This window comes from Lepidothrix coronata, unplaced genomic scaffold, assembly GCF_001604755.1.
Source record: "Lepidothrix coronata isolate B3197 unplaced genomic scaffold, Lepidothrix_coronata-1.0 Scaffold48, whole genome shotgun sequence".
Taxonomy (NCBI): Eukaryota; Metazoa; Chordata; class Aves; order Passeriformes; family Pipridae; genus Lepidothrix; species Lepidothrix coronata.
The window spans coordinates 3,464,474-3,525,734 of NW_016690228.1; the positions used below are offsets into that span (position 1 = coordinate 3,464,474).

Consider the following 61,261-nt stretch of genomic DNA (forward strand, 5'->3'; position numbering starts at 1 on the left):
CCAGCACAGGACTGACCCTTCTCTGAGGCCTCCCTTCTGTGCAGAGCTGCTCTGTGCAGTGATAAGAAGCTTCCCTACTCCTTACTGTTTCATAAACAAAGGATAACGTTTGGTTTTATGAGTATGACTTTGCCTGATTTTTGAGATACTGACATAATGCATATTTGCAAAGACTGTTCCTTCCTCTGGCCATCTGAGTACAATGTTCAGAGAATATTTATGTTTGGATATGTGAGATCAAAGACTTAGGCAAACAAAGGCTTCAACAGAAAAATAACAAATAGGAGAGACTTGTAAGAGCTGAACACAGTTGAAAGTGCAGTGAATATAAGGGTAAATACAAGTTCCTGTGCAGCTGTATGCTCAAAGGAAGAGATCAGCCATAGATGCAACAGTCAAACACAAAGGCAGCATGCTACAAAGTGTTTACAAAATCATATTTGTCAAGGAGTGTCTGAAATAGGATATGAACTGGGTACTGTGAAAACCTATACATAGATTATCTCAGTCAGCATTCAGAAAAGGTAATGAAAGTTTCTTCTGAGGTCTGGAAGGACCTAAAACAAGCCCCAAAGACCAGACATTATGTTTTTCGAACCTGTCAGTGCACACAGCAGCTGTGTTTTGCCAGTCTGTTGACCCAGCACAGCCTTTCCCCTCTGGTTCCAGGGGACTGTTACTTTTCAACCTGTCTTTGGCTGAGAGGCAAGACATTTCAAAGGACCACTTTTCTGCAAGACAAGAGGGCACATGGAGTTACCAAGAGATGATGTATGACTGGGTTTGCAGCTAATATTTGCATGCTGTCTCTTCCCCATGGTAGCTCACCTCTGTCTCAGCAGTCTAGTTGCAATGCAAAGCTGCAATGTAATTAAATCACTTACAGCAAAAATCCCTCCCAAATCCCTATACCGATTACACTGTCCCTCATCTACCTCTCAGTTTAGATTACTTCATTCTTTCTGAAAAACAAATAGCCTCACATTTTGTTTCCTGCCAAACCTTCCAATTCATTTGCCCAGAAAACTCCTTTTCTTTAGCTCCAAATAAATATTTTGGATGTACATGCATCCTAAACCTGTTTTCCAAAATCTTTACTGACATACCTGATAAATTCTAGGAACAGCATAATTTGGCATTAAATTAGAAAGACATGTAGATAAACGCACATTTAAGCTTGTAAAGAACAGGGATGAGCAATGCTACCAGAATTCATACCACAGAGCAAAAGAGATTAAATAAAGGAATAAGGCACACACATATGCTGAGAAACGATTGCCTAAACTAATGCAGAGCACAGCAAATTAGGCATCTTGAAGCAGGATACACAGAAAAATTAGTATGAGTAGAAAACAGAGGAAGTGACATATTGCAGGAATTTTATATTTTTCCAGTGCAGGATGCCGTGCAGGTCACATACCTAAGGGTTATGTGCTTTACAGGAATCTGTCAGTTTAGTGCCTTGATGCTGATGGTTCTTATCTACACACTGTCCAAATGCCTGGTGGTTCTGGTTTGCAGGTCATAAAAGCAGTAATGCTGACAGCAACATTTTATTTGTGACACATTGCGTCCCCATTTTCCCACTGAAAAATCCTAAAAATACATTATGTCTTTTTTTGAGGGGGAAACTGTAATAACTCATCCTTTTTATGCACATTCACTATCTTTTCTTATTGTTTCTCTCAAGTATCTCCTGTTAAATGAAAAATAACAACATAATACAATTGAACAGATATTATTAAATACTCAGATAAAAGAACTACAATAATTATACAGTGAAGTGTTAGTTAGACAGCATAGAAACCCTGAAAAACATGTGAAAGAAGCTTAAATTTTGATGGTTTTGGTGAGTAAGGCTGGCTTACTGCATAGAGGGAGAGTCCAGGTTCATATAGGCTGGCTTCCTCATTATTTTATTTGAAACATTAGAGATATGGGATATGTATCTCCACAATAAAGAGGGGTAATGAACATATTGTTCTTCAAAACAGTGTTCAAAACTTTTCTTCCAGAAACCTCCTACTTTGCCACTCAGGGTAGGATCTGGATCCTATAGGTGTCTATACACAGGTGAGCATGTTGTGTAAGCTCCTGTTGCAATCAGCTGAAATCTATATACTACTGTCAGCGGAGTTCACTCAGGTACCTAAATAAAGGCGTCTAGTTGAGATTCCCTAGTTCCATAAAGAGGCATCTGTACAGGCTGCCAGAGAGTTACGACAGGACTTAACAGTAAACAAGAACCCTGCCGCAGCAGCACCGGGATGCTACAGGGATATCCATTACTGTCTGACTCTTGAGTGAGTTTCAGCAACTCAGTGAAGCCCAGTGACTTCTGTTTTGGCTTTACTGTGATCTTAATAATTACACTTTTTAACATATAGTGCCTTTATTGAGTCACCTGGGCCTGATCCTGACATGCATGATAATTCTAAAGAAGCTGTACATGACACTTTTAAAGGGTAATGATACACTATAACGCACAGCAATGAAAAAAAATCACAGTATTCTTTCAGACTAATGGCTGCTCTAGCACTGTTGACAGTCCTGCTTCAAGAGGGAGGTTAGACTGGATGACTGGGCAATCTCTAGACATCTCTTCCAACTGATTTCCTATGATGCTATGGGCCTGGCTTATTCAGTCCTACATAACAGAACATCTTCATAATCTCTTCATGAGATCTGCTCCATTTTTGAGTGGAACCAGAAGCCAGTATTTACATTTTTCATGGCTTTTCTTTGTGAGTCTGAGTTGGTTTAACAATTCACCACATCGTGGACTGTGTCTCTATTTACATTTTAAAGGATCAGAACACTGCCTGTGCCATGCAAAAAACAGTGTCTCATGAGACTGCAACTGTTCTTCAACTGTGTCTAATTATATGGATGCCTTATATCAAGAGATATCTCACTGACCTAAGGAAAAACTAAGTGTGAATTTGAAGATTTACGTGGTTTTGAGAACACAGGTAATAAAGAAAATAGCAAGTATTGATTTAAACCAGACCAAGGCTGTTGTACCAAAGCAGCAAAGCCTTCCCATTGTGACAACTTGTTCCATTTATATAATCTTATGACAAGCTTGCAGTGTTAGGAAGTATGAAGGTGGGCTGCTACTAAAGGAGGGAGACAAGGCTGAGATTGAGCACAAGGTCTCACCTCACTTTTTCGCTGTTAGCTCCTTTCCTGGCTTAGCTCTAAATAGCTCTCCCCAAAGCAAACCTAAGAGAGAAGAGCCATAAACAGGGTAAATTAGGGCACTGATGGTTTGTAACCCTTTTTTATTTTGTAGTAGAAACATCCTAAGAGGTCAACACCAGTGAGACAAGCCTAGAGCAGGCTGGGCTAAGAGATTTCACAGATACTGTACCCAGAAACTGCAGGCAGCAGTGGAAAAGGAGAAGGAAAGTGTGGATAATATCAGTGTTAGGTGTGCTAAGAAGAAAGCACTCCAGGGTTGTCCAGCTTTGGCAGGCTCTATTGCACAGTGTCGTGGTGAATACTTGTACAACTAGTACAGCTGCATCAGCAGTAATGCAACAAAAAGGCCGAGAACAGGACAGTTTTATGTCATTTATCCTTTTCACCTGAGAAATTAATTTCAGAACAGAACTAAATAACTGGATGTAAGTGAACAGACATCCAGTTTAATATTTGTGTTTGTAATATTTGATAACTATATTTTTTTTTGTGAACACAGTGTTGGATTCTCAGTTGACTCATTCATTGTGCAAATATCCACTAGATTTCCAAACACTCAGATTTATTTCTTTTCATTAAAAGTCCACACTATTATTTATATGGTCAAGAACATAAGTAATGTTGGAAAAAATAAGCATTAAAGTATAACAAAAAGTATTCAAGTCAATAATAACAGAAGAAAAGAAAAACATGTAATACATATTAAAAATGAAAACAATTGTTATAAATATAATGGCCTTAAATGTTTGCTTTTACGTGACAGATGTTTTTAACAAAATGTCTGTGTTGGCAGTTTGAACACACTTATGATTTTAATTTGTGTAATATTCCCTTTTAGTATTGATGTCTATTTACAACATCTGTGAAGGGTCTGTAACCTGAATGTGACAGGGAAAAAGTAACAGACTGCTATTGGAATCTTTCCACTGGGTCCATGTAACAGACTATTAACAAAAATCTTAAATAGCTATTCCAATCATCAACAGCAATCTTACGCAAATTATATCAGACCCAAAGGACCCGATTAACTTTAAAATGCCTTACAGACCTGAAACATAAATTTTGCTCCTCCTGCCTTCCTCTGTAGAGTCAAAATCAGATCATATCACAGGCACTGTTTTTAGCTAGGCACACACAAAATCAGTATGCAAGGCAGGCTGCAGATATGCAGGCGGGGGTTACATTTTCATGACAAGAAAAGCACATTTCTGAGTATTAAAATTAAATGTAATCCTCTTTTCTTTTTTTCTTTTTGCTCTTCTATAAATCTCCAAGTGGAATTCCCATTCTGCAACAACTCTTTCAACAAGCTGGAATTTGGACAACATCCTGGTATGGGGAGGCATTAATATGTTGTTGAAGTGATACCACTGATAGAGGTAGATACAGGATTTCTGCTTGAGGAAAGCCAAGTCTTACTTCCCAAGATGGTTTCACAGCATAGGAAAGTGTACATGAGAGAACATGAGTTGGTTTTTTTGCGATTAATTGCTTAATATTCGCACCAAAAATCGAAATGCTAACTGTTATTGTTATGTCCCAGAGGTCTTTTCCACAGAGTTCTTACTTGTTCATGCCTTCTAAGTCAGGAGCCAAGACTCCCCCACTTTTTGACACTTAGGCCTTCTCTTTCCCTCCCCTCCCACACATACCCTTTGTTTGACCCCACCTATACTACAATAACTATTTAATTAACAACAGTTGTTAAATTTGTTTATGGCCTGACCTTATAATACAGTTTGGCTGGCCAGTTAAGATGGAGCCAAACTGTTTTATATCTAGGTTACAAAAAAATCTAGGTAAAGACCTAAGCTAAAGAGCTTTTTTTTTTATAAAAACTGAAAAGCAAAATGCAACAACAACAACAAAAAAAGGTCATTCCATTTCTCTCCCCCTTTGGCTGTCCAAGATGCATTATAACCAAGTCCCTGAACACAGAGACCAGCAGCCACTGTTAAAGTTTTCTGTTTTTCATGCAGTAGAGAAGGGGGAAAGTCCTGTGAAAGTTTTTATTTAAGGCAAAGCTTTTTATTTAAGGTAAAACGCTTTCTTCATCTCTACCCCTGTTTTGATTGGCATTTGGAAGTTGGGTCTGGTTTCTGGCAAGACAGCCCCAGGGTCTCTGTAGGGTACAGGAGCTTCCTTCTGACCCCTAATAGGGTCCCATGGGTAGGAAATCCTTGGTGTTCCCTGCAATTACTCCTTCTCTCTCTATCACTAGACAAATTTCACTTTCCTATTTCTTTCTGTATCTTTTCATCCTCTTTGCCAAAATCCTCCTTATTTCTTGTGGTTTTATTTCCAATTGCTTTTTCCTTTTTCTGCTTTTTGTCCCTCAGAATTTCCACATTAAATCCCTTAAGAGTAGAGCATAGAAGGCTTAGTTTAACAAAAAAAAGGTGCTAGCTTTTGTTTACTGCTCAACTTCTAAGGGCACTGAATGTGGAAATCCTGCAAGGCAGAACAAAGATACCCTCCCTAAGGACTGATACTGTCTTAGATGTGTTCTATATGATTCACAAATTATATATTGCACAAATAAAACCGTGGGGGTTTTCCATATTAGTTAAGTTTTATTCTTTTACAGAAACATTCAGATAATAGTTTTAGTACTTTAGTGGTTTTGGTACCTCCGTGGAAATACCTCTTTCTGAGTCCAGGATGGTTCCCCAAGCATTCTGCTGCTTAAGCAAAACTGACTTGTAAAATTTTATTTCACCTCTGTGAAGAAAAATATGACTGCAGATGGGTCTAGAGCCAGACCATAGAAGACTCGGAGTGTATTTGCACATTGGGGAAGAGAAGCAGCAGGGCCTCACTGCATGTGAATTGAAGAAGGCAAAAGAACTCTCTCACTTGTCCTTTGAAGGCAGGTTGGTTGCCAGTAGCAAGGAGAACTGCTTTTCCTTATGCAAATGTCACTGCTTACAGAAGAAGATAGAGCGTTCCTTTGAGTACTGTCTCTGAGACAAAGGCAACCTGGGTGATTAGAGGTTCATTAGCACTTTTCATGAATGCATATCCTGGCCAAACTGGCCCTTAGTTAAAAAAAAAAAAAAAAAAAGTGAGCATGGGTGGACAAACAGACAGACATTCCATACTGTGAATTTCAGGGTCTTATAGTAAAGTCTTCAGATATTCACTGAAAAAACTAGGTATTCTTATTCCCAAACAGTTCACTTCTTCAGTTGTGCAACTGAGCTCGGAACAGGCTTCCTGTGAGACTTCATCCACTTTACAGTCACATGTGTGGTTGAGCTAACACAGCAGAAGTGCTATCAGAGTATCTCCTCATTCCAGCTTCACCCCAAGAGGGCGAGAAGGCACAAAACTTAATTTCAGAGTGTCTTCTTTTTTTATCCTAATGTGACAAAGATTTCAGCTTGAAATCAGGCAGGTTTTTCAATAAAGGCTCAGCTGGTTTCTTCTTTTATTCAAACTTAGTTCTGTTACTATCTTTTCGAACTAGTGGTTCTCTTGCTTTCTTGTTGCAATGACCTGTACATGTTCCAAAACAGTTGAGGGGGATTAAATCATAAAAGAGTGGATCTCTACTCAACCTGAGGGCTAAGGAATAGCTAAAAACATATTTTGGAGAAAGGTTAAGGAATCTGGGTTTCAGAAGACACATGTATATCAGTAAACCTGAGTTCATCTGGTAATACATGGCTTTTTTACAGAAGTTTGTGTTTAAAAAGTTTTAGTCTTCTGTTAAACTCACTAGTGATGCACATAGAGGAATCAGTTCCCTTATCTGAACTGAAATCTTAGATTGAACTCTTCTACATTTCTTGAATTAAATTGTTCCAGGTAGACACAAGATTTGGACTGGTATTCAACTATTAAAAAAAAGGTTTTAATGAAACTAAATGAAAATTTATTGTACTCTTTGCAGTATTTTTCTAGATTATCTAGAGCAATATTAAAGCAGATAAATCACTATATTAAATACATGTTTCCTAATTACTACTTTTTTTTCACATAATTCCCACAATGGGACAATCTATCTGTCCTTCTTTCCTGACCTCCATGGCCAGTTTCAATCAAATTAGAAAGAAAAAGGCTCAAGTTGGATTCTTATCTTAGGATCTTAATCTGAGCATTTCAGGAAACTGTTGAATAAGCCCTCCTAGAGCAAAGTTTCCCTCTACAGTCAGTGGAGACAGGTGAATAATTTTGGATCTCTCTGAAGGCAGATCTCGTCTGCGAAAATTAGATATCTAATCTCAGCAAGGCAGCGATGATCTATTGTTGCTTTTGGTAGGGCAGAAACCCTGGAATAAGGCTGGCTTCCTGGTCTTCTCGAATTGAAGCTCAAGTTATGTCCCTCAGTTAGGTAGGCTTGATTCCATCTTAGGCATCTATAAAACAATGAAGGTCTTCTGGAGGACAAAAGTCCTCAGACAACTTGCCCTGCCTGAGATAGAGACCCAACGATCTCAGCTATTGCAGGGCCTGGCTGGCTGGGGCCAGGGGGCCAACAGCACACCCCAGCTCTGGGTAAGCTGCAGCATATGATGAGTCTCAGCTGGCTCAAATGGTGCCAAGGACCTGGGCAGGGAAGCTGGAGTTATGATGACGGAGACTGAAGAGCAAATCCATAAGGAACAATTTGTTCCTTTTAGAATTTGTTTGCATTCATTTGTTTTGCTGCTCAGGAAACAACTTATTCAAATATGTCAATTGCTTTTGTTTACTCTTGTAAATGCCAAACGCATTCCAAATTCAACTGCTGGAGTAATCGGTAAGCCTGTCCTTACCATACCAATTGCTTTTCCAGAACATAAAATGCAAATCCTATGTTGTAGGAATGTAACTTTTGTGGGAGGATTTGCTGATATTGCAGTCCAAATGCCTAACTCTTACAGAAACAACCATTGCACTGACTCTTGCTTTCATTTTTAATCTTTCTTTGGCCCTTGGCCATATTCTAAATAAATGAAACATGCCTATATTGTTCCATCCAGCAGACAGATGATAAAAAGTGTGTTTCAGACTATGGGCAAGTCAGTCTTCAACCAGTCACTTCCAAAGATATGGAACAAGTACAGCAGTCTTTAAGTTTAATGCAACCCTTTCACATTTTAAATCAATTTACAATCTTTCTTTGTAATCAGTTTGGTTACTTCCCAAATCCAGTACAGGGGATATTTTATTGCCAATTCTTCATTTCTGGTATGATGCTCTTGATAAGGGTTATGTCAAAGACAACAATTCTTGATCTGTACAGAATCTTTGAAACAGTATCTCACACAGGTCCTTTGTTTCAATAAAGCTATGGATGGTACATAAACCTTAACAAGGCATTTTTTTAATTATCTGCTATGAAGGTCACAAAATACTGTTAATGATATTCCAAGTAACAAGGACTCTTTGCCTTCTAGAACTCCCCTTGAGAACATACTTGGCTGAAATAAAATTTTATGTATATTAACAATATAATCTTTTTGCAGTGCTCACAAAATAAGACGTACTTGCATTAGTGAAGACACTACACTTCATAAGCCAATACATAATTCAACTGAGAATATTGATTTTCAGTCTGAATTAAAAGTAACCTTATAGTATAGCTAGTTTCATGATTAACATGTACAGCAAGCTAAGAATTCACCAAATACCTGATTACCAGTAAGATTCATTTTGCACATGAATTCAGGAGACTTTTAAAAGACAAACAAAAAACTATGTGAAATGAAAAGCTTTATATAGCATAGGAGCTGAAACCATTAACGCAGAAGCAATTGAAAATCTTAAATTCTTAGGTATAACAAAAAAAAAAATCTTAGTATATCTTCATATTTCCACAGAAAAGACCCCTTTTTCCACCTTAAAATTTCTACTGTCAGAAAAAAAGAAAAACATGGTCAAGGATTCCTTCATGCCTGGCTGTCCATTTGGAGCCATGGCAATTGCTTTGCCCAGGTTGTCAGTTCTGGACAAATGGACACTATACAAATGGATCAGTACCTGCACTTACCTGCAGTCGTTACACAGTCTATTTCCACACATTATAGATGCAGATGTACAGTAAGTTTTCTGCAGATTCAATAAGTCTTATACTTCCAGAAATGTCAAGATCACAGTGTGTGAACTGGCCATCTCTATGCAATCTTCACCCATAACTCCTAGATGAGCCTTGTAAGATTTATTTGAATATTGACTTGTTGTGTCTGCTTGCAGTAGACCTATTAAGCAAAAATTCTCACTGGACATGTTGTGAGCCATCTCGAAGCATGGCTGTGTCTATACTAGTAAATAAATCAAGTCAGGGTGCCTTCCATGGACCCAAGAGAAGAAGCATGATGCTAATGCTGTACTTTTCCCCAAAACAGAGTGGCTCTGTGTGGTGGGTTGTCCCAGTATGGGTGCCAGGTTCCCACCAAAGCTGCTCTGTCACTTCCCTTCTCAGCTGAGCAGGGCAGAGAAAACATAAGGAAAAGCTCATGGGTTGAGATAAGGGCAGAGGGAGATTACTCACCAATTACCATCATGAGAAAAACAGACTCAATTTGGGGAAATTAATTTACTGTCAATCAAATCAGAACAGAGTAATGAGAAATAAACTCAAATTTTAAATCACCTTCCCCTCACCCCTTCGTTGTTCCAGGGAGTCATAGGTTTACTTGCTCTAAAAATGGAAGCAGAAATTTTCCTTTCCCCTGACCCACTGTAAGAGAAGGAGGTTGAACGAGGAGGGGGAAGGGATAATTAACTATACAAAAGAACTAGCTGGCAGACCTGCATTCCCGGCTAATAGCCCATCTAAAAGAGTGCAGGGAGGAAGGAGGAGTTTTGTGCCTTAACAGGGGCAAGGTGTGTTGGAAAAGCTCGGAGGCCGTTTTGCTCTCGACCTGGTCATCTGTCTGTTCTCCAGCCTTGGTTCGTCTATGGTCTGCTCTGTCACCAGCCGAATCTGCTCAGATTTCATTGTAGACTTTGTGCTCACCAATGAACAAAGGGGAGTCCTGTCTACAGCCAGCTGCAGACAGCGTGAGTTTAGTGCGAAAGAAACTGCCTTTCTTTCCCCTTTCTTCCCCTTCTCCTCCTTGGTGGGGGGGAGATCTCCATTTTGGCTTCTCCCGTGATCTGGGGCCCCCCACGCAGCGACCGCCAGAGCCCAACAGCGCCCCCTGCCGACCAACGCCGAGCACTGCAGGCTCTGCACCTCCAGTGATCCAACAGCGCTCCTGCCAACCCTGATCAGAACCGCGCTAGAGGACAGAGAAGTATCAGACCGCTTCCTTTTTGAAGGGGACTTTTTGGGAACAGGATTATTGCTTAGTTGTTTCTGTGTTCTGTTACTGGTTTTGCCAATAGACATATACCCTTCAATAAAGGGTTGTTATTTCTTCCTTTTTCCATACTTCCTCGATTGGAGCCTCTTAATTTCGGACTTACGATTGGTGAGAGAGAAGAGTTTGGTCTACCTCATAACTCATCCTCCTTAGCAAAACACTCCAGTCTCTTTAAACTGAGACACAGGGCTCAACTTCAGTCCCGGTTTTTCTACTTCTTCCCTGCCAGTGGTGCGGGGGGATGGTGAATGGAGATTGCGGTCAGTTCATCACATGTTGTCATCACACATCCTCAGTGGGAAGAGTCACACTTCCCCTGCTACAGCATGGTGTCCCTCCCACGGGAGACAGTCCTCCACAAACTTCTCCAATGTTAAGTCCTTTCCACAGGCTACAGTTCTTCATACACTGCTCCCATGTGGATCACTTCCATGGGGCGCAGTCCTTCAGGAACAGACTACTCAAGTGTGGATCTCCATGGGGCCACAGGTCCTGCCAGGAGCCTGCTCCAGTGCGGACTTCCCACAGGGTCATAGCCTCTTTTGGGCACATCCACTTGCTCTGGATGGGGTCCTTTGCTGGTTGCTAGGGAATATGTGCTCCAGAATGGGTCCCCGTGGGCTGCAGGGGCACAGCTGCCTCAGCATGGTCTGCACCATAGGCTGCGGGGAATCTCTGCTCCAGTGCCTGAAGCACACCCTGCCCCTCCTTCTCCACTGACCTTGGTGTCTGCAGAGCTGTTGCTTTCACATATTCTCACTCTCCTCTTTGGCTGCAATGGTGCAGATTTTTTCCCCCTTCTTTAATCTGTTATCCCAGGGGCACTGCCACTGTCACTGCTGGGATTGGCCTTGGCCAGAAGCAGGCCCATCCTGGGGCTGTCTGGCATTGTCTGTGGCTGATATGGGGTAAGCTTCTGGCAGCTTCTTTCTCACAGAAGCCACCGCTGTAGCCCCCTGCTACCAAAAGCTTGCCATGCAAACCCAATACACACTGTTTTTACTTTTATTGGGCATAGTCTTGTTGTCCCTAACATTGTGCTGGGGCAGTGTCTGGGAGTTTATTAGTTGGCACAGGACTATGCCTGGAGTTGCTACCAGTTAGACAATACAGATGGTTTCTGGACAGTGTTTGGGGGCATGCTCTAACCCTGTTCATTTTACTTCTTCTGATGTCACCCACAGTTACAGTAAAGGTGTCACAACCAGGCATTATGGAAGAGGCAGGTGAAGCCATCTGTGTCCTGGGGGACTTGGCCACTCTAACAACAGAAATACCAAATCCTGGCCTCAGAATTGCATGGAAGTAAATGAAGAACCAATACCTTTTTTTAAATATGGTTCTTCATCTATGATGGCAGTGTTTGTATTCTGCTTTAAATGAGGCTCCTTGCATATAAAACTCAGGTGTCTCAAACTGCTATAGACCTGATTATTCTTTCTAAACCCACTCATGCATGTGCCTTCTGCTTACAGTTCACCCTGCTTCCACTTGTAAGCAATGTTTGGTTCTCACACAACCACTACACAGCCCACACTTCTGACCCTGTGGAGGTATTTCGATGTATAACCACAGATGGGCATAGGCAGATAATCCCTTCAATATATTTGGTTTTTAGAATACCAACAACATAACAATACTTCCAAATTCACCAGCGAAGCTTGTTTTATAATGAACTTGAGTTCCGTAGGTGATTGAACTTTCCTTTGGATTGTAGCATAAGCTCAAGTTCTTGTTAGACTTCAGATAACCCATGCAGGTGGTAGCCATTTTACAAATGCTATCACTCAAAGCTGGGAAGCCTTCAGGAATATTCATACTTACATGTATCATGGTTAAAGTCCCGTTGGCAGCTAAGCACCATGCAGCCACCTACTCACTCCCACCCGCCTTGGTGAAGAGAAGAATCGGAAAAATTTCAACCTCATGGGTTGAAGTAAGAAGAGTTTAATAACTGAAACAAAATAAAATATATTAATGATAATAATAAGAGTATTTGTAATGAAAAAGGAGAGAGAGAGAAAAATAAAGCCAAAGAAAAATAAGCAATGCTCAGTACAATTGCTAACCACACAATGACTGATGCCCAGACGGTCCCCAAGCAGCGGTCTGCCTCTCCTGGCCAACTCCCCAGAGTTTATATACTGAGCATGACGTTCTATGGTATGGAATATCCTTTTGGCCAGTTTGGGTCAGCTGTCCTGACCATGTTTCCTCCTGGCTTCTTGTGTACCTGCTGGCTAGCAGAGCATGGGAAACTGAAAAGTCCTTGATTCAGAGTAAGCGCTACTAAGCAAAAACTAGAACATCAGTGTGTTATCAATATTATTCTCATACCAACTTCAAAACACAGCACTGTACCAGCTACTAAGAAGAAAATTAACTATATCCCAGCCGACAGCAACATGAAAGAATAATTAAAAGCGAAAAATCTTGGCTATGATGTTGATACCCCACTGTCTTGTGGAACCTAATCATTAAAATACTCATGGCTAAGGCATTTAGAATTTACGTTTCTTTATCTCGCAATCCTCTTCTCCCCTAGAAAGGTCATTAACATCATCTAATACACCTTAAGGTGTCTGATATATGCATATGGATATAGAGGATATGACAAAAGACCTATGGAAGACCACTGTCTCACTGGACCAAAAGTGGGTGGCCAGGTATTCCAACTCTGCAATCAAACTGAGCCTGCAGTCAATAAATGCCATGGATTTTAGAGACCTAATGAGCTGTCCAGAGATGGGAGAGCTGAATGTTTCTTTCCTCAACCCAGGTGCATGTTCTCATAAAATATGAGCCTGTATCAAATGTGTCTGAAGTCAGTGACCACTTACTGAGGGAGGACTGAGACATGCATACATATGCACAATATGCTCCCCTAAGCCCTACTTCCTTAGGGGACTGGGCTACAAACACCACTCAGAGTTTCCATAACTATTCTTCTGTTGCTGCTAGTTCCCAATCCCATTCTATCAATGGTAGAGGACAGAGACTTTCTACGTGATCTAGAGGACTGTCATGCCAGCCCCAGTGACAGAAATTCAGTGGGTCTGCTGGAAGACTAATGCTGGGTTTGAAGCACACAAATGACCATCTTTGGTGACAATTGCATTCAGCAGACTGGCACACAGTATTTGCTAGAAAAGAAACCGAGTTTGCATGGAGTGATCTCTCTGAAGATAGCACTATAAACAGTTCTGTTCTTTGAGATCCCACCTGGAGGGTTTTCTGCAAGAGGATAAGTCTGTTGTTTTAGACTAGTATATCTGAAAACAGAAGTCATCTATTTAAGTTTCATAATTAACCATAAGGGACTAACCATAATCTTAGTTATTGCTGGATAATAGAACTATGAATATGTTCTATTAGTAACAGAATTGCTAATAGTAAAAAACAGGGAGGAAAACATGGCAAAAATAAAACCATTAAACAGATGGTGGTTGTTCAGAGAGAATTCCTCAAAGAGGAGAAATGGGAACAGAAAATCAAAGGGAATTACAGCTATTTAAAGATGTTTGAGGAGAAGAATAACTGGCATTTCTGAACTATATGGATAGTATTCTAGGATAAATAGTACTTGAGGATACTCTAGGATAAATAGTACTCACACAAATGTCTGAGAAATTTAGACATCTGTTCCTCAATATCAAAGGAATGAAGCTTCAGTAGAACAATACACAGATAGACATATGCATATACATATTTCATATGGAAGATATATATATATATAAATATTTTAAATGGTTATGTCAGTATATACAGGTATATGTACAGTATATTTATCCATGTGTATAAACTGTGGTAGAAAGGTATTGTTCACAATTTTTTACCTTACAGATATTACATTTCTAACCAGATACTCTGGAAGGAAAAGTGCAGCATCAAGACTGTCGAAGTACTTTTGATTGATGATAATAATAATAACAACAACAATGACACCAACAAAAATACCAATAATAATAATAATAATAATAATAATACCATCACACAGCACTTATAAGGGTCACTGTAACATTCAGTCTCAAATGTTGCCTTCTTTCTTACCAACCTGGACAGTTTGTTTGATGGTTTTTTTTCCACATTCTGCTTTTCAAGTGAACATTTGTTTTTTGAACAGTGTACTGATGGGCCTGAGAAATTTGTTGAAATACACAGTAAAGGAAAGCAGAGCTAATATGGCTACTGTAACACTTCCGATGCAGCAACTTTAATCTAAAAATGTCAGAAAAATCTCCATATGTGTGGTGGTTTTTAATTTATTTTTTTTTTGCTAGTGTCTGAGTCATAATCGGAGGATGTTTTGCAGTAACTTACTGTAGTGGATGAACGTATCATGCACATTAAAAAAGTGTCGCTACTGTTCATTTCAAGCCAGCTCACAATCTGTATACTCATTCAACTTTTTTCTCTAAACAGTATGCATCATTCTGAGCAGCTTCTATAAACAGATCGAGGTCTGCTTGCTATAGCAACACACCTCCAATAAGTGATTTTCTGGTTGATTAAACAAGAAAAATAACATTTCTTAGATCCAGCATACTTGGGTCAATAAATATCTACTTGTGCTAACCTCACAATAAGGCCCTCATCCGTTCTTAGGATGTGATGGATACACAAAAAACAGGGGGAAAAGAGGTAATGATTACAACTGTATGTAAGCTGGGGCCTCTCTCAGTACAGAAAAAAATCCAAAATGTAATGGAGAAAGGTTCTTACCTTTCGTCAGAGATATCTGTGATTTGGATATCTACCTCCAGATAGATGGGATAATTCTGAGATAAACTTACAGAGTAGGCCAGATGAATCCTATTCTGTCCATTAACTGTAAAGAGATACTACATAATCAGGTTTAAACTAGGTATTTATAGTATAAAATTAGGCAATATGACTTCCATGGTTTCTGTAGTGTGTGCCTATATTTCCCCATCTAATTCTGCTTTCTCTACTTTTCTCTCTCTTACTGCTATTGGACCTGACATACCAGCAAACTTTGGAACTCAGTAGATTATTTCTATTAAGGCAAAAAACTATAATTTTTACCTATAGGTGTATAAGGTGACACAAGCTTGTTTAGTGCAAAGGAGAAAGCAATTTCTGCTCAGAGCTGGTTAGAATCTTATCCGTCATTGCTTGACCACTTTTAAATGAATACTATTTTCCTTAAAATGGACTATTTTCAATAAGAGAAGTACTTGCTTAGATGAATACTGTCACGAAGAACTATTTAAAATAATTATTTTTCAACTTGAGAGATTGACTTGAAATTTCAGTTAGACATTCAAATGTTGTTTTATAGGCTTCTAATTAATACCTGCATGTGTTTTTTCAGCTCAAGGACATCTTTATGTTAGGCTCCATATGGTCTTATAAGTCACAGCAGTACCTTCTAGGGTCACTAAAATTAAAATACAAGGGTTAACCAGCTCTCTAGTATTTTCGAATTTATAAAAAAGATTAGATTGGGAAAGTGTTTTGTGAGCAAGTAAACCTATTCTGGAGGACAAGACAACTGGATATGTTCCCTCCTTATGTGTCAGCATATGTGTGTTTCATGTGACCAAAACGGAAATTTTTCCTGCGACAGAACAAGGCTGTGCCCAGGCATGTGTGATGAGATGATCCCATTGTTTGAACTGAGGGAGATGGATCTAACATTTTAGTCAAATCAGGGAGTATTTTTGGTCTCACAGTGAGGAAGGACTATGATTTGCTTGGGTAGAAACTTCAGAAACTTCATCACTGGTTTATGTTCTGTTAAAGTTATGCTAAGATTATACCATTTGTCATTTAAATGAGCTTATTTTAATGTATAATAAAGCATGATTCATGTTCTTTATACAGTTTTGTTAGGTTTTTCAGTTTTCATATTTATCTGTTGTTTTAATTTTTTATATGTATCCATGATTAGTGTTGAGGATAAAGAGGTGTGGTTCTTGTGTAATAGGAAGAAAAATAAGGGAAAAAAGGACTGAATGAAATATTTTCCATTTGTTTCAATGACACACCTACTTTGTTTTGAATAAAACCAAACAATAACTTGACCTGTGATGAACTGAGAACAGTGTTTCAAACTAGATAATTTAAAATGAATCATAATTATCCTGGTACATCAGCTAAAGTTACATGTATCAATAGGCCTTTTACTGGAATGAAATTAAACCCTTGCATATATACATCTGACCCTTAAAGGTGCAGATCAATGAATTCAAAGTTATGCATGTAAATGCTTGAACCACTGAAGCATAAAATAGATAAACTTGGCCCATATTTGTTGAAACAGTGTAAAATGAAACATAATCATGTGGAAACATTTTTGTCTTTTAAAGGACAACCTTGACTTAACAATAAATCACACTTCTTTCTAAACATTGTTTTGTTTCTTGCTCTGAGCAAAATTTAAATGTTGCTTCACTTAACACTAGTGTAAGGGAGGAGGAAGGGGTAAATTCCATAGCTGAAGATGGACAAAGGTAGCATTTCTTTGGCAGCAAAGTAAGTTTCGTTTGGCAAAAAGGGATGCTTGCATTTGCACAGACATTTGGATTATAGGAAACAGCCCTAGCAGAAATGAATGAACGGACAGCATGCAGGTGAAGTCTGAATGCACATCAAATGGTTCTGAAATGTGGAAAACGATTGTCCTCAGATCGGATGCAATCCCATATTGGATGCATTTAGCTTTCCAGACTTAATGAGTCATACGGACCCAAATGAGAATATCCATGTGCGTAAAATTAAGATTTGAGTATTTAAAATGATATCACCACAGCAGTGCAGATCAGTCTAATGTTTTAAACTTCATCATTTTCTTTCTGGGTGACATCACTAAGGTTTAAAAGTGTTGGCAAGGCTGGAGGTAAAGTAGTTCTTAAGCAAATAAGACTCTAGTATCATCAACTCCTGACAGAAATCCCTAATTAGTTTATCTTTAGCTTATAATGATATAGTATATCCTCTGTTTATAAGGGTGAATTGTATATTTCAAGTGTGCATGAGTAACAGCAGTAAGTTTTAAATATTTAGTATGTATAAATTAATGTATTATTTTTATTCCAAAACTGATGTCATTCTAGAGCCTTATCCAGGCCTATTTGAGAATTTCCATTTGGGGTATTTCAAAGTATGTAAGAAAAACATTTCTATCTGATAATTCATGGAAAAGGACATTATAGATCTCAGGGCCAATATACATCTAGAGGTTTTAGGAGATGATCATAAATCAAAAGAAATTAACAGCTGGAATGTCCATTCAGCTCATTTTATGTTAGGAGTACTCAGCACCTCTGAAAATTAGCTTGCTTACCAGATGCCTAAATAAGGATGGATTGGGGCTTTGAAAAATGTGAACTTAATAAGTTAGTTTTGTAAATGTACAGCAATGTTTACTATAATATTCCATCACACCCTACAGTAAGGGAGGAAATAGGATATCTGGAACAAATGCAGTTTATGCCTCTAGACTTGACCCTGATACATGCTGCATCCGAAGGCTTGCAGGGCTGAATTCCCGGCTTTTCCAGAGCTTTGTTAAGCTCTGCGGTGTACGACCGAGCCTAGGACTCGTTGTCATTTTCAGGACTAGAAGCCAAATTATGGACAAACCTTTCTACATATGGAAGGCTTTCCTTCTAGGAAAGTTTCAAACACAGCAAACAGCTCTGTTCTGCTCTTCCAGTGGTCTTATACAGATTACAGTGGAACAGTCATGATCTTCTATCTCTCTTTGCTGACACAAGTACTGAGGAGAGTTTTACAAGACCCATTAGTGAATGCTGCAATCCAGGCATATGCCATGGCAAATTGCAATCACTCCGAGAACAAGCGATTCCACTGGGAACTTCTTCAAAACACATGGTGCAACGTGGTCTTTGGCACTTAAATGTTGCCTTACTTCAAACAGGGGAAAAAAAGTCAGAAAAATTAAAATAAAACACATTTAGATTACATTAATCTCGGTTATGAAGGTATATGCTCAAACTTCAGGAAATTATTTTTCTCAGACTTACATCAACTCAGCTGTTTTGCATATGTGGATATTGGTTAGTTCTGCTCTGTTTTGGGGCATAGATGTTAGTATGTTTTTAATATTTCTTTCATATCTTTGAGATTTGCTATTGATATGTATACTTTAATACTTTTGATAACAATTTTTGCCTCCTAAATATCTGGGAAGGTGGCCATCAACCCAGTTTTGTCTTAGTAAAGCCAAGTTTATGTATATATATATGTATGTATACAAAAATAAGCATTTTATGTTGTGACCATGGTGTGATCTGGAGGTATAGAACCTATTTAACAGGATCACATTATACACTGGGTAAGATGACTGTTATGAGAGGACTCTGGCCCTGTTCCTGTCCAGCCTTGTAGGGCTGAAGTTCTACAGAATGGCGAAGGCTGGCAGGCACCTCTGGAGAAGGTCAAGTCCAGCCCTCTGCTCAGGGCTGGGCCAGCTACAGGAATTTCTCAGGTCTGGTTTTTAGTGCCTCCACTGATAAAGATGTTGTGGTTGTTCAGGACAACCTGCTCCAGTGTTCAACCACTTGCACACTAAAGGCATATTTTCTTATGATTAAATGGAGTTTCTTGCATTTCAGTTTGTGCCCTTTGAGTCAAGCCCTGTCAGTTGGCATTGTTGAAAAGGGCCTGGCTCCACGCTCTTCACTCCACTCATGAGGTATTTAGGTATAGGGATTAAGATCCTCCCACCCCCCACCAAAGCTTTCTCTTCTCCAGGCTGAACAGGATCAGCTATTGGTCCTTGCTCATCTCATATGTTCAAATCTATTCATCACCCCTGTGGCTCTGCATTTCAGAGTCACAGAATCACACAATGGGTCCGGTTGGAAGGGACCACAGTGGGTCATCTGGTCCAACCTCCCTGCTTGAGCAGGGTCATCCTAGAACACATTGCACAGGATTGCATCCAGGCAGCTCTTGAATATCCCCAGTAAGGGAGACTCCACAACCTCCCTAGGAAATCTGCTCCAGTGCATGTTCATATGTATAGTAAAGCTCTTTCTCATGTTCTGGTGGAATTTCCTGTGCATGAGTTTCTGCCCGTTGCCTCATGTCCTAGTAGTTGGCACCACTGAGAAGAGCCTGGCTCCATTTTCTTGACATCCTCCCTTCAGATGCTTGTAGACATTGATGAGGTCCCCACTCAGTCATCTCTACTTGAGGCCAAACAGGCCCAGCTCCCTCAGCCTTTCCTCATAAGAGAGATGCTTCAGTCCCTTAATCATCTTTGTTGCCCTCCACTGGACCTCCTCCAGGAGATCCATGTCTCTCTTGTACTAATAGAAATTTCTGCCTTTAGGTCCAGACTCATCACACCGCATAAAGAGCTGGGCCCCATCAAGACAAAGCTTTCAGCAGAGGGGTTGGCAGCAACAGGGAGGTGGCAGCCGCTGCTCAGCGATGGCTGCCTGAATGTCTGACAAGGACTCCTGCAACACAGCCACCTCCCGCCCATCCCGCGAAAGGACAGGGCTGCAAGAAAGCCCTTCCTCCCAGCCCTCAGGGTGTGAGGGTAAAGGTCTGTACAAGGAAGCAGCCCTGCTGCCTGTCCATTCCTGGGCCAAGAGTGCGCAGGTGGGGACAGGGAGGCTGAGCTGGGTTCCATGGTGCTGCCTTCCTGCTCTAGAATCCCAGGAGATAAGGGGCTAGTGTATGTCTCAAACACCAAGAGCTGGATAGCTGTGGAGGCAACAGGTACTAACACATGTTGGTACTAACACGCTGTGAGAAAACCAAGATGCAGCTGGAGAAGGGGGTCATATGGAGGTAGGGCAGCACTTTTCTGGGACAAACACCCTTGTTCTAGTTCCTGGAGATAAGCACAACACAGTAGGTGCAAATGCAGGAATGAGGCCAAGAAGTGGGCATGGACTGTACAGGAGGATCAAGACCACCCAAGACCCCCAAAGCCCTCCAAACCCTTTCCAGAAAGGCCTGAAAGAACAGAGTGCACATGATAACTAATTTACATAGAAAGCGAGAAACCTATCTTCAGGGTGGGGAAACCTATTCATAAAAATGTACCCCCCCCATCAAGCCCGGGTGGCACCCCTCAGGACCCTGGACATCCCATCAGCGCCGTAATCAGGACTGACATCTCATCAGATGGATCGACGCTGGTAAAAGGACTGGTGATTTCTTTTTCCCTCCCTTTCTTTCTCTCTCCCCTTCTTCAATTAATCTCTTCCTTTCTCCCTCTCTCCCTTACATCCTACTCCTTTATCCAAAACCCATTGCCGTGTGCTTATATACCAGGTCAGCGACTAACACAACAATTTTCATGCCAAGTGTTTAATTTACTAATAAAACTTTCTGATCGTTTGCGGACACTCCGACCTCTACCGTTCCTTTCGACCACAACCACTTACGAAACGCGGCTCCTCCCCTTCCCTTCAGGGTGGGATGTCACACCCGCCTGTCTCCCACGCCCCCGCCCGTCAGCCCCGCTGGCGGGGCGGGGCAAAGGACCCGCTTTGCCGCCCGCGGTCCCGCCCGCACTGGTTTATACCAATTCCCTCCGTCTGGCGGGGGAAGAGGAAGCGGCGAAGCGGCAGAGCAGCCCCGGCCATCCCAGTGCGGTGCTGCCGCCCGCCCCTTTCCCGCGCCCGCCCCGCCCCGCCCGCCATGTTCCGGCGGGAGCGCGGGGCGCATGGAGCATGCAGGGCGCAGAGCACTCCGGGCAGTGGGTGCTCATTGCACCAGGTAACCCAGCGGCTTCACTCCGAGGTGGGACAGGCTCTGCCGCAGCGCCGGTCTCTCGACCCCCGCCCGCCGGCTGGGGCGGTGCCGTCGCTCGGGCAGGAGGCGGGTGCCCGTGGCCGAGCCCTGGGGCACCTCTCCGGGCTGCTGCGTGTGGCCAGCCCCGGTCCGGGTGCGGCTTCACACAGCTTTGACACCAGGCCCCGCAGAGCATCCGCCTTCTCCTCCCCGGGGACCCTGTTTAATTTGTGTGTGTCATTAGGGTTTTCAGAAGGCCCGGTCGCTCCCGGATGCCAAACAGCGTTGTGTGTGAGCCCTGGGAGCAGAGTTTTAGGAGAGACCTCTTTGTCAACGAGGTCCCTGGTGGGGCCTCGCTGTCTCCTCCCTAGAGCTGACAGCCACCTTGCCTCCATCCCCTTAGTCCATTCCTGCATTTTTTTGAAGGAAACCTAAGCCACAGCTGTAAAAGAAACTTAAATGCTAAGCTAGAGTGAGATCTCAGCTCTTGCTCTCTAGGCTGAAGAAGCAGAGCTCTACATGGCAGCTCTGCAGGTGCAATAGATACAAGGCCTTAAACACTGCAGGTTTTGTCTCTCCCACGCAGTGCTGAATTAATGGGAGGATACCTTTGCTCCTTTACATGTATTTCTGCCTAGTATCAGGTTTTAAACTCACAGATCAGAAATTGTTTTGCTCTTAAAGAAGATGAGTGAAACAGGGTATGCTCAAACTATAAGACACTTGGAGGAAGGAGATAATAATTACCTTTCTTAGTTTGGTTTTCTAAGGAAATGCAACTTCCACAATTATCTGTGGCCCAGCTCTGTACTGTGGCTATTCCTTAGGCCACTCAAAATTTACAAGTGGTTAATAACCAAACATGATAAAAGGGAGGAGCACTTTGGAATAATTCTATGAGCTTTGCCTGTGATGGTGTGAGAAATGCTGTCAATGACACCACTGAAGGAAGTGTATAGCAAAAGCTTAGTTCAGCAAAAGCTGAAAATAAGGCAGGAGCTCAATCTTGAGACATGCATCCATGAGAAACCAGTCTCTAGTTAAATGAGAAACAGAACCAATTGTCATGGTTTCACTGATTCCTCTCTTCCTCTGGTTTTAACTTTTCAGTTCCACCCTTTGGTATCTGACATGCTTGATGCCTAAGAAAAGAATTTATAAAGTGAGGAATTCCTTTTTTTAATATTGACTCTATGCAGACTAGGATTTAAAGCTGAATCTTTTATCAGATGACTGGCTGTGCCAACAGATGTCCATACTGTGCAAATATTTACAAATATGCTTAGCTTATGCATGAGTAGTCAGTTCTGTGCAGTGAGTTAAATTCTTCAGTAAGTGTTTGCAGGACTGGAGCCAGAGCTTGTAACTTTCATGAAACCAGACAGTTTGTATTACCAATTATGCCAGCACAGCTCTGACAAAATTTATATAGTACTCCAGACCTGTAAGAAAGTTTATTAAGCCTTAGTTGAACCTCAAAGCACATAGTGATTTTTAAAAAAAGTCTGTGGCTGATAAATTCAAAACTCCACAGTTGATGAGAATTGCCAGTCATATGAATAGGACTGCTGAAATGAAATATTTAATGATTTTAGTTTGGTTTTAACCAAAAGAGGTTTTTAAAGTTAATGTATCACTTTTCAAACTTTTGCATTTCTTAACTGCTTTGTTGAATCTATCTCAGAAATTTTTCATTGGTCATTTAGCAGAACATAGTAGGAAGACTTGATTACTTTCAGGAGTGAAGATGGATGCAGTTGGATTTATAATGAAAATGCCTTTTCTTTGACTGTAAAATTTATTTTGTATGACAATCTTCATAATACTCACATGGCATTATGCTGCCTAACATATATAATAAAACCTGGTTCAAATAAGTCCAGGATCTGTTTCTGGATATGAGTTTAATGGCATTTGTTACTAATCCACCAGTACCTTCTGCTTGTAAATAGCCTGTTCTTGTATCTGCGGCCATTATCCTATGCATAGTGGGAGGAAGAAGCGAGGTATGATTTCATTCTGTGTAAGAAGCTCCAAAACTTTTCTTGAAATAAAGATACTTTCTAAGATCAGGGTTTCAAGTGCTTAAGTTAGTTTGAACTAGTCACCTGTGTGGTCTGTGTCCTAGAACAACATGTAAGGTTGATAATATATACCATCCTACACAACTTAATAACATCTCCACTTGGATATATGCTGTTCATCTTGCTTTGATTGTGACATCTTAAAAGTTCCTGTATGGATGAAGATGGTGACTAGTTCTATAAAGAGACTAGATACCATAATCTAAAAAAGATTGAGGTCTGTAAGAAGTATGGAAGTGAAACAACTGGAAGTGAAACTTGCTTTCTTAAGTATCAGTATCATCTTATTTGTCAATCCTTCAGACTTCTAGAGGTTCAACGGCAACTTCCTATAACAAGCCAAAGATACAGCTGGAGTTCTGAATGACAGAGCATGTGTTGCTCTGATTCCTTAGTTAGCGTGTTGTTCTGAGAATCCATCTGACCGTGGTTTTACTGTTTGTGTGACATGTAGAAACACTTAGCTGTGAAAAACATATGTGAGACAAAGGAGAGACCTTCTTATTTAGACTTCAGCAACTGACAGCATGGGATAGGTATGTGGAACATGGCAGCTAAAAAGCAGGATGATTTAATTTCCTGATTGCCATAGGAAGTGAGCAGACTATGTTTGTTTGCTTTAGTATTGAAGGTTATAAATACACATCTGTACACATACTGCATAGACAATAAATTGCTGCTATGCTGTTCAGAGCATATATGATGACTGAGGAGATAAATTTCAGTTTTGTTTCTGATTTTGTAATTTTTATATTGATCTTGGTGTTCTGGAAACAGAAGCAAGGAATCTTCTCTGTCAGGTAAAACTGCCTATACCCCTTGTTAAAGTCATGATTCTGGCTAGAGGAATAAATGCAGTCAGAGTTATTGTTTTACCAATGATGTGTATTATCTCAGCTCTCTTGAACTGTTCTAGAGGGTCAGACTGACACTTTCTCTAGCAAGTGATTAACTCTGTCATATTTCCAGTACTGTCAAACTTTCATAATTAGTGTCCATCTCATGCCTATACATGGTGGGACAGAGCTACAAACCACATGCTCAGCAGTTGCTTTGCACGGATTGTAGAGTTGGGTGAAGGTGGGGAGGAGAAGCAGAGTTGACTGAGCTGAAAGACAGAGCTGATGTTCCATCAGCAGGCCAGTCTCCCTGTGCTCCATTTCAATCAGTCTTTGCCTACCTTCATTCTTTCCTATGGCAGTCTTTCCTCGTTTACTGTTCTTTTCAACAGGCTAATGACAGTCTTTGCCCTCACCAGGCTGTTTGGCATGAGAGAATCACACAAGAGAAGTCCGAGTAGGAAGTGAAAAGGAGAGCCTCAGATCATATCTGAGCTGACTGCTAAGCAACTTCTAGATGAGATAGCAAATTTTACCTTTAGAAGTAGTAGCCGGCCCTTGGCTTGGTGACACCTCTTGTCATGATGTTTCTGCTGATACTTTTTTTTTTTTTTCCATAGAGACAGGACAATCATATTTTTCTTTTGTTTTTATAAGCATAATGCTTCCTTTGTTAGGGATTGAACCACTAAAGGCAGGACAAAGAGGAAAGCCAGAAATCAGGGGAGAAGTGTTAGGAAGTGTTAGTCTGATGGAGAAGGTAGGATGAGAAGAAGGTGGTAACCATGTTAATCACTCCAGAAAGGCTGGAAGCCACTGTTATTCATTGTGCAGCCTTATTGTGGACATTTAAAGAAAGGCTGAGAAATGGATGTGAATATTCAAGATAGTAAACGATGAACAAACAGGAAGAGGATAGATACGGGGATTGGTCATATGGAGTGAGGTGATGAGGACAGAAACTTGGGCCTGTTTGTAGGGGTAGAGCTGTGCATGTTAGGCTTGAAATAGAGTAAACTCTTTGGGCAGTTTCTCCAGATTACTATGGAGTGGATTTACAGGCACCAGATTTAGTCTGGGACAGACTCAGCTCAGAACTAACAGTTTATTAATTCAAGTGCTGTGCCATGTTAACACATCCCTGCTATTTCCAGAATCAGCTTTTCGGTGCAGCTGCTTTCAGGCAGTGTCTGAACTAATAAGTCCTGATAGACCAAGCTGGCTCTGTGTAGACCCATTTGGGTGTTTCTGTGCTCCACATTCCAGGATATTTTATTAGCTTGGCTGGAAATCTAGATCTGAATTTGCTTTGTGCGGAGTAGTTGATGTCGATGGTTAAGAAGACCTCTTGAATCTGGAGTTCTGGAGGAATCATGGTACAGAGACAGAAAAGTGCTAACAAGTCCTGAAGGACCCACATGGACTTCTTTGGTGGATGGCCAAGTTTCCAGATTGTGCTTTTCTGGATTTCTGGTGGTAGCTGGATAATCAGGGCTCTTATATTACCCATATATCCAAACCCGCCTTTGCCCTTGAGAATGTAAAAATTCCTGTGCAGGCTTTCTGTTGTTGGTCTAGCTACTGAACAGGTACAAGGGAAGAGAAATAGCTCTTGGAGATTAAAACCTGGCTATCTCACATGTAGAAAGTTGCTCAGATGTGCTTTAGTAGAGCAGATTCTGTCTGTATTTACCGAGTATCCATGTACCTTCTAAAAAAGATCCTACTGCCCGAATCAATGAGGGTTATAGGGGTTTTTTATGTGCATATAGGAAATTTCTACTTGCCTTTTGAGCTAGGTCCATGGAACAACCCTTTTTAATGTTTTCTCTGAAAATCATAAGAACTAGAAATTATTTTCTAGACTGAGAAATAATGCTGAGACCCCATCTAATTGTAGGGCTATCTAAATCTAAGGACTGGGCTTTGGAAAACTCTCAAATACTGTGGTAAAGTCACCATATGTGACATAGATCTGATCTGGGCTCAGTATAACAGATATGCTTACATAATGGCCTTAGACCGATCTTACCAAAATCACACTAGCTGCTTAACAGATTGGTGTTAAGGACAGTCACTTTTTCAGTATGCTTCCTCATGGATAGGTGTTATGTCAGAACTGCAACTATTTATATCCTTCACTGGTTTTAGCAAAGAGGTGAGGAATTGAAGGCAGTGTTCTAAGTCTGGTGTTCCACTCTGCACCTGAAGTTAAGACTGCCTTATTTATTTTTTTCTGTGTTTGTATTAGGAAAATAAGTAGGGGTTAGCTGCATGCTGAAAATTATTTTCCACTTTTATTTTTCTGAACTAGACAGGTTTAGCTGACCACATTTTTTCGGTCTGCTGTGTTCTTAAACAGTAAATTGATTAGCTTTTTTATTGTTTTATGGGAACTACCATATGAATAGAACTGGAAGAGTTGCAAGGGAGGAGGGAAATTTAACAGTCCTGTTATTTTTAGGAATTACTTATTCAAAAATAAAAGGAGCAGTTTCACATTAGACTTGGCAAATTGTTTGAACAAATCTCATATATGCCAAAAGTCAAATGGAGGCAGAAATAAATGGGACTGTGATGCCAAACCATAGGGCATCAACACACATTAAATTAATCCTCTGTCCTTTCAATTGAGACTAAGGAACTTTTGTCTTTGTGCAATAACAGAGGAAGCATTTGACTTGAAAATTTTGGGTCATAGTGAGAGAAGATGTCATAGCAAAAGAAGCTGTGGAATACTTAATGTGTGAAAGTAGTTTGCTTTAAAATCAGAAGTAGACAGGTTTCACATTAACTTTTTTTCCATTCTTGCACCTTGCACTTTGATACATGCTTTTATTTAGTATTTAAAAAACAATTCAATATATCTGCTACAAAATAAATCACACTACGGGGCTGTTAGGTAGTTGAACATTAATACTTACAGAATAATTTAGGTAATGAACTCAGAAATAAAGTTTACAATATGCAAATATGTACCTTTTTTAAACAGCTGAGTAAAAACATCAGAAAGATTATATAAAATATGCACACATGTTTACATACCTTTTTAATAAGGCGAATGCAGATATGCTTATTTTAGAAGTTAGCACTCTCTGGCCATATTTTACTTAACGTCCCCTTAAATTGGTATTTCATCTCCCGAACAAAGCCTTTTGACTGCAGGTAATTTGCACTGTTTCTTACATGTCATCTCCTAAAAGGCATGCTGAGCTCAGCTGTGAATAAAGCAGATATAACTGGTGAGGTAGGGAGCCAGAAGGAAGCATAGCAAATAAATAACTGAAAAGAGATGTTTTAATGTGTAACACCATCTCCTACTTCTGCTTTCTTCCATCTGGCTTGGAAGAGAGCATCTTATGCCAACTTAGGCCTCTCTGCACATGAGAATAGGGCTGATTCAGCCAGTAATACAGCTGCACCAGTGTTGACCCTATAAATATTGAGAAGGGAAGTCTGTAGTTTTTATCCTTTCAAGTGATAACCAGTTCTTGAACTTCTCAAGATTGACCTCTCTTTTATTCAGCTGAAAATCTGCATGCTCTGCCAAGCATCTAAACTTCAGTAATGGATGAATTAATACTGTCCACTGCTGCCAGTGAGTCCTTGAACGTGGTTTTTTTTTGGCCTAAGTGAACTGTGCCAGCATAAGGGGAAGCCAAAAGATGCTCTCAGGCATAAGTCTTAAAATTTAGTTGTATTGCATGGCTGTGTCCTGGAGCAAAAGATATTCAAACTGTCTAGTAGCATTTCTGTGTGAAGTTGTGCTCAAGACAGAAAGCAGTGCCATTTTTAGATATCATTGTGTTTATTGTAGAATTTTCAGGTGAAGTGAGAGATAGAAAGACTTCAAGGGGTGAAAATTATGTCACATTAAACATTATTTCCTTAGGGCACCAAATAATAAATTACCAAGCTGATAACCATTCTGTCTTTTACAACAGGCATGGCAAAAGTCCCTTACTGAAGCTACTGCTATGTATGGTCAAGAAAGGAGTAAGGTGGTGAGATAACATCAAGTTTACATATCTGAGTAACAACTAAGAAGATCTTTTCAAAAATCAATTGTGTTCAAGTGCAAAGCCATACCCCCTATGTAAGCACGTGCAAAATAGGCTGTTTGCAGAGGTGAACAGAGGTGAACTCCGAGCTGTGTGCTGTTCGATACTCCTCTGGGAGTATTGTGAGCCAAGGAAGCAAAAGTGTGGTCTTGTGGCTCATCTGCTTTCTCACCGCTGTAAAGTCACATACAGTCTCGTTTTCTAATTAGCATACACTGGCCAAAGACACCAAGTGTCACAAATGGAGTAGGTTATATTCTATGCCATCTGCTCCTGCCATGGGTTCTGTCCCTTGGTCTGGTGATCATGTATGGTGAATGAAAATAGCTTACTGACCTGGTTGAAAATTATTACTTCTTCATTGTAACTGGTTATTTCAAAGCTGGATCAGTGAATCAAGCTGACTTGCTGTGGGGCCACAAGATTGCTAGTTTTGGTGGAAAGAAGCAGCAGAAAAAGAAGCAGCAGAGATGCACAAGAAGGGAGCAGAGTTGGGGACCCCAGGACAGTGCTTTTCAATGGCCTGTGATCTTTGGTTGTTTGAAGCCCTTCGTGTAACTGTGTCCTCAATCTATGCATACCTGAATTCATATGTTATGCTTATAGTTGTAACATATACCTTGTAACTTACAAAAATTGTCAAAAATTTGAGTGATACAAAGTACTGGATTTATTAATTAATTTTCGCTGGGCTTTTTTCAGAGCATGCTGCATGACAAAGCACACAGGCACTGAATTAAAGCCACTTACTTCAGGGTTGAGATTCTAAAAAGAGCACAAATAAAATGTTTATTAGCTTTAACCTATCTGTACCCTTAGGCTACATAGTTTAAAGTCTTCCATAAAATGTGTGTTTAATGGGCTCCATCATAACGTCTCCATCTGACACACCTTTCATGCATAGTTAGAAGTTAAGAAGGGAATGGAAAAGACTGGTGTAGGTGACGTATGGTTTAATATCTGTTTTTAAATGAAATCTTAACTTTATATTTCCAGACTTAAATAATCCTCTTTTTTTGCGGGGTGATGGTGGTTGGGAAATTTGTGCTCTCAGAGGGTTTTTTCCTCTTACGCAATTGACAGATATTTACAGCCTTTTTACTTGCTTGGCTGGCAGCTTTTTGCATGGGAATTCCATATAACTTGATATTAGTTTGTTATATATAGTATTCTGTAGGCATTTTTTTTAAAAGATGAATAGGCTTTGCATCATCCATAACAGTTTCACAAACGTTAGTGGGAGTTTTATGTTGCTTTTCAATTTATTCATGTTGCTGTACCAGCTAACACTTTTTTGGTTTTAATGGCCAGATTCATTAGTGCCTCATATCTCTCCATTGTGGAAGAGATTATTGCCAAAAATCCTTTGCCAGCTGGTTCATTTTCACTTTGTTCTGTTTATATATTTTATAGAATTTGCCTGGTTGTATGTCTGACCTCCATGAAATACAATAGGCTTTTCTCCTTTTTGCTAATGGAAAGCTTCATTTAAGCTTCTACGGTCTCTTCAGCTCAGCTTCAGGACTCTGAGGATCTGTCTGTAGACTCCAAACTGATATGTACATCACCCACATTTTTAGATGGACTTTGAATGATCTGGTTAATTGTGAATGAACAGTAGACTGTAACTTCAGCAAAGTAGACATACTTACTGGCCCAGTATTGGAATTTAATTGTCCTGCATTGTGCTTACCTCAGAACTCCCTTCTCTGGTATAGCTGTAGTGGAACTGGATTCATACTGCATTGCTGGAAGTGTCTATAAGCTCCATGTAGCACAGGCATACACTTGCAGGGGATGATATAGATAGAATTAGGCTTTAGTGGGGTTCAGCTGCCTCCTGGAAGTGTCTGTCATGTGTCTTCCCAGGCAATTTAAAGAGTGATTTGCTGATTGAGATGCTTCCTTGAGACAGGATTAATTGAACCCCTCTGTATCCTTCTGTCGTTTTTTTATATCGTTGTAGTGTATGTTGTCCTAGAAGAAAAGTGTGCTGTACTGGCACATATTAGTAAGCTGACCTGTACTGACTGTGTGTCACCTGCAGCTCTAAGTTTCAGGACTGTTGGTAAAGAGTTTACTATTCAGTCTGAAAGATCTTACCTTTCTCCCTAGTTATTCTTGTAGATGAACGTGTTTCTCAGGGCCGAGCTATGGGAACTGTTGTAATAAGCATAGTGGCAATCATCTAATGTTTTCCTTTAGGATTTAACAAAAAAGGTCTTCCTGTAATGTCCCTTTTGTCTGCTTATTTTCTGTATGATAATTTCTTATCTGGACATGAACCTTAAAACTGAAAAAGAAAAAAAAAAGAAAGACCTGTCTTAACTCTTAGTTTTGCTAGAAAATGGCTACAGTAGTGCTTTTTAAGAAGTCTGTGTTTATTAGATATAAGAGATCCTTGCTGAAATACAAGGTCTGATAAATGTAATGGCATTAAAGAAGTCCAGTTACCTTTCCTGGCTGAAGGCCAGAACACACACAAGTTAGATTTAGATATCTAATGTCAAAAATCCTTTGCTCAGCATTTTTCTAGTCATGAAGTGTTTAAATTCAGATAAATAGGGCCTTCTTTGCCCTTAAGGCCATGTTAATATTGCATTCAGTTTTCCAAGCAGGCCTTCTTCCAATTGCTTCTTTTTTTAATCTGCCAACTTGACATATAGTAAAGCCAATCTAGTACAAAAATATACTTTAGATGCCCCTGGAAATGGAGTGGGATATTGTCTACATTTTGAGGAAACTGAAGGTTAAAGAAACTCACAGAAACCGCTTTTGCCTTTGACCAGTCCTTCCCTTCTTCCTGTGTGCATGTCCCTTCAGGTGTACCATGCTCTGTGGCAGCTGTGTGGAGAATATACTCTGATCCTATCAGCATGAGATACTGAGACTGAAGCCTGCAACTCGGACTCTTTATTAGGGTTTGTTCCCTGCTGTCCTCTGGGCAGTGGTGAACCCCTTGGAGCTTGGGGACCACCAAAGAACCAAATGGGCAGAGCTGTGCTGCTCTTCACGTGGGGAAGAGCTTCTGATTGAGCCCAGGCAGCTGCAGGGCCAGGCAGAGCAGATGGTGCTGAGCCTGGGATAGCATGGGGCAGGCCTGGGTGATGGAGGGCTGTTGTCTGGGTTGGGAAGGCAGAGGATTGATGAGGAAGAGAAGGGACACAGTATCCCTTGGGTTTGTTACACTGAACGTTCCCTACCTACAGGTGTCTCCCAGGCTTAGCAGAGAGAGATAAATTCAGTGTGGTACTAGAAGGTTAGGAAGCAAACATCTCAACAGAATAAAGATGTGAGCTTCGTAAAAAACAGCAAATGAGGAAGGATTGTCGACTTAATTGTTCACATTATACAAGATGCAGCTTAGGGCTCAGCTGGACTCATTCCCAGTGTTCATAAATCTGCATGAAGAAAGCAGAGCAAGTGAGCGCTGAAAGTTCCTTTGGGGTTTTTTTGTTTTGCTTTTTGTTTTAAATTTTGAAACTCACGTTTAGTGTGTATATTTTAACATGCTCATGTGAAACACATCAAAGTAAACACATGCAGTGTGTTTCTTTCACTATCATTAATCACTTCAGTGTTTTCAAAAGTAACAAAAAATACACTAATGTTAAACTGCGGTCAAGAATTGAAATATACACAGTTCTAGAAATTTGAAGTTCGCCTTTGCCAGGGCAAATGTAGCTTGACAACCGTGTGTTTATGTATCAGCATATGAAGCAAGTCTGGTTAGCAAATACGGACTTTTTCCATTAAAATCCCTCAACTTATATTGAAACTTTTTGAAGCACTTTTTCAAGCCACCTGAAGACTTAGTTAAAAATTGAGGCAAACAAAATGACTCTAAATTCTCTGAACCACTCTGAGAACTATTATCCTCCAACACTTTAATCACTAAATGCAGCTGCTTTTTGTGTCCTGCTTATGTCTTTATCTGGGCAACTTCTGTTTGTGACACAACTGAATAACCAGGAGTGGATGTGAAGGATGAGAGTTATTTGGGGCTTTTTTTGCCACTGAGGCACCTGTGAGAAGTGCACTTGCCCTTTTCAGGTGTGTTGGGACTTTCAGCCAGAGTGGAGGATAGCTACTTTTGGTTGTACTGTTCCTGCTTCCCTGTTTGCCATAGAACGTAACTGTACTAGCTCCCTCTCCACAAACCTGCTGGATGTTGCTGAAACGGGAAGGACAACGTGGCAGTTCTCTTCCTTTGAACAGCCATTCAGCCTGCCTCTACTGCTCCTCCCCACTTTCCCCAGCAGCACCATAACACAAACCTCAGCCTGATCCCTGTCAGTCCATTCTCTGGGTTCTGGATACTGATTATGTATGTGAAGTGTTTTAGTAATTTTCCTTGCTCTGATGAATGCCTGTATGAAAGAAATTGGGACGAACTGGCAGGGTTCAAGCTAAGAAGGATGATGCTGTCATGGTGCTCTTCACTGAGATGTGGGAAGTTGCTTTTATAAATATAAGTTAGCTTTTCCCTACAAAGAGAACTTGGATAGAATATAATAAACTGGAGATCCTTATAGATGTTGTTTCATACTTGGACCAGAGTCCTTGTGGTAGCCGTTTCCTTTTTTTTCAGTTTCACAGAGAAATTATACTTTCGGGGTTCTGCTTTGTGTCTTCTTCTTGCTCAGACACAGAAAAGAGAACAACTGTCCAAGGCTAAAACCAGAGGTGTTGTATTCTCTCAGCTTTTTTTCACATGCAGGGAGTTAAATGCACTCTTTATTTTTCAAGTTTATATGTAACAGATAAACAAGTGCGCCTATTTTTTGCAGAAGTAACAACTAGTCAGACAATTCCTGCATAATCTGACTTCCTGAAAGTTTTAAAGGATCACCGTTTCTTCCCATAAGTATTTTACCTTTTGCACTTTTTTAATGTTCACATTGTGCTTGGCCTAACTTACCAAAGCATTCTCTTTGTGACTAATCAGGGCAGCATATCAGTTCATCTCACTTAACTGGGATGTCAGACTTAGGAGCTCTCTTGCCTGAAGGCTCTCTTGGGGGAAGTGGTTTTCAAAATCTAAATCATCCCCAGGTGCATATCTTTCCTGTGACAGATAGAGAGTGCCAGGAAGTCTGGAATCATAATTTAGGTGCGTTGATCAAGTAGGATGAATTTGGGCTCAGGCATGTAACTTTTAGGCAGATGTGAGTTTCCAAAAAGTGTCAATCCCATTCATTCTGAATGTCTTGGAGAAGCAGATGTGAAATACTTCACAATTTACAAGTTCACAACTTTTTCCTCTCCCCCTACAGAGGCTGCTATTGACCCCCCTAAGACATCTGACAGTGAACCCGTGTTTACAAAGCTGCGCAATCCAAGCACAGGCAAGTTCTGGAATTGTGACATGAGCGAGTTAATATTCTGGTTGATTTGCTCCACCACCGAAAGATTCATATTTTAAAAAGCTGAAATAACGATGATCATACAAGTCTTATGTGCCAAAGATACTGCTGGTGATGCCAGATAGTTAATGCTATGCAAACATTTAGGATTTCTTTTATAATTTTAATTGGTTGAACTGTTTATTCATTAGGAATATTGGCAGCACAAAAAAGGTGTGTATTTTAAGTTCTGTTTTTAAGTGCATTAGTTTTGGGGAGTTTACAGTGTTGGGTGTTGAATCTGGGCACTTTTTTCAATCCCAATTTAGGCTTGATAGCATTCATCTTATGCTATAAAATAAATAGAGTTGGAAGAAGTGATACAGTTATACTTACCAAGCTTTTTGAGTCTGTTCGTTTTTAAATCTAATTTTCTTTACCTGGTCCAAGTCGTGATGTCTGTTTTCTCCTTAATCAAGGATGAGGCACTTTGAATTCAAAATACATTTGGAAGACCAACACATGCAGGCAATGCAGTGACACCACCATTCCACAGTTACTTTCTTCTGGTCAGATTGTTCTTTTTGTCAAAGGTTTTTTATTACTATGTGAGTAATTAATATTTGGAATATGAGGTACTGCAACAGAAACTTGCAGTAAACCTTTGTTAGGGTTAACATATTTTGTTTGAAAAACATGTTTTCATGCTGGGTTTTTTTCTTTGCTTAAGCTCATTTGTTTTCTGTAGATTTAAGTTTTGGGGTTTTTTTGAAATCCAGTGCTTGTATTTGTATGTATTTACATGCGTATAGGTGTGTAACTAAAGTCTTCAGATACATTTTAATGTCAATGTAGTAATTAGTTCTTGAAAGGGGAAAATAATTAAAAATAATAATACAGAATGTGAAATCACTTATCATCTTACCTGTTTTTCAATTGCTCAGATTTACAGTGGAAATATAAAGCCACATTTATTTTCATCCTGTGTTATTATTTCCTGCTGTATCATATTGGCTTTATAATTTGTTAATGTTTTTAAAAGTGTAGATGTTAATTTGTTTTCCTCTGTGTAAGAAGAGATCTGTTTACCTTGCAGAATCAGAGATCTTGGAAAAGTTTTCTGGGGAAAACCTAAAGTGCAATGATTGCCTGGGTGTGTTCCTTTAGAATTTACAGGAGTTTATTTATAGACCTGCATAAACTTTCGGTTATGTAGCCTATTATAAATATAGGGTCTGAAAATGGAAGGACTGAGAACATACTATTAATGTATTTTCCTTATGTTTGGGTCTGACAGATGAATTGTTGATGCCAGATATTGCATAAATATGCACTGAAGGACTGAGCACATTATAGAATTCATGCTAACCACTTTATTAAATAAAAGTATGTTTGGTCCTATATATAGACAGGTAAAAAAGACAAAATTTCTATCCCTTACAAAGACTATAAACTAGGATTCAGGCGGCATTTCAGAAGTACCACAGGACACGTGTTTAAAGGTGTGAGCAAAGCTGCCTGGGTTTTCTCTCCGTCCCTTAGAGTTTCTGTCTAACAATACTGTTGGGAATCTGTGGTGACTATCCTTTTAACATAAAGACATAAAATAAGGAGCTGCAGTTAGGCAGTAAGAAGGGTCCCTTTCCCAAGATTGTGTAGCTCACCACTGGATTTGGCTAGCACACTTACTGGAAGGAGTCTTAAGTTGTTCAGTCAGCACTTTTGTGAGTAGTGTGATGTCTGATGTTGATCAAACTGTGGTGTAGACCCTTGTTGAGAGTGCACATGGTAATGATTGAAACCTCTGCTCCGCCTTATATCTACTCTTTGCCTCTCTCCTCCCCTCCACAGAAGAAAAATTATCGGAGAACTGAAATTATATCCTTAAGTGAGCTTAAACATTTGGTCAGCCTTTTGGATAAAGGGGGGAAAAATGCATTATCAGTAATTTTTGGGAAGTGATGTGTCTGCCCATTTTAGCTGACCTCCCTGTACACCTGGGGATGTCTGCAGACTGAGAAGAGCAGTGCTGATGTCAGCTTAGAGGGCTTACACTGAGACTTTTCTGAGCCAGCCCATAATCTGCAAGTCAGTGCAGCTTTGCAGTTTATGTGTTTTGGGCAGAACAGCCGTGTTGAAGTTGCTCTTGTTTCTTGAAGATGGATTGATAAACAAGACAGGACCAGTCCGGCCAATGGACTCGCTGACCACGTTTCAGTGGCCCACTTTTCAGTTCTGGCATTTTCCCATTTTAGATGAGGTAAATGCCGATCCTTTTTGCTGCGTGTTTGTCGCCTTTTCATAGTAACCCAAAACTAATGTGAAACGGCAGATCTGCCCTATGGGATGACTTAAAATAAAGCTTACCTTTTCCTTTCCAAGCTATCAAGATTCTGGTGAGCCCTTCAAAGGAACTTCTTCTAGCTTCCTTATTCACTTGATATGTCTACCCATACTGAGTCATCGCAATTCATTTTGATGCACAAAAACCCCCACTTTTGTTCCCCTAACCCAGAATCTGATATCTTGAAGACAGATATAATGGAAGGAGAGGGAATTTTCTTGTTTTCCACCTTCCCCCTTCAATACAGAAAAAAGCTGATTTCTTGAGTGATTTTGATTTGGGTTTGGATCAAAGGCTTTGTGTTGTAAGATGAACTATTCACACATCTTATTTATTGATTCAAATTCAATTTCGTTTATAGAGCTGGTAAATGAACATCTGTATATAATAGTGTTTTTTGTCTGAGCTTTCTTTGTAGAGAATTTATGTAGAATGTGTGTATGTTTGTGTGTCTCTATGTATATAAGGCACATTCTTCAGACATATTGGGTATTCTTTTGATTTTTATGAAAGCTTACAAACACAAACCAGATTTCTTTTCAACAGGGGAAGCAACCCTTTACTTATTCAACAGTGGTGCTCAGCAGCTGTTTGAAGTAAAAGCTTTTCAAGAGGAACGTCGTTCCTGGTTTATAGGTCAGACTGTTCAACAAGGTGAGTTGCATAATGTATCCTTCCCCCAACTTTAACTAATGTTTGTACATAGACCTTCCCTCTCTCTTCTAGTAAATTTACAGGTGTTTTTCCGAGTTGTTTGAGGCATACAACATCATATCCCCACCTTCTGATAGACTCATTTGCCATATGGATTTAACCAGGTCTGGGGGCTTTGTCCAAGCGTTGGAATGTATGGTCTTGCTTTCTTTTAATTACCTCTGTAGTGCCCTGTGTGGGTGCTGGGATCTCAGGATAGGCCTGCTGTCTGAAGTTGCTGTTTCAGTGTTTTGTCTGAAGTGAGCTTTTCTTTACCATCCTGAACATTCTCTGATCCTACACACCTTTCTGAAAAAGTGAAGGAAACTCACCTAATGACTTTTGACAACTTTCACAATCATTTTTCAGTAAGGATGTCACTGTAGTAGTGTTCCTCTACCAACATGTCCACAGACCAATGAGTATTAATTCAGGAGAGTAAGGTATATTTATTCTGTTCCTTTTCATTAGAAAAAAGACCATTTATAGTAATAAATAAAAGCAACCACACCAGACATATGCCTTCTTTAATGGTAATATCCCAAAGTGTGTGCTAACTTTTAAACATCCTCTGCAGGCACATAAAGCAATGCAAGTAGTATGTCTGTGAGCTTTTCCTTGCTCCATCTTGGAGATGAGCCAGCAGACCAGGTCTGCTCCCTGCTCCCAATTATGTCCACATTGTTTTCTCCCTCTCCCTTTCTAAACTTTATTTTGGCCCTTGGGAAAGAGTTGCTTTAAGGAGTCATGGCCTCAGTTTTCTTTAAAAGATAGGAGGGGAAAAATTGTTCCTGAATGTTAGAGCTGCTGCATCTCTGAAACGGTCAGGACAGGGGATCAGACCCAGCCAACATGGGTTTAGGAGGGGCAGGTCCTGCCTGACCGATCTGAATCTAACATGAAAAAGCTGTGTCTTTGCAGTTAAAGCAAATCATCTTGTTATCTGCAGAGAAGGGTAGAAATCTTTATACATTTCTAGTGAGTTTGAGCATTTTAGAACAAACAAAAATAGCTCTTTCTGGAGGTTCAGTGGAAAAGATTTAAGTGGAAGCTTTGAGAAAGTGGCTAATGGGTTTTTTTCCCTTCCAGTTTTATTATCAAAGCTTTCATGTTTGTAAATAGTCCTGATGCTTGCTTTGCCTCACACAGCACATCATGTTAGTAATACAGATGTTGGATTGGAGATCAACTTTGTCCAAACCATGTTCTTCCCACATGATCTTTCGTTATTTTTAGGGCCATCATAGTAGGATTTCCTTTTCTTTAATTATCTTAATCACATGATTTAAAACAAAAAGATTACATTTATTTACTTTTGGTTCGTTAATTAATGTCAAATTGTCATCAATTATTGAGTCTCATTAGTGAATTTCCTTGATGTTCCATTGTTTCCAATGATCTGCAATTACACAAAAAGCCTGACTAAGCCATTGTCCTGCAATGAACTCCAGATGAGCAGAGGTGTCTGCTTCAGTGGGAGACCAAGTTCTTCCTTTGTGTGTAACTTTGAATGCAACATACTGAGCCATATTTTCTGATCTCTTTAAGTTTATTTTGTTCTATTAGGAGACTGCATGCAGATTCTTCCCTTACAGATGAGACAGCTCTAGCTTAACTAGCTCTTGAAATTCTTTATTGTCTTGTTTGTCTCTTCTGCCAGCACAGCGTTGTCTTGCCCCAGTGTTTGAGGTGGAGTATGTTGAATCTGTCCAGTATCCCAAAGCAAGTTTCTGTTACCCCCAAATCTGCCAATAGAGGGCAGTTTCAATTTTGCTGTTTTTAATATAGTTCAGAAGGCGGCCAAACTCAGAGTACATGAAGCCAGAAGACCTGAAGTGGAGCTTACGCTTTGGTTTGTCAGGGTTGAGAATTGAGCTGTCTCTGTATTTTTAATATAAAATTACAAATAGAATTTTCCTGTCCATTTTATTGAAATATTGAGATACTTACTGAAAAAAAATTCTCTTAACACTCATAAAAAACATCCTAAAACCTGAAAAGGTCAATATATTGGGCCCCTTGGTACTAAGCTTACTTTTACATGTCTGTCACCTAGATGGGCGCTTGCTGTTTGTTACACCAATGGACCCCTTATTTCTGATACTTTACTACCTCATAAAGGCAGACAAGGAGGTAAGCCTGCTTTATTTTTTTGACTGGAATTCTCAAGAGAAAACATCATTTCTGACTTCATTTCTGCAGAAGTTATGTTAATTTTACAAAGAGTGGCTTCCATAATAATGGAAATTTAATTTGCATTTAAAGCAGAGTTATCTTAATAACTAGAAGTATTTTTGTTTGCATCAAATTTTTTGGTCAGTAAATTATGTTCCAAGAGTCAGCTTGCAATCTCGACAAGCTCTGATCACCTCCTTTTTTAAGAGAAGCAGAGACTCTCTATTGTCCTTTTGTGAGAGCCTGTCCTAGCACTATTGAATTTAAAATTATGAGATGTCATCAGAGTAAAACAAACTAGTGCCCCTTCTGAGGCATCAGTAGATTGGTCATTCTGGGAAAGAAGGTAAAATGAAAGAAAAATTTAGATGCTACGGAGGAGGAAGGAAGACCGTTTCTCTTTGAAGTTTGAACTTGAAAGGAAACATTGCCTTTTTAGAAGCAATATTTGTAGAGATGTTATATCATAGAACAGCAGTGGGATGATCAAGCATCCAAAAGTTGGGCAACTAATAAATGGCTTCATTGGTTTATCATGGGTGTGGCAAAACCTCACTTAAGTTTCTAAAATATATCAAAAGGCATAGGCGAACTTACTGATTTATTTCTTCTAAACTGCCTGTGGAAAAAAGGGCACAAAATAAAATGGAAATGTTGATCCTTCTTTGTTTGTTATCTATAGGAAAGAGTTTATTGCAGCTTTATTCCTGTGTCTCATGACCTTCTTTTTGCCACTGTTATTTCACCTTTTCCTTTTTAATGAGAAAAAAACCTCTTAAATACTTTCTGGGTTTGCTTTTTGTGTGTTTGTTTGGGATTTTTTACTTGGTTTTATTGTGATTTGACAATAGTTGGTTACTTTTCTTAAGCCTCTGACTGTCTAGCAAGAGAATTAATTAATAATGAAAGCAATATACCCAAGTGGGTTTTTTTCATGCTGAGCAGTATAATGACTTCAACCTTGGCTCCTGAGACCATGCACTCTCTAAGGATGAGATGCTCACAGTCTTTGTACTGATGCGCTAAAGGATCTTTCCAAAGGGGAGGCTGCCAGTTGTGCCAAACCATGCTGAATGATTATACATTGCTTGGCAATGGCAAAATTTGTTTGATGGTTCTGTCATGTGTGGGGCTATTTAAGTTGTGCCAAAATCACTTTATATCCCTACTCTGGCCAAACTGGAATTGACTTTGCAGAGGTGAAAGGTTAATACTGTGTTCCAGAAGCTGCCCTGCTCCTTTGAGATTTATCTTTATGGAAGGAAAAGCAAAATTTCAATGGAAGTTATGACACTGGGTTTAATCCAACAGGTTTTGGTCTAAAACACTATTGGCACACACTGACTACTGTGTCTTATGTCATCTTCCAAAAAATCCCACTGTACTTCACATTAGTTTTTCCCCATGTTGTTTTAAATTTGGTCTTTTAAATCCAGTATTTGAAGAGTTCAGCATTTTGCAGGTATTTACTGGTTTAAACTAAATATTTATAGCTCTCTTTGTAATCAGTTTCTGAATGTGTCATGTGTTACCATTCAAAATACAATCTTCTTTAAATCCTTTATTTTAAAACTGTGACCATTGCATGCATATGTATTTCTATATATGTGTAGCTTGTATATATGTCTTAGCATTATAATAATGCTTTTGTAATCCCTTTGATGTATTTTCAGCAGCAAGGAAAGTTCCAGCCACTTGATCAAGTTGTGCTAGACCCAGAATACCCTAGCTGCCCATTACTGCTGAAGTGTGCGAATGTTAAACAGTACATACAGCATATAACAGAAGAAAAAGGTGAAAAAAGGGGGGTGGCAAAAAAAAGACTGGTTTTGTTAGAGTTATTTAATTACAAGATAGATTTAAAAACTGGTTTTTGCTTTACCAAACACCCAAGGTGCTGGATGAAGCTGTGCTTTAAAAACAGAAGCCAAGACTTAGAAGTTGTCATTGCAGTATTGTGAATAGTAATGTGTGGATCTCAGATTATCTGCTGTAACTAGAAAATGCTTTTGCAGTCTTGTTGCTAGGTGTCATAAAAATGATAAACTGATCAGACATTATTGTATATGTTGTGAACTTTCTTTGACTTTGGATAAGAACTTTGCATCTCTCTAAATTCTTTATTTGGTGTAGGATGGTCCAGCATAGGAGAAGTTATCCGTTGTCCATTTAACTTTTTTTTACCCTTTCTTGCAAAGGATTGAAACAAGAAGTAGGGAAAAGATGGAGAAGAGCGAATGTGCTGCGGAGAAAGGAAAACACAGCTTTTCTAGCTTTGCATAATTTTGTGTTGTAGGTTTGAGCTCAAAGACTTAATTGTTTTAAAGTAGAAAAGTTGATCGGGATGCATGAGTGTATGAGAGAGAAAACCTAAAGGGAAAACGTTAGCAAAGTATCAATTCTGTATGTAGTTTCCTCAACATATGCTCAGAATTCCCTTTGGCATGGGTGCTTTTATTTTATTTGAGGACAATCTGTGCTTTCTAGGGAAGGGGAAGGAGCATTGCATAATTTTTGCAGGTTTGCAGACCTGCAAAAGATGCAAGACTTCAGGTTTTTATATTTAGTCCTTTAAAGAGCACTTTCCTTATGCTTGCGAACTTCCTGATAGGGAATGGAGATATACCAACATGAGATGGAGACCTACAGGAGAAGGTACAGGAATCTGCCACCAAGTGCAAAACAGCTAAGCTGTCTGACCCTTCTGCATGCAGAGCTCCTCTAAGGAGTTGACATGCACAGATTAAAAGCTAGAAACATTAGAAATTTGCCTTCATGAAGCAAACCAACCATTGTTATTCATAATATATAGGAAGAAGTATTTAGGTAGTAGGGTAGTGGCTATGGAAAGGTGACTGGAGAATAAAAAGCCAGCTGAGTAAAAGACCAAACCTCTTCCTACCTGTCTAGAACATTAAAGTGTGAGGGGGGTGGGGAAACTGTGAATTTTCCTGAAAAATTTGGATGCACAAGTTTAAGTATTTCCAGTATGATATGGTGCCTGTGCAGCAATGTAGGACAGTTGCATTTGAACTTTAGGGCGCGGGATATGTTTCCACTGAAAATGATCACTGTAACAACAGAGAAGAAAATCTGGGCAGCAAGGCTGTTGTTACTTGTTGTTACTACTTGCTGGGACTGGGTTAGTTGGAATTATGTGCTTCTATAAGCACATAATTTTGGAATAATATTAGATTTCTGAAAGAACCTTCAGAAGACATTTAGTTACAATTGGTATCATTGAGACCAAAGAATCTTTTTCTTTGTGATTTCTGACTTATGAGAAAGCGTCTTGAAGACAGGCGGATCTGAACTGCAAATCCCCTTTCACGTTCCCATGAAGTGAGAAATACTTGTAGTAAAAAGTATTTTTAATCTCTTAAGCAGTTGCTGTGCCCTACAACTTTTCTAACACTGGCTAAGTAGCTAGGGGTGAGAGAAGAACTATTAAACTTCTGTGCACAGAATCACAGAATCATCAAGGTTGGAAGAGACCTTCAAAATCATCAAGTTCAAATGCCAACCCAACCATTATCCCTATAACCCTTAAACCGTATCCCCAAGTGCCACATCCAGACACCTCTTGAACATTTTCAGAGATGGTGACTCCACTGCTGCCCCGGGCAACTTCTTCCAATGCCTGACCACTCTTTTGGTGAAAAAAATTTTTTGTAATACCTAATCTGAAACTTGCTTGGCGCAACTAAAGGCCATTTCCTCTTGTCTTTCACTTGAGACATGGCAGAAGAGACCAACCCCCACCCCACTACAAACTCCTCTCAGGTAGTTGTAGAGGTCCCCACTGAGCCTCCTTTTCTCCAGACTAAACAACCCCAGTTCCCTCAGCTGCTTCTCATAAGACTTGTGCTCCAGACCCTTCACCAGCTCCACTGCCCTTCTCTGGACTCACTCCAGCACCTCAGTGTCCTTTTTGAAGTGAAGGGCCCAAAACTGAGCCAACAGGATTGAAGGTGTGGCCTCACCAGTGCCAAGTACAGAGAGACAGTCGCTGCCCTGGTCCTACTGGCCACACAATTTCTGATACAGGCTACAATTGCATTGGCCTTCTTGGCCACCTGGGCACACTGCTGATTCATATCCAGCCGGCTGTCAAACAGCAGCCCCAATGCCTTTCTGCTGAGCAGATCTCACTCTTCCCCCAGCCTGTAGCGCTGCATGGCGTTGTTGTGACCCAAGTGCAGGACATGGCACTTTATCTTATTGAAATTCATGGAGTTGTCCTCAGCCCATCCATCAATCTGTCCTGTCAAAATCCCACTGCAGAGCTTTCCTACCCTCAACCAGATCAACATTCTTGCCCAACTTGGTGTCTTCTGTGAACTGACTGAAAGTGCACTCAATCCCCTCATCCAGGTCATTAGTAAAGATATTAAACAGAACTGGCCCCTGTTCAGAGCCCCAGGGAATCCCTCTAGTGACTGGCTGCCAGCTGGATGTGGCACCATTCTCTCTACCACTCTCTGGGCCTGACCATCCAGACAGGTTTTTATCCAGCAAAGAATACACCTGTCCAAGCTAGGGGCTGCCAGCTACTTCAGGATAATGCTGTGGGAGACAGTGTCAAATGCTTTACTAAAGTCCAGGTAGACAACATCCACAGACTTTTTCTCATCCACTAAGTGGGTCACTTTGTCATAGAAGGAGATCAGATTGGTCACTCATCTGACAAGGTGAAAAATGGTGCCAGATCTTCTTAGTTGTCAAACCTAAACCTGCATAGGAATGTAGGACAAGGTCTGGATTATTTTTCTGAAGGGGCACTTACTCCAAACAACAGCACAGCCTTTGGGCAGTATTTATGTTCTCTTCTTGAAGGTAAAATAAAAATGAAACAAAACAAGTATTTGCTATAAACAAGATCTTATATCTTTATCTAACTTTTGTATCTATTCTGATACTGTATTTGCAGCTGTTATCCATCAGAGCATCCTCTGATAAACTGTATTTTGTTGGACAGTAGTGGAGATGCTTTACTGCTTGGGTTTTTTCATTTTCAGTAATGTATTCTGTACACTTACGCATTTGCATTGTTTTCCAAGCAAATGATATTAGCTGTTAAAGAAGTTATGTTCACTTCTTGGGCTTTGTTTTGAAATGTAAGGTAAAAATTGTTTTTGTCATAAAAACACGCACACATCAGCTTTATGTGATGGTTTGGGATGTTCCTCTCCATGTACCTGCCTGTCCATGCTTTTTTATTTGTTCAGGTTTGCATTTGTTCTTAGGACTTTTCTTTTTTAGAACACCAGGAGTACTGTTAGGCAACAAACCCATTGGCGCTCGCTTGCCTGTCATGCACAAATCACCCTTCTGTTTAATCCACTTCTATGTGTTTCATATTCTCATGTCTTTTATTGCCTGTAAAAAATACCAGTATTATGGCTTGAGGTACTCTTTTCTAGCTCTTAAGACTTGTCCACTTTGTAGCCTTTCTTGTTTAAGGAGTTAGGGCAAGATGTATTTGTTGTGTTGATGCTTCTGCAGCTTGACAGAACCTAACAACATAATTATTTCACTCTTAATTTAATCATAAGACATTTAACATCTGTCTAACAAATTCTTATCCCAGAGCACTCACAGTTTACACTTACTGAATTAGCAGAAAATCCACCTTCCCTGGCCTCGATGTTGAAGGGCACTGAAAATTCATTTAGCTGAATTAAATTCTGGGTTACCTGCTTTGGTAGTTGGGGAAAAGGTATTTTGCAGCTCACTAAATCTAGGTGAGGCAGGTTGTTTGCATTGGATAGGAAGTACAATAGAGGTTTAAGAAAGGGTTATGAATTCCAGTTCTTGAGTGTTACTCTTTGTTTCATTTTACAAGGCAAAAGCTGCACTGTAATCTTGTCTGATGTGATTAACATGAAGAGCCAAGAAAACTTACCTGATTAGAATAACTAAATGATATTGCCAAGCTTGTATTCCCAGAAGGTAGGAAAAAAGGGGCCATATGAGTTTCAGAGTTATGGAAAACACTGAGAAAATGGATGTTAAAATGTGCTTTAGGCAGTTTGCTCAACAATACATCAGGGAAACTTCCAAGTCTACATAGCGATTACCCGATCGCTGAACATATTATTTAATTGTAGAACCACTTATATTCCATCTGTATTTCTCAGACCCAATCTTTCCAGATGTCTCAGACCAGTTTTATAGGCACCAGACACATTAGGGAACAAAAGGCTTTCCAATATATACTCATATTATCAAACAGAGTCGCTAACTCTCACCAATATCAAATGTGCATCACATGTTAAATCCACGTTCCAATATCGAATCCTTTTGTCAACAGTTTGTGACTTTCATAACTCACTTTAATTCTTCAGAGGTCTCAAATATTGTCAGTTTCTAGAGTTTAATAGTCAAAACTGTCAGGCACACAAAATATTTTCAAACAAAGTGATCTCTAAAGGGTTCAGTGTAATTATTTTTCACATGTTTTAATGAAAATGGCTTCACAGTTCTGCGTTTCCTTTCCCTAACTGAGTCACTCTGAATCATGCTGTTGTGGGGGAGTTTGCCAGGGAATCCAGACTAGAATTACTTTTCAGCATGGGTTGGGGGATGGTGCCCGGAGGATGTCCCTTCCTCAAACTTTGATATGAGAGGAATCCACGAATCATAGTCACTGTACTTTAACCCAAACCACGTTAGCCCTTTGAGAAGCAAAGGCTGGATACTTGAACCAAGTATCTCCAGAGTGTTTCTCCATTTTCTGCTTCTTGTCTTTCAGAGCCATTTAAAAACTTTTAAGTCCTAAAGGCTGCAGTCAGCAATGTCACAGCTAATTGCTTTACCTGCAACTCATCATTAAGCACAGCGTATATTACTGTTTTTTTCATTTTTGCTGTGAAGAGTTTTTGCATTTTACTATTCTGCGATTGTTGAGACAGATTTAAACTTTATCTTGTAAACAGCTTTCCTCAACCTCTCCATACCCCCTACCATGCATACAGAAAGAGCACGTAATAGTTCACTACTTGCATGCAATTTGAAAGAGCCAAGATAAACCCCAAAGAAGGAAATGCTGAAGAAATCATAAATAATATGTTGTTGTTTGCAAGGGAAGAATGAAATTCATGAACTCAGTGTTGGAATATGACACTGAATCAGTAAATGGCATGAAACAGATGTAGGTATTTATGGGAGTGGTATACAGTAGACCAAAACTTACTGAAATACCTGTTAAGAAAAAAGACTGAAACACAGTGGGCTCCACAATCTCCTTTGAAATCTTACTAGGCATCTCATTCCATTTCCCAAATGTAGTTTTCTGTTAATTAATACTGATTTTTTATGCTGAAATTTTCATGAGCTTTTGTAATTTTCTCTCTGTTTTGCCTCAGCATTGTGAACTCACATATCTCCAGATAACTAATCACATGTGAATAGCGAGTGTTCATTATACCCTAGTTATCACAGGGGAAGCACTTTATGAAATTCTTATATCACTGAGTTAATTTGTGTTGCTCCATAAATCATGAGTGAATCATGTACTTTCTCCCACAAGGAGTGTGTTTCACTATTTTGAATTCTGTATTTTCTTTTGACATTATATTTAATTATGTAAAAGGAGGGATAGAAGTAAAACTTCCGTTTCAGGAACTCTGTGACATGAGAGAACTGATAGAAAAGTGTTTATTGAAAGGGTGAATGGTTTGTCTTCAGTAATAAACTCACTGTCCCAGCCTCTTACTAGGTGCTGGAATTCAATAACTAAAGCTTTAAGATAATATGTTTTGGTTTGGTTTGTGTTTTGGTTTTTTTAATAAAAGGCAGTCGTGGAACAAACATTTTGTGTTGTGAACTATGTAGTTAAAATGACTGACCTGGTGACATAGGGCAGTAAAGGTTTGGCAAACTGCAAGGGCTTGAGAAGAGTCTCAGTGAATTCAGGCAGCCCAAGATTACACATAAATAAATAAAATATGTGCTTTGCTGGATTAGGTCCTAATTAAAGAATTTTCAAATTGTTCAGACTGATACAAATCAGCTTATTCTGTTTATTTTTCTATGTTTCCAATATTTTTGAAACTTATTACCTTGATATCGAACATGTCCAAGACGCAAATTAACTTTCATGCTGTATCTACAACTTAAGAGATTTTAAATGTATTGGAAATGCAATTCAAACCAGACATGACTTTCTTTCCCTTACTTGTTTTTTCTCAGAGATTGGCAGTCAGAAATTCCATAAATACAGCCAAGAGAAGACACTGAAGTGGTTAAAGAAAAAGGTATTGGGTTTCTCTTTTGCTTTATGTTTAAAATGCACATGCTTATTTATTACCTTGTCCATTTCTGCATTTGAGCTATGTGGTGTGCCTCAGTTCAAGGTACGTGTCCTGTCCAAGACGGACAGACATCGCAGTAAAGTTGTCACACTTGGGAATGTGATCATGTGTTAGAGATATTACAAGCTTGTTACATTTCTGTTTTTGACGAGGCTGGCCATGAAAGGGATTCATGGAGTGTGGGGAGACAGAAGAAGCTGTCAGCTGTTGCTGTAGGCTTTGAATAAGGTTAGGGGCTTGCCCTTTGCTTCGTCCCCTACATAGATGGGCTGGAGGAGAGCTTTGAATGTTACAGCTTTTAAATTCTGCCATGCTTTGCAGCTGGACAGAAATGCCTTGGTTTTGTGCTACAAATGTGTTTCCCAAAGTTTTGGCAGAGTTGTTTAGAATGGTCCTTGTTTGGTTGCTGTTATCCTGATCCAATCATGCTGTTCGAGAGGTCTGTACAGAATGCCAAAAATAAAGTAGTGTTAAAGCTAAGCTTTATGGGGTCTGTGTTTTGGTATAAAGATGAATTTCATTTTATTCACACAAACCTGCCTCTAATATGATGCCACTTTGTAGAAAAGGATGGTATGCATCACATGATATAGGAAAACCTTGTCATTTAAATTAGTCAATACAAGCAAAAAATCTGGTCTACTTTCTGCAGTGATGAGGCATCAGGATACCTATTTTGCAATGATTACCTGTATATTTACATTTCAACAGGTACCCGTTTTTGTTGTGGAAAATAACTTCTTCTGACAGTTATCTCTCTGTTGCATCCAATATAGCAATGCCCTGTAAAGTCCTTAATCTTTGATTTCCACCAGGACTGCCTCTACAATCCAGCTGAGCTCAGGCATTTTCTGTTTTCTGAGCAGGTGTATTTCTCACCTGTATAATCATGGCTATTACATCTGAGTAGCTCGGTTCATCTTAGGGTGCTACAAAACTGGTGCTGTGTTGCCAAGGCAACATGTTCAAAGACATGCTATTTTCTTTGGGTTTTTTTGAACTCATATGCTAGTCATTACAAATGTATATTAAATTTCACCACAGTCCATAACTTGAGTGTTTTATATGCTTGAAACAAAATTACAAGAGCTTTGTCACTGCGTTAACATGTGCATAACAATACTGATATAGACATTTCATTCTTTGGTTTTCTATAGGTTAATCAAACAGTGAAAGCACTTAAAAGCAACAATATATCAGTGGGTGAAAGGGTACTTGCAAGTACATTTGTCAGCAGTAAAGAGATCACAGATACTAAAGAAGGTAAGAAAACTAAACCTAAAACTAAATTGTAATGAATTCCATTTTTGTGAAGTTTCATAAATGGATATAAAAAACATGATTAGAAACTAAAATGTATTGAAATTGGCCTTTGCAGTACATTTATTCCTTGTACAGAAAATTCCATATATGTTGCGACTGTCTGCCTTGGCTTTTCCAGGTTCTTTGGTATCTTCATCAGATGACATTGTAATTAACAGTAGGTCTCAGCTGAGATTCTCTTAATTTCTCCAGAGGTCAACAAGAAAACATTTTTCTCAGTGAAATATATACTGAAGTGCTTTGCTGAACTGACACTGTCTTAGACAATTGGACCCATATTTATATGTATGACTATCCACCCAGTAAGTGTCTCTGTATTAAAACATGCTTCTTTTTAATATTATTCTTATTAAGATGCATAGAATGCATCCTAGTGCATTCCATAGAATGCATATGAGCATTCACAGAATTCTTCAAAAAGGTGAAGGGATCTTAGAAAGTCATAGTCACAGAGAAAAAGCTCCTGGTCCAAACATTACTTTTTGTGACAAATATATAGAATGCACAAATGCTTAATTATTAAGGGCATAACTTTAATAATATGTGTATTAAATTGCCCTGAAATTGACAGTCCTGTTACCAAAAAGTCTGGTTTGATCCTGTTTGCTTCTAGTCCCCTTTTTTCTGGGGAGGGCAATGTCCTGAATATTACTGGGATGTGAAGTTCTGTAGAGAAACCTGAAAATGGACTCAAAATAAATTCTTTGAATGTTAATGAAAGTTTCTAAGAAAAGTTTAGAGCAAGATGAGCAAAAGCAAGTTATTTCTTATTACAAAGACATTCAGAAGTCTTCATGCTGTTGAAAATTAAGGAGAAACAAAGCAACTTGCTGACAAAGTGGAAAATGAACTACCAACTAATGATATCAAAGGAAACAACATAAATGAGATTTAAGAGGGAACTGGACAGTTTTATAGAACAGAGATTGTAATATATGATTTTCAAAAAGAGGCGAAGCTGCAAAACTTGTGACTTGAACTTTACAGTAACTTTTCATCCTTTTCCCCACCCCCATTTTTTTAAAGAAAGGGAAAAGTGCCCTGGCAGCAACCATCTTGACTATGCTTAAATACTTTTTCTCTGAAATTTATAATTAAATAGTTCATCTGCAGTGGTTTTTACACCTTGCTCCTTACTTACAGTGACACGGATATAAGTCTTTTTAAAAGCCTTGTTGTTTGATATTTAAGAGAGCAGCATTGAAATAAGGAGTGCTGGGGTTTAAAGTAGGTGAGTTTTGGAGGTAGTACCACTCTATGTGGCAAGGTGAATGACGGGAAGTCAAATGGACATTACTCAACACTTAATTCTGTCTAATAAAGCTAATTTCCTTGTCCAATCCTTTCACTGCTGTGACAGTGCAATTTATTTCTGAAGGGAATTGCTTTCATAGGAGTATTATGAAATTTCAGTACCTTATAAATAGATGGGTATATGTAGTTAGCATTTACAGATGTTATAGGGCAGAAGTATGGGAGGATATAATGAGTGCAAATAGGAAAATAGGGGAGGTTTAACATATGACACCTGAATATTTCATTTAGAAGACAAGAAGGGAGGTGTGCCAGTATTCTGATATTTGACAGAAGGTTAATAACAAAGCTAGACTAGGGTGAGAACGCAGACTCCCTAGAAGGCAAACAGTGGTATTTTTAAATTGGTAAAGGAAGTCGGTGAAGATTGCTTCAAAGCAGAAATGCAAAGAGAATGGATTTTATATTTAGTACAAAATAGTGGCAGTTGACTTGGGCTCAACATTCAGTGTCATAACGCAAAGAGTGAAATGATAAGAATAGTTTTAAGTAGCAAGTTGGACATATTAAGTGCTGAGGTGAAATTATCTTGGGTTGGAATTATTTCTTGTTCTCTCCTGACCCTAAAGTGGGCTTAGAAAGTGACAAATCCTTGATGAATCTAGGCAGTGAAGGAAGGAGAAGTGCAGATAGGCAATACTAGAAATTTATTGTCAGTGTGGTTGAAATGTGTGTGCTGGTGTCAGTTTGTTAATGCTTTCTGTTTCAATGCCAGTTTCCATTGGGCTTTTTAGATTAAAAAAAAAAAGAAAGGGAAAAAAGGGGAAACTTATCGCTGGCGCTAAAGAAGTAGTTCTTTGCCACTCTGAGCTCTCTAAGTATGTAAGCATATGAGCAGATAAAGCTGGCCTGTTTTAGTTGGCATTCAGAGGCGAGATTTTAACTTAGTGTCTGTCTGGCAAATGCTTTCTGTGCATGGGTGCAGTTATTCCCTAGCAGCCTCGACAACAGCAAGTTTAAAAAATCGAGCCCATGATCAGTAAGTGCTTGTCTAGAACGTGACCGGAAAAGATCTGGTTTAGGACTTCATGTTATAAAAGGGTCACTTTTTTTTCCCAATCTCTCAGAAAAACATTTATAGCAGGAGTGTCCTGTACTGAAAACAGCTTCTAGTAGTTCATATTTCCACTGATAATTATCCTGTCTTGCCAGTGATGTTTAGATAGGCCTTGGCATTTTCTATAAAGTACTGAAAATTAAGTACAAGACTTTGAAATAGACTCATTGTCTCATCTAATTGTTTTCAGTTAAAGCCAGAAAATGTTCTTTAGTACTGAAGCCCTTGCCAAATATTTGTAAGATCCAGATGCTTTAAAATTAATGATTGCATGTTCTGTTGAGTCAGCTTTTTACTTTTGCAGGTTTTTAAAATTTATTTTCTTCGAATACAGGCTATATAGTATTCTCAGAAATTGAACAGCTTTTGTAAAGTACATACAGCAGATATTAATAACATGTGCTGACAAAGTGAGTGTAGTAAGTCTTCACTTTTTAAATAAACCTGCAAGTGTCATATAACATAAACTACTCAACACGGAGATGCATCACAGTGTATCCATTAGAAGTCTCTGACTATTAATTCAACCTTATGCTTTATGGTAGCACGTGCAACAAGGCTAAAGCAGCCTGACTACATAACATGAATGTTCTTTTTCTTCTCCTTTCTATTCCCTGCCCTATTCCTGAAGATTACGTACGGTATGCCCATGGGTTAATATCAGAATATATTCCTGAAGATCTGAGTAAGGAATTGTTAAAATACTTAGGGTAAGTATTGTTCCAGCTAGCTGACAGTATTATATGGCATGCATTAATGTCCTTTAGGTGATTTCTGTTGAAACTGAGATTTGTTCATCAAGGTTGCAGTGAATGTCACAATGAGATTATATTTGCCGCACTTTGAATGTGATTTTTCAAATGTAGATTATGCCTTTCTGTTTCTCCTATGATGTTAAGGACCATGGGCTGGGAGACAGATGTAATAGTTAAGTTGGATGTGTCTTTTATCATAGCTGCATCATGAAACCCTGAGTAATATATCCTATTTTAAAGCAAGCAGGAAGCAGATCGGAAGAGTTAGAGCAGTTTGTCCAGAATGGTCAAGCACGAGCAGCAGAACCAGGAGTAGTGTCCTTATGTCCAGTCCTCTTTCCTTTTCCCTACTCACTCAGTGCTGCTGGGGTTTGACTTCACATATCTAACCTGTGTTAGTTTATATTTAAATCTGGAAGGTGAACCAGCATCCTCATCCTCGTGTTCCCTGACAGAAGGAACCTTTGCTTGTAGCATCACTGGGACCCTGCACCTACTCCTCAGTTCAGTTCTGTTATGGTGACCCATGGAAAAGTGTGCAATTTGCAGCTTGAAGCCCCACAGCTGAACAGTGTTATAAGTCAGAAACACAGAGTCCATGAGCTGCTTTTTGGAAGGGCTTGCCACATGTTAGCAGCTGATAGCCAAGGTAGCCTTTGTGAGGAAGCAATTGCAGACTTTAGGTCGTGCAATCCATCTGTCTTAATTTATAAAAAATTAACTTAAAATCTTTTGTTCTGCAGGCTCACAGAACTCAGAAACCCAGCACCAGAGCCACCATTGAAGGTAGGAGAACATTAGGATGTTGATAGATACATTGTGTTGTAAGGTAATTTCTCTGAATTATTGTTAAAACTAGGCCGGGCCAAGCACTGAGTACAATACACTAAATAAGTTGGCCTTGTGAAAGCCAGTCTAAAACAACACAAAAAATTTACCAGGTAACTCATATTTTTTAATAAGGAATAACTTGCTTGGTTTTCCTGTTTGAAAAAGGGGAGGGAAAGAGAGAGACATATTTTCTGGTTTTGGTCAGCAGTCTTTTCGTATGTGTTTTGCTGATTATAGTTTTATTGAGGTTGAAGGGACAATATGACCTCATAGATTTTCTTTCATATATAATTTATGAGGACCCTGAAAGGGACCTCCTGGGTCATGGATTCCCAGACAACCATATTGGATAATCTCTCATACACTGACCATTCTTCACTGTAAGTCTCACTAGGATTTTTTATTTCCATTACTTCTCTTGGAAGATTGTTCCATAACCTCATTCCTCTGATGCTCAGAAACCTTTCTGTAAATTCCACCTTGAATTTATTCATGGCCAATTTATTCCCCTATGCTTTTGTGCTAACTTTATCATTTTTTTTTTAAATTGAAATGGCTTTTTTCCCTCCCTAACATTAGTTCTCTTGATGTGTAAAGGGAAAACATATCCTTTGTGTATCATTTGGTGAAGCCAGCTTGGTTGTGTAAGGTGGGTTCTCCATTCCCTCATCATTACAGAAACATTTCTTTACACCTATTCCAAGGTTAATTCAATTGTTTCAAAACAGGTGACCAGAATAATGTATAATAATTTCTGTTAAAACCTTTATTCATGCAGTATGATGGCATTCTTCCCTTCTTGTCTTAACTAGAAGTACTTTGTCCCATTACAGATTAGAATCCCGTTTGCATCTATTGATGTGTTATGTACCAGATAGCTCTCAGTCATGCTGTGAACAGTTAAGACAGTTGTTTTTTTCTCCACTGCAGTTTTTACTTGATCAGCATTCAGATTTACAAGAAATTCATGCAATTAGCTGCTGTGTACATGGCGTTTTACTTCTTCTGTACTTTTAGTTTGTTTTTAATGTTTCCAGTCTTGAAGATTCCTTGGCTTTTCCTTCACAGTGTTAAAAGTTCTTTAGGTATTCATAATGTGACTCAGTGGTGTACATTCAGCAAATGTTAGCATTCTGTTATCTTTAATTACCAATTAATGAACATTTTGAATAGATACTGTTTATGGCAGTCCACTAGTAATCTCCATCTGATCCAGTGACATCCCCTTCTGCATTATTTGCCTTTATTTCCCTTTTACCCACTTTCTTACCTACCTTAAAATTCTTGTGCAGTATTTATTTTCTATAATTTCAGTTGTTTAAGTGGCACCATGTCAAGTCCTCTTGTCACTGGAAAATGTGTTATATTTGAGAAAATAAAGATAAGTCAGTAGGCATTACCTATGTTTAGTTTTCAGGCTAAGACAGGGTGAGAGAGCTGCAGTTGTTCAGCCTGGAGAAGAGAAGGATCCAGGGAGACCTTATAGCACTTTCCAGTACCTAAAGATGGCTACAAGAGGACTGGAGAGGAATTTTTCACAAGAGCATGTAATGATAGCACAAGGAGGAATGGCCTCAAGCTGAAAGAGGGTAGATTTAAATTAGATATTAGGAAGAAATTCTTTACTGTGAGGGTGGTGAGGCACTGGAATAGGTTGCCCAGAGGGATTGTGAACTCCCCATCCCTGGAAGTGTTCAAGGCCAGGCTAGATGGGGCTCTGAGTAACCTCGTCTAGTCAAAAGCATCCCTGCCCACGACAGGGGAGGTTGGAACTAGATGATCTTTAAGGTCCCTTCCAATTCAAACCATTCTATGATTCTATGGTTCATTTACTCTCTATCTTTAGTTATTCTTCCTTCTTACATATAGATGGGTCTTTGGCTATTCTGCAACAGTATGGTCTCTACCTGATAGAACATTTGCCAGGTTTTGCCTCTGATCTTGTGATTTCTAAGGTAGTCTCCCAACAGTCAGCATATTTAGTTTTACTTCTATCTTGAATAGAGTGATTTCTATTCTCTTTTCTGCCCCTGTGTTTAACCTCCTAATCTTTATTGAAAATGATTTACTGAGTCAAAGGATTTCTTCAATTTTGGGTCCATACATAGATTAACTTTAATATCTATCCAATTCTTACAGCATAGCAGCTTCACTTTTTCTCTTTTAATTCCCCTTCTGCCTCTGTGGCTAAACAACCTTGTACTGTTTGTTTTAATTTCCTTTCCAAGGTCTAACTCAACTTGACTTTTTGGCAGCTCTCACTTAATCCCAGTATTACTTGACCCCTAAACCAACTCCTTTTCTTCTTTTCTTTTCTTTTCTTTTCTTTTCTTTTCTTTTCTTTTCTTTTCTTTTCTTTTCTTTTCTTTTCTTTTCTTTTCTTTTCTTGTCTTTTCTTTTCTTGTCTTTTCTTGTCTTTTCGCAGTCTTTTCGCAGTCTTTTCGCAGTCTTTTCGCAGTCTTTTCGCAGTCTTTTCGCAGTCTTTTCTTTTCTTTTCGCAGTCTTTTCGCAGTCTTTTTCCCCCATTCGTTGTAGAATTCTGCTAACACCTAGTATCAGTTGGATTTCTGGGGGGGGTGGGGGGTGAACATGTGTGCATCTGTGTGAGCAAGGAAGCACATTCATACTGTTTAGTCTAGAAGTTCTGTCCTTCAAGATTTTTCACCTTGTTTGAAGTAAAAGATACAAAATCACTTCTTTTTCTTTTATGTTCCTAGTGTCCTCCTCACATATCAAGTCCCTTTGCTTTGCCTTAGGCAAGTAAGGCATATGGTTTGCAAAGTTTGCCCTCCTAGAACCAAGAACCCCACTTTTGATTATCCTTTCCATAAGTACTTTAAACTGAGGCACCTTATGTCTACTGAAACTAGGTTACTTACTGCACTGCCCTTTTCTGCAATGTCCCTGCTACTTACCAAAATGAAGTCTAAAATAACCTCATTTCTGGCTGGTTCGGTGACTGTTCTGTTAAGCAACATGTCAGCTAGCACATACAGGAATAATAGAGCCCTACTGTTATTAATAGTATTTGTTCTCCAATGTATATCTATAGATACGTTATTTCCATTTGGCTGGACAGTTGTTCTGGCTGCACAGTTACTTGGCCCTTGGATTCAGTTAAGAATTATCTTTATGCATTGTAAGAAATATTACACACACATCAGGAGCCAACTGATATTCATTAGCTATATAAGCATGTTACAACAACTGTATTAAACTTCATGTGATGTACATTTCATATTATGTACTAATAGCTTTTATACCATTGGGATAGTTCTGAGAATCTATTTTTAAAAATAGTTTTATTTCAGCCCTTTGGTTACAGAGGAAATGAGGCTTACAACTGTTCAGTTGTTGGGCAGTGAAATCTTGCTGAGGAACTGAATTATTTCCAGAGCACTGACCAGGGTGTGTATGATGTTTCTGTGTTTAAGTCTTTGCATCTTCAAATATTAAAACACTTTATTTTACAGTCTCAGAGAAGCAAGGTAGGCTTGTACACTCAAACATCTAGTCTCCTTCACACGATTTTTATTCGCTTGCATTGACATTTGTCTTCATGAAGGCAAGGTGTATTGAGAGACGTAATATATGATTATTGCAAAAGAAGAAGGTTCTAACGCATTTCCTATTTTGCTAAAGTAATTACATGTTTAGAATTTATGTTAAAATCTGAAGGGAGGAGAGGTTTACAGTGATTAGCAGAAAAGCAACAACAGATTCTCTCTCTAGAAGAGCAAGAGCAAATTGGGTACAGTCTGGACTTTGTGATTTAATGATTAAATCAAAATTGCATGTTCTTTGTATTAATTGCAAGCCATTGATCTTGTGTTGTAATCGTCGTACTGTCCATTTTGTCAGCACAGGGAGTCTGGCCATTGGCAGATGATGAGAGACATTTACAAAGAACATGTAGGCTTTGCTACAACTAAACATCAAGTGTTTTGCTGAAATGCAAACATTTTTGTTGTAAGTTTTAAAAACTTGTTTATCAGATTCCAAAAAGAGGAGAAAAATGATTATTCATTAAATTGTCATTTGAAAATGTAATCACAGCACAGTAAACAGCCTCCTAGAGGAGCTGATCCAGATTCCATTGAAATCAAAAGAAAAGGCTGCAGTTGGATCTGGTTCTAAGAGCAGAGAAATCTAAGCTGCAGACCTGGCTTCTGTGCCAGAGAGAGAGAGGGAGGGGGAGAGAGAGGTATCACAAGCACCATAAACAAAATGAATAAAACAGGATCTTAAAATGTATGGTACCATCCAAGTTGCTTGCAAAATCACTCTCTTTGGCACAAAAACTAGGAAGGCCACAGTCTAGATTTCACAGGATATTAAGGACAGGGTAGTAATATCAGATATATAATAATAATAAAAATACCGTGCTGTAAAATACTATGTACTTTTTTTCCCTTTTGGAAACATACCAGAAAGTTTTCACCTTTAAACTAAACACATGCTCACAGTTTATGGAAAGAAATATTCATTTTTACAGCCTGATCATGTGAAGTACTGAGAATCGTTCACTTGCATTATTTCTGAAGGTAGAGGGCACACAGCACAGGCAGGGTCAAACTTCTTAATATACTGTTGGATTCAAGTGATGAAGCAGTCAGCAGTGCTATGTCAGTGTTTCACTGTTACCAAACTGTAGAAACTAATTAATTCTAAAGGCTGTGAACAAACTGATCATAGTAGACTAGATGATCATCCACTTGTGTTGGCAGATAGCAATCAATAACACTGGAGTTGCTGCACAGTTCCGTGGGATCATGGGGACCAGAGTCTAGGTTCCTTGACTGTTAGGCAGTAACTTTCAACAACTGCTCCATAAAGTTGTCTAAATAGACTCTGACATCAAAGTCACTATCATGGCTCATTTCTAAAAGTCATTCTTCAGAAGGCTAGGAGGAAAATGCTTCCCATGGCAGTGAATGATCTCTTCTGAGTGCTGTAGAGATGGTATATATTCACTTGTCAAGAAGACGATTGCAAAGAGAAATCTACCGTTCTTGCTGCAGATTCTTCAGTTGATTGCCAGTCCTGTTTTGGTGCTATGGTTACATTATAAAGCCAAAGCTTTGAACTTCCATGTGTCTACATCATAAAAGTGGTTGACAGAGCAACTTCCTCACTCTAACATTTCAGAAAAGGAAATTGTCAGATGTCCCTGTGGAACCAGAAGAAGACTATACTAAACTCAACAGCGACAACCTGAAAACCAAAAAGGTAAGCAAGCCTTGCATTCATGCATGTTTTGCTAAAGCATAGCTTAATATCCAATATTAGCACAGAGTGCTTAACTTTCTCTTCCAAAACACATCAGGAAAACAAATACAAAATTATCTGATATCTGTATCTTACATCTCCTTGAACTTTGCATTCAGGTTTAATTTGACTTTGACAGTTTTAATTTCCCATTCTGAACTCTTCTATACTGTTAGTGCTTGGCTGTATTTGACCAGTGAACATTCCAGTGAAGCTCGCAGACTTAGACACGTGTTAAGGTGCGAAGCTAATGTTTGCGAAGCTCTTTGAGATCTTTAGATGAGAAATCCTATGGCTTAGTGATAGCAACTGTTAAATTTCAGTTACTTGAAAAAGAAACAAAGATGGCAGCATTTACTTACATTCCAAGGGATGCTAAGACAGGCTTTATTTTATGTAGAAATATTGCTTGTGCACTTACTTATGTCAACTTAATGAAGTTAAATCAACACAGAACTTACTGATTGCCAGCTTCAAAGCAAGTTTGGAGGCCAATTCAAATCTGAGTCCAGCAGTGCCTGCCACTGTACTATTCCTAGGAGAGCAACAGAGATGTGAAAAGAAATAGAGCCTGTCTTTGTGTGCCAGAGGCTTGTACTGGCTTATTTCTCTGAACATTGAAAGAAAATGAATCTTCCTACAATCCTTCGGGAACCAAAAAGGCCCACTGTGGTGGTCTTGTGACCTTCAGACTAATGCTGACTACTCGTTATCCCTTTGCAAAGAGAAGCAGCTGGTGACAGATGCATTCCTTCCTCCCCCCAAATTTTTTGTACTCAGTGCACATTCGAGTTTTGAAGTAAGAGGATTGCCCCCTAAATGAGGGTGATGAATAGTTTAAAATATGCATGTTTCCCCCTTCCCCGATTATATACCTATAGCTTTTGAACTTAGCATAAATATAGAAATAAATTGAGGAAAAATAATTCATTTTAACATTAAATATGATTTACTTCTGAAGTAATGAAGCATATTGATGAGAGAATCTGGGAAAGAAAAGATAGCTCTTGGACTCTGTACAGTGTACTACTCTTTTTTAAATACTTTGGCAGTGGTTTTGTTTGTAGAGTAACACAGGCAATTGTACTGTTGCTGCGTATCTCCATCCTATCCATAACTATCTAGCTGATCCCAAGTATTGTAATTGTGAAGTTCTGCAGACTGAGGAATATCATAAAGAAAGGTCAATGCAAAGTTTTCTTAATAGGGAAAGCAGCTAGAGATTTAAAACGTTATGTTTTAAAATAAAAGAAAGAAAAGAGGTCAGCTCTGTAAAATGTGGCTCATAAAATGTGTTTTAGGTGTAAAAGTCTGGTAAGTTGTCCCAATGGCCTCAAAAGTGCTTTGCAGATGTTAGTTACTTTCTTCATTCCTAGTTCTTCCATCTCTTTTCCCTTTATTTCACTGTGTCTAGAGTCTTTGATAGTAAATCAGTGTGAATTATTCATCATCTGTAATGCAAGTCTGTAATTCAGCCTGCTGACAGCATAATCATGAGATTGAGTTGGAGGGTACTGTATGCATCTGTTATATTGCATGCATTATTCCTCTTAATGTACACTCAGGGATTATCCCAAAGTAAACGTTTGATTTGGGATACCTCATTCTGCAGAAAGGAAAGATGTTTCACCTCCTTGTCCCTGTAATTGGTTTTCTGTCTTTGTCTGAGGTTAAGTAGTTCATGACAAGTATTTTTCAGTTTGAATAGTCTCGAATTTGTTTTTAAAGGTTTTTCTCTTGCAATTCAAAACCTGTAAAACATTATCTTTACTGTTATATACAAAAAAAATGATTCAACTTCTTGCTCAGCTTCTGTATTTAGGAGTTTGTAGCATATATTCCCCCCCTGTGGAGATGCTGTTTAACTGGCTTTGTTTATTATTTCACTAACAGGCAAATACCAAGCTGTCTGCAGCACAGAAGGCTCTGGCCAAAGTTGATAAGAGTGGAATGAAATCCATTTCTACCTTCTTCAGCTCCAAACCTAAAGCATCAAAATAAAGACTTGTTCTTGAAAGAGTTCAATACAGTGGTTATTTTTATGTTAAGTTAAAGATGTCTCCTGGGGCTTTTTGTTACTATAGTGTATGCAGGGTATGTCTGGTTACATGGTGGAGTGTGATGAAGAGGCAGCATGACACAGAGCTCTTGTGCCTTAGTGGGGCAAGGCATGCAGATATTCCAGCCTGGGTGGAATTCCATCGGGAAGATGGTCTAGCTTCTTCAACATGGTGAGCTGAGAAGCAAAGCTTAGCGTGGTACCATACTTCTTCTAGAGCAAGCCCAGTCAAGATCACCAGAGAGTTTTCTCCATCACACTTCATGCTGGGCTGAAAACGTGCCCTCCTTTGATGAGTTCTTTTATTCATAAGGAGCATTATTTTTTTAGATTTTCTGAAGTTTTTTACCCAGTATTACACCAGAGTGGGATGGCATTGTTACATTTTTATTTTGACACAAATCTAACTGCTGATGTAATGCTGATGCATTGTCATTGGTGGCAATTTATCGAGGCAAAGATATTGTCTGTGTTGGGATTTGGGATGTTTTCAATATGCTAGAAACTAATTGCAATAAATGTCAATGTACATGTAATGCAATAAAGTGCTTTGTGTAACAAACTTGTGCTTGTTGTATTTGCTGTATGTTTCAAGAGTTATATTAGGTTTCAGGACATTTCTTAAGGGGTTTTGGTATTTTCCTGTTGTATAAATTTTAATCTTTAAAGTGTTACAGCATCTCTTTGGCTTAGATGATAAATCTCTTAGCACATAGCAATATAGGGGTATTTTTATGTTTAGTTCAAAGGTCAAGAGGTCCTTATGAAAATAATTAGGGAAATATTGATTTAAAGGCAAAAATGGGTGTTTTTTTTAAGAAGCCTATTTGGAGCTGCATTCAAAAGCTTAAATTGTGAGTGTCTTAGATAAGGTTTAGTTTTATGAAGTTTTGCGCAAGGTAGGACTGTTGCTTAAAATGCCCTACTCACTCTTTTCTATGTTCTTTAGTCATTACAGAGTATTCCTGTATATTTAGAGGGATAGCTGGTGTTGCAGCTTTCCTGACTCACAGAATTGAAAAAGAAATGGAGTCACTGGGATCGTTTGTACGGATCTAGCCAGTTCTGCATTGCACTTGGTTTTGTCCACCAGTTGTTTTACTGAGTCATTGCTGTGGATCAACTACAGTGTGTGTTTTTGAAAGACACTCCTAAAATATGTCATTCATTGCTACTTCAACTTAATGTGAGTTTCAGAGAAATTAGGGGGTTCTCCTTTTGAGCAACTTATGCCATTTTTCCACTTCAGACTTACTTGCTACATTTTACAACCCTTGGATTCCAGTGCTGTCTGTTAGGTTAAAGAGCTCTATCCATTGTCTTCCAGCCAGAAATGAATGAGAAGCCTTGCTGTGTGTTTTGCAGTTGTTGGGGTTTGTATGCCTTTCAAAATGGTGGTTTTCTGAAGTTTTGGACATAGTTTGTGTATGAAGAAGTCAGTGGTTAGAATTTCAGATAGAGGAGAATATCTGGAAAATTATCTCTGATAATATAATGGCCAGTCTTCGCGAGCGAAGATTTGGGAAAGGTCATTAACCCTTCGAGCCTGCGCAGTG

General features: G+C 39.2%; 1 protein-coding gene across 3 annotated transcripts; it reads left to right on the forward strand.

Annotated features, from left to right (window-relative positions):
- Positions 1-21,131: 21,131 nt before the first annotated feature.
- Positions 21,132-60,267, forward strand: RNASEH2B (ribonuclease H2 subunit B). 3 transcript variants are annotated; one of them, XM_017815174.1, is made up of 11 exons: positions 21,132-21,227; positions 33,503-33,574; positions 36,462-36,569; positions 38,665-38,741; positions 40,457-40,577; positions 46,977-47,041; positions 48,256-48,361; positions 51,424-51,502; positions 52,291-52,333; positions 57,527-57,607; positions 59,540-60,267. In XM_017815174.1, exons 1-11 carry the CDS (start codon positions 21,182-21,184, stop codon positions 59,645-59,647), a joined length of 906 nt encoding a protein of 301 aa, XP_017670663.1. In that variant the 5' UTR covers positions 21,132-21,181; the 3' UTR covers positions 59,648-60,267. The 3 variants fall into 3 exon arrangements, with proteins under 3 accessions (XP_017670663.1, XP_017670664.1, XP_017670665.1); XM_017815175.1 differs by having other exon boundaries at positions 40,460-40,577; XM_017815176.1 differs by lacking the exons at positions 57,527-57,607; positions 59,540-60,267 and adding an exon at positions 57,400-57,520.
- The last annotated feature ends 994 nt before the right edge of the window (positions 60,268-61,261 follow it).

Coding starts and splice junctions, on each gene's coding strand:
- RNASEH2B (XM_017815174.1), top strand. CDS start 21,182: ATGCAGGGCGCAGAGCACTCCGGGCAGTGGGTGCTCATTGCACCAG. Junction 38,742..40,456: donor TCATAAAGGCAGACAAGGAG/GTAAGCCTGCTT, acceptor ATGTATTTTCAG/CAGCAAGGAAAGTTCCAGCC. Junction 52,334..57,526: donor CACCAGAGCCACCATTGAAG/GTAGGAGAACAT, acceptor CTAACATTTCAG/AAAAGGAAATTGTCAGATGT.